The 72,089-nt window shown below is 37.7% G+C and overlaps 3 protein-coding genes across 3 annotated transcripts; 2 read left to right on the top strand and 1 right to left on the bottom strand.

Moving 5' to 3' along the window:
• The first annotated feature begins 38,172 nt into the window (after positions 1-38,172).
• Positions 38,173-48,778, top strand: LOC111918137 (uncharacterized). The gene is made up of 15 exons (XM_023913803.3): positions 38,173-38,426; positions 38,521-38,646; positions 39,309-39,842; positions 39,934-41,124; positions 41,212-41,539; positions 41,621-41,876; positions 41,959-42,175; positions 42,250-42,602; positions 42,709-43,224; positions 43,320-44,484; positions 44,562-44,915; positions 45,010-45,247; positions 45,339-47,893; positions 47,971-48,107; positions 48,184-48,778. Exons 2-15 carry the CDS (start codon positions 38,524-38,526, stop codon positions 48,617-48,619), a joined length of 8,403 nt encoding a protein of 2,800 aa, XP_023769571.1. The 5' UTR covers positions 38,173-38,426; positions 38,521-38,523; the 3' UTR covers positions 48,620-48,778.
• Positions 48,779-55,077: 6,299 nt separating this feature from the next.
• Positions 55,078-59,731, top strand: LOC111918117 (uncharacterized). Its single transcript, XM_023913788.3, has 7 exons — positions 55,078-55,405; positions 55,968-56,486; positions 56,586-57,881; positions 57,957-58,281; positions 58,371-58,626; positions 58,711-59,172; positions 59,348-59,731. Exons 1-7 carry the CDS (start codon positions 55,286-55,288, stop codon positions 59,439-59,441), a joined length of 3,072 nt encoding a protein of 1,023 aa, XP_023769556.1. The 5' UTR covers positions 55,078-55,285; the 3' UTR covers positions 59,442-59,731.
• Positions 59,732-59,852: 121 nt separating this feature from the next.
• Positions 59,853-63,084, bottom strand: LOC111918128 (zinc finger CCCH domain-containing protein 17). Its single transcript, XM_023913797.2, has 3 exons — positions 62,563-63,084; positions 61,767-61,877; positions 59,853-61,688 (listed from the first exon to the last, which is right to left on the bottom strand). Exons 1-3 carry the CDS (start codon positions 62,731-62,733, stop codon positions 60,099-60,101), a joined length of 1,872 nt encoding a protein of 623 aa, XP_023769565.1. The 5' UTR covers positions 62,734-63,084; the 3' UTR covers positions 59,853-60,098.
• Positions 63,085-72,089: the final 9,005 nt, after the last annotated feature.

Raw genomic sequence — 72,089 nt, 5'->3', positions numbered from 1 at the left:
AAACTCAACTAGAAACCCTAAAATGCAATCAATAAAAAGTGTATCAGTGATTATTTGTGCTTCTCATATCAGTAACCATGTTTCTCACATCATCCAACTCCATCCTTTGTTGGTCTATGGTTTCCTCTAATTTCTGGATCTTCGTCTCGAGATGATGTTTTTCAAAACTTGTATCTGGTGAAGTGCATCTTTGAGAGGATTTTTCACGAAAAATGGACATGCCATATGATCCAAGCCCATAAACTTTTTTCTTACGGTCATGTCCTCCAACAGCTGTATAAAATAGTTCGTTTTCAGGAACTTCCTCTCCTAGCAATGCCAAATCAGCACGTCGAGACACAAACAAATCCTACAATGATATTGTTGCATTAATATATATTTTATAAAATATTTTTTTTAATTCCTTTTATCAAGTAAATTACAAATAAACTTACATGAACTTCTTTAGCTTTGTCAACTTGAAATGTCTTTCGGTCACAATCGTTAGTACGAGTAAACATGAATAGTTCATAGCATGACAGAGCTTTTCCCGTATATTCCTCATACATTAATACCAAATATATGCCAAATATCACCAAAAGATTTAATGAAAGAAATAAATTATCATACTAGACTTTAATAATTTACATTAACCAATAATAAACCAAGAAGGTGGTTATATTATACATATATTATAGGATGCTATAACACTTTCCATAGAGTGGTCATAAGTAAAAATGAATGTAATATGCCATAAAAAAATTTAAACATATCTCCATTAGATGAAATGAAAATAAGATGCTAAAAATAATATTAATAGGTAAAAAAACACTTACCATATCAGCAACAATTTGTTGATGTGAAGTCAATCCACCATTATGGGTAGGTGGGGCTTTTCCACCTACTACACCTTTACGCCTGTTTTTTTTTTTTTTTTTTGCTCTAACTTTTTCTTGAAGTCCTCTGAATTCCATATTGCATTCCAAGCATTCCATACTTATAATTCTATGTGACATGGCTTTTCACGATTTGGGTTTCTTGTGCTTATGTCATAGATGTACTGTCGATATCTTTCTTTGGCCTTCTGTTCCCAAGCAGCCTTGATGACTGTGTCACCAATAGCAACATCCCACTGTCATTTTTTCTTCAATACATAATATCAATCATACATATCATCTTTTCCATCTTCTTCTTCGTTTGTTGATGAACTATACTCAAACTCACCCTCATTGTCATCATCATTATCATCACCAGAAGCATTGCTTGAGATGTCGCCATACTCGACTGTTTAATCACGTGAACTTGTGGATGCTTCTTCCGTAGGGCTAATGATTTCATTTGCTTCAACTTCATCATCTTGAAAAGCATCATCGTTATTTTTATTATGTGACATCCCCATTTTCACGACTAGAAAAGTCTGATTTTGTTTATGCTTTATAAAAATCAGAGTACCTCTTTTAATAAAAATGTTGCGGAATTTGTTCCCAGTAAAACATGATAAATACGTTATCAAATCATTTCCGAAGAAAAGTATTTTTAATTCGTTTTAAAACATTTGGGATGTCATCATCAATACAGAAACATAAGCATAAATAGAACTTACATTTATTTATACTAGTGATCTACATCTCTTTAATCTCTCAGTGTAATGTGACTTCATCTCAACACCTGTAATATAAATAAACTGAGTGGGTCAGGTTGGGAAACCTGGTGAGTACATAGGGTTTTCAACCCACAATAATATAATTATTATGTTTAAACAATCAAACAATCGACCCAATTACCCATCCCCATTATCTTCTTTACTTTTAAGGATCTATCCTAAGAGTCATATCCCGCATTCGTTCATTCTGAAGTCCTTTGCTTCCAGAGTTATAGACTGACATTAAATCCATAGCTGCCAATGCTCGTTCGTAAAGCACTAATTCGATAGCTGTTGGGTACTAAATCCATAGTTACCAGTGTTTATCTAATATGTACTAAGTCCATAGCTACCAATTCCTAACAGGTACTTAGTCCATAGCTACCAGTGTTTGTCCAATAGGCACTATGTCCATAGCTGCCGATGTTATTTGTTAGGCACTAAGTCTATAGCTGCCAATGTTTACTCACATCATCTTTTATCTCTCATCATTCATCTACCCATCTCATACCCAACATTCTTGTATATTTAAAATACGTATACAGTTCAAATCATTTAAAACATGTATAAAAAAATGTTCATTCAGCATAGACAACAAGTATTCAGATAATATGCACACATAGCACGTAGTTTATATAAAATACTTCATATATATGTGTAAGATGAAAGTAACTATGCACTCACATGAGAAGGTGGTGACTCGGTACTCGGACAACGCTTCGTTTACTTTAAAATAATTTCCTTCGACGAAACCTAGTATTATTACCACTAAATTTTAGTCTAATAGTTGTCGTGACTAATTATTAGTCTTATTATTATTATATAAGCGTTTAAACAATACTTTCCAACCACTATGTACAGACAGGGGCCAGACATAAAACACCGAAGGGCATGACCATTTTGGCGTATAGCACTTTTGAAATCCAACAACCCTATGCGGCCCTTTAAACCAGATTCCCCGTACCGCGAGTAGTTAAAAAGATATTATAACGACACTTATATAAGTCATAATAATAGCTCAAATATTTATTATAAATTTATAATAACAATACTAATTTTAAATATAAACTATATTTAAAATAGAGTAAGCATAACTTACTTACAAGGGGATTTTAGCTAGGAGTCGGGCTCTGCATGGGCAAAACTTCGTCGCCGAATCTTTCTAAGAAAGATTCGTGCAGCGCTTCAGCGCTCACCTTACTATACTAAAACTACAGAAAGAGAAGTTGAATCCCGAGAGACCGAAATGCTCGGGGGATAAGAAGAGAAAGACTCTTGAATCAAGAGAATGGTGCAAGAAATATGAGAGTCCAAGCCTCTTATTTATAGTAATTGAATTTACAAAAACTACCATCTATAATTACTTAATTACCTTATAGTTATATAAACGACTAAACACCCCTTCATAATACCATTTTAAATAGATTTAATGATATTTGTACTAAACTAATGTCGAAAGAACTCAACATTAGTCTTATAATGACCGGATCGTCGATACCTTTCTAATGATATATGCATATGTATATATATGTGTACGTATATATGATTTATACTTTATTTTAATACGTAAATATGCTATTATAATTTGTAAGTCTTTCATACGAACTCCGTTTTTGACGTTCTTTATATCCACGCGTAGGTGGAGACGTAATCTACAACTTTCGTTTAGATTTCATTGGCTAATTTTGACTTTATTTTTAAAGTTATATTTTTAACAGGCCGGGACAGGATTGGTCCATTAAAATCCCATAACTTCTTCATCCGATGTCCATTTTCTTCTGTCTTTATATCGTTACGCTACTAATAATGAGATCTTAGATTCTCGTTTAGGTTGTGTCGGCTAAAACCGCTCGATCTAATACTCGAACTTCGGGTTGTACACCCCTAAGCCGAAACTTCGAAAAATCATAACTTCCTCATACGAAGTCAGATTTGGGCATTCTTTTTATGGACGTTCTCAGGTTAACATATTCTACGACTTTCATTTAGATTACTAAGGCTAAAACTCGATCTATCATAAATTCACTATTTACGTCTTCGTGGTGCCGTGTCGGTTCCGTTGCTAAACTTCGACGGGTCATAACTTCTTCGTTATAACTCGGATTTCGGCGCTCTTTATATGTACGAAACCCTTGATACATATTCTACAACTTGGTTAAGATTATTTATTATGAATAATCTTTTGTCAAAAAGTCGTTTTCAACCCCCTATTATCTTTAAATTGACTAGTCCGAATCTACGAGCGTTACATATTATCAATGTTTTGTGCATCAATCCATCCACATGGTTTAACTTTACATACACCTAACCAATCAGACATGTTTTGCTTCATGCTAGGGTATGGAATATAACAAACTTGAGTAGCTTGCACAGCTAAAACAAATGGCTCGAACTTCCTAAACTTTCTTTGTTTGTTTATGTCAACCAACTTATATTGGTTATGGACCTTGACTCCAACGTTAGGTGTTGGATCACACCATTCACAGTTGAACAAGACTGTGCTTTTAATTGGGAAACCAGGATATTTAACTTCTAGTATTTCCAACAACTTATCATAGTAATCACAAGAGTCGCAACTTATACATACTTCAATATTCATTGTCACTTTATTAGCACCATGTAATTCTGTATGAAACTTATAACCATTGACAAAGTAGACGTTATATAATTTCACCGTCCTTAATGGTCTTCTGGAAAGATCATGTATATACTTGTTCCTTATTTGATTTTGGCGTGCCTATATTATAGAAAAGGAACTACGTAAGAAATCAACAATAATAGTTATAATAATAATAATATCCTGAGTACTCACATAATTCTCAAACCAGGAAGCAAAGTTTGTATCCACTTCTTCCATGAGATCATGTTCGTTTATATCAGGATATAGTTCTTTCAACAACCTTTCATATTTTCTGTAAACATAATTAAAATAGTTTGAAATCATGGAAAGTTGAATAATATGTGACTTTGAAATGTCTATTACAAACTTACTTGACATACGGTTGCACCTTCTCTTCATTAAATAGTATGTAAGAATGTAATGCATTAAACTCCTTATCGCTTAACCTTTTACTCTTGAGTTTCCCATATGGGCGGCCATAATGTAAAAATATATTCAACTTTTCTTCATCAACATCTTCAGCTCCTCCATCATCATTACAAGGCATCTTTCGGTTACGTGTATAAACATGGGGCTCGAAATAGTGATAGCAAAAGTTTGTGGCTTCACGAACCAAGAATGCATTGCCAATTGACCCTTCCTTTCTAGCTTTGTTTTTGTAGCACCCGGTTCCTGGTACGTAAATGTTATTTGAGTATTTCCTTTCTTTTAGCCTTGGACTCGGTGAGTCATAGGTCCGACTCGCCGAGTGGATGCGGGACTCGGGACACGTTTAAGTTGGCGACTCGGCGAGTCCATATCCTGGACTCGGTGAGTCATAGCTGTTGGATGAAACCCTAAGTTTCAGGGGTTTGCACCCTATTTAAAGGACTTATCAGCCCCAAGCCGGCCCCCATTGACCCTTAAATCCCTGTATCTCTCGTTCTAAGCTATTCTTTGAGAGTTTGAGGTTAGTGTGTGTGTTTTTGAAGGTTTGGAAGGAGGAAGGAAGTAGATCCAGAAGAAGGGAAGCCATCCATGCATTATTTGTGTTCTTCCAGCAGTTCCTTTGAGGTATAACCCGTTTTCCCCTTGATTCTATGCTTAAAACTTCATTTGGGTCCTTCTTGGTCAAATCCCCAAGCTTGTATGTGCATTGCATGTCGTAATAAGATGTTTGGCCTCTGGATCTAGGCAAGATTGAGCTCCAGGAGCTCAAATCTGTTAGCTTTATGGCCCCATGTTGCTTGTTAGCCCTAGATCTACCCTTTTGAGACATTTTGAGCCCTAAAATCCATATTGGTGAATATCCACACGTAAAGTTGGAAACTTTACGTGTGATTCGTGTCCTAGAAACCCAGATCTGTGAATGGCATGGACTGGAATCGAGCAAATCTGTGTATTTAGTGGATGCATGGCAACGACTCGGTGAGTCGTTCATATGACTCGGTGAGTCGTTCATATGACTCGGCGAGTCTGTTCGCGAGTCTCCGAGTTTGTCCCTTTTTCGTAGTGTCGAGTGAGCAGTGAGTCACGGGGTGTGGCTCAGTGAGTCGGAAGCTTAACTCATCTATGGAGGTACTCGGCGAGTCAATGCCCTGACTCGGCGAGTTCAAGGCAATCTCCTTAGATCAAGAACAGACTCGGCGAGTTGTTCATACAACTCGGCGAGTCTCAGCATAAGTGTTCTTCGGATGAAGATGGACTCGATGAGTTGTTCATACAACTCGGCGAGTCTTAGCATCAGTGTTCATCGGATGAAGATGAACTCGACGAGTTGTTCATACAACTCAGCGAGTAGGATGAAGGACTTAAATATTGGTTAAGAAGGTAAACCCGTCGAGTCGTCGCCTAACTCGACGGGTAGGACCGGGATTCAAGGCAGTCGTCTGGATAGGGACTCGGCGAGTTGGAAAGCCAACTCGGCGAGTCGGGTCAACTGAAAGTTGACTCTGACTTTGGCTTAGGGCATGGTCAGGGGTAAAATTGTCTTTTTACCCAAAGGTCAGTGCGCAGTGTTGATTGGGTATATTGTGGGAATTGCAGCCGGAGGATTTCCGGAGCAGCAGCAGTAGCAGCGGTAGGCAGTCAGTTCCCGATCAGATCAGCAGCTACTTCGAGGTGAGTTACCTTCCAGTAGCGGTGGGTCTAAGGCCACAACGCCGACCCACCAGTAGGAGACGTATGGTAGATGATTGTCTTTGTGATATCATCTAGGTTTACTACTACCTGATATGTTATATGCTAGCATGATACGTTGTATGTGATAGTAGTCGAGTTCGGTTGTTAGGACCGACGGGTAGTCAGACACCCCAGATACGTCTGACAGTATATGATGATATGTTTGCATGCTGGCTTGTTATGTTATATGCGATAGAGGTAGTATGAGGGGACCAGTCCCCGTGGTCGGTTGTTAGGACCGACGGGTAGTCAGCACCCCAGAATGGCTTGACATGGGTAGTCAGCACCCCAGAATGGCTTGACACGGGTAGGACGGCACCCCAGAACGGCCGTACCGGGTAGTCAGGCACCCCAGAATAGCCTGGCAGTATGTATGTTACGTGTTTGTATGGTATGTGGTACGACGGGGGAACTCACTAAGCTTTGTGCTTACAGTCTTCAGTTTTGGTTTCAGGTACCTCCTCAGCTAGGGGAAAGGAGCCGGCGCGGTAGCAGCATGTCACACACACACTCTCTGGTTTCCGCATTTACGAGCTTCACTGGGATTTGTACTCTGATATTTTGATTGAATGTATGAATTGGCTTTTAGACATGGTTCACTTGTGTTATGATTTGATCAGACAATGTTTTTAGCTTTTAATATTTTCTAAAGTAATGTTTTTAAAACGAAATTTTTGGTCATGAAAATTAGGTCGTTACAGTTTTTAACATCCTTTTTCAATTTATGGAGCAATCTACAATGGAACGGGTAATATATAAAAGTTAACCAAGATTTAACACTTAAATCTATAAAATATAATGTGAAGTACGAAATTAACCTTTCAAATGGATACATCCAACGATATTGAACAGAGCCCCCTATATTTGCTTCATATGGAAAATGTATCGGTAAATGTTCCATTGAGTCAAAAAATCCAAGGAAAAATATCTCCTCCAATTTATAAAGAATTACAGGAATTTCAACTTCAATCCTTTTCATGTCTTCAACAGTAATCACTTTTACCAAAAACCTTTTCTATTACAGAAGACTTTCAAATTAGCTCTTATTTTTGTATTGTCCTTTGTCTTGTCCTTAACATCTATTATTGTGTAAAACAAATTTTCAAAAAAAAAATTATTCTCAATGTGCATAACATCAAAATTATGTCTTATTAAAATTGTTTTCCAATATGGTGAATCCCGGAATATGCTTCTTTTTTTTCCAACCACATCCAGCTTTTTTGCTACATGATTTATTTACTAACTCAACATTATCTTCTGTCACTTTTAACAAGCCAAAATCTTCAATTTCCCTTAAAATTTATGCACCATTCATAATTGGAGGAGGACCCCTTTCTTCTGTACGGTTCTTGGTGAACTTAGTCTTATTCAATCTGAATGGGTGATCAGATTTGAGAAATCTTCTATGACAATCAAACCAAGAAATCTTTTTACCGTTTGGCGGCCTAAATGCTTGTGAATATTTTCCACAATGTGGACATGCTAGCTTACTTGCGGTTGCCCAACCGGATAGCATGCCATATGCAGGGAAATCACTAATTGTCCACAATAAAGCGACTCTCATTTGGAAAATTTGTCTAAGTGATACATCAAAAGTTACGATGCCTTCTTCCCATAAGTCATTCGGTTCTTCTATAACAGGTTGAAGGAAAACATCTAACCTTTGCTTAGGGTTTTTAGATACGGGCATAATTGCAGTCGAAAACATATAAGGCTCTTTCATACACATAGACTGTGGCAAATTATAAGGTGTAATTATAATGGGCCACGTTGAATTTTGTGCTCTTGAGGTTCCATGGGGTTGGAACCCATCTGTGCATAGTCCCAACCAAACATTACAACTTTCAGCTGCAAATGACGGATGGATGGCATCAAATTGCTTCCAAGCATCAGAATCAGACGGATGACACATAACTCCAATATTATGCCCATGATCTTGTGCATGCCATCGCATGGAAGCGGTTCTTGCTTGAGAAGCATACAATCTCTTCAACCTTGGAGTCAAAGGCAAATAATGCATTCGGGCAAAAGGTACACGTGAAAACTTAGAAGAATTTCTTGGCTTTTTATACCTTGGTGCTTCACATAATTTACATTGATCAAGATCTTTATCTCCCCGCCAATATAACATGCATCCATACATACAACAATCAATCAATTCCACAGGTAGACCAAGTCCTTGTATTAATTTTTTTGTCTCATATAAACTATCAACCATGGTATTTTCCTTTGGTAAACCATCCTTCATCAATTGACAAATTGCATCAAAACATTCCTCAGGGATGCGATATTCAGATTAATTTTATATTCAATAACCGAGCCACAACGGACAATTGTGTTACTTTTTCACAACCAGACCACAACTCTCTATCAGCAGCCTTAAGCATATAAAAAAAATCTTATCTTCTGTATTTGGCTCTTCATCGATACGCCTTGTCATGATATCAGGGCCCACAACATCCAAAACCATTTCCCTATAAGAGGGTTCATGTTGTTCATTCAAACTCGTGGTTGTGTCATCTATTTGTGATGAATTACAACATGTAGTTGTTTCTCCATGTCTATCCCACACATAGTAGTTTGGAATAAAACCAAACTTAGAAAAGTGAAACTTTACATCTTCAACTTCTCGATATGGTATGTTAAGGCATTTTTTGCAAGGACATTTAATTTTTTCTCCATCCATAAAACTTTGTTTGCTACAAGAATATTCAATGAAAGTATTCAAGCCATTTCTAAAAATAGGAGATATAAATCCGTCGGCATCTAGCCTTTCATACATCCAATTCCAATCTATATTGTTCATTTTTAATTTTTTTTTACGTATATCAAAACTGTAGAAAGAAAGTAACAAAAGTGTTAGACATGCAAAAAGAAAAATTAAGATGCAAATTTAAAAGATAAATAATACGTGATAATTCCAAAAGTATATAAAATTGGTTAGTGTGTCACCGTGACTTCCAAATTTAGTCAATTTAAACAGACCTAATTTCTATTTACAACAACCATACATATAATGTAACATAAATAAGATGTAGGATGCTATATAATACATATGAATTTAATATTATTGCTAAATAAGGAATTGTACTATAGAAATTTCAAGGTGAATGAAAAGTAGGGTGCTATTAAATGAAAAGAATGTTGCTAGTATATGACATAAATAGAATGATAATCCAAGTGTCCCTTACAAAAAACTGAAAATGGACAAAGAAGTATTAAAAGTATTAAGAAATAGCAACGCACATTTATTAGATAAAGATAGACATTTACTTGTCGGTCAAATCTGACTAGAGTGTGCAGAGCATGTCCTTCTTACTTGGTTAGCACGTTTCTTAGTAAAAAAATTCTCAAAGAAAAGATGTTTCATATCATCTGAAGCAATCTGAAAAAATAAATATTACTTAGAGTTTTTAATAACTAAACCCATATAGCATATTTAAGATAGTATAAATAAATCTTGGAAATCTTAAAGAACATGAGAATCTGACATGGAGAAAAAATGGAACTCGTACAGGTCCACTACTAAGATAAAACTTTGCAAGACTCAAACACAAACCTTAAATAGAATTAAAGTAATTGTAAACCTTTTATTGCATTCACCATGTTAATTGATAGAGCTCGATATATTTTACATACCATTGACCATTTTACCGTTGATGCTGATCAGAGGTTTTCTAGGCCTAATATGTTGTTGTTGCGGTTGATGTGCTGATATGTTGAGTTACATGCATAAAAAGATAAGGATAATAATCAGTAAATGTATATAATGATTTATCTCGAGTTTGTGTTATACAGGGGGATGTTATATCTGTACATAAGGCTTTACATTATTTCATATAAAGAAAATCAAATAAATTACCATACAACTTATCAACCTAACACCCAATGCTATTTATTAATTAAATCCAAAACTATTATACAAATGGTTTGACTACAAAAAATTTAATCTCAACAGTTCACACTTCATACACACACTCACTGTAACTGTATAGGAAATAAAGAAATAAGAGTTCCAAGAAAGTAAGTAGAAAATAGACAATGCTGGATAAAAATGAAATAGAGAGGTGAGAAAGGGAGAATGACAAGTACCGATCTTTGTTTGAGAGGAAATCACTAAAGAAGTGAGAACAAAAAGCACCTATCTTTGTTTAAGAGAAAATCGGTGTCAAGTATTGAAATAAAGAGGAGGAATAACGAGAACTGTCAACTATATGTCTTCGTCGGAGATCAAATTGTCGGAGAAGAGAGTCATCAACTCTACATACATTCGTCGGATAGAAAATCTCACAGGAAGTTGTAGCATGGAATTATTAAGCGGGATTGTGAAAATAAGAAAGAAAAGGGGATTTTCTTATTAAACGGAATTATGAAAATAAGAAAAAAATGGGGGGATTTTCTTATTGGAGAAATGTATCGGCACCCCAAAAAAAAAACAGTTTACCTATAGTCAAAACCACTTCACATCACACATCACATATATTTTATGTGATTTCCATTTGAATTTTTTATTAACTTTAGATATTTTGAAGTTAATAGATATATTTACATTAGTAATTCATTGTCTTTATTATATACAAAACATTTTTTATTTTTATTTTTATTTTTTATTTTTGTGAAAATGGAAAATATATACAAAGTAGCCCCTTTGCCTTATGATATACAAAGTATATTTTTACATATGTAACCAAAAACCAAAACGTTTCCTGCTTTTTAAAATTTATTTTTACACACTTCCATTATTTCATCTCTTATTAAACATTATAGGATATCTTTTAGCTTTTAAAAAAAGCCTCAATATAGTAATTTCTTGCTTTTAAAAATTTATTTTTACACCCTTTTTTTAATCTTTCACTTCTGGTTGTCATTTATATAGTAATTTCAGTCTTGAATATAATGTGTCAGTCTCTAATGTTTCATATATTAAAATCAATCAAATAGTTTTGGACTCATTCGGTGGTCGCGGGGATACTTTAAGGGTTTAAACTTTACTTGAGAAGCATCTAAACAGTTAAAATTGCATATTGAAAAACTCCATTGCATAATATTTATGGTTTTTATTTTATAGTATAATAGTTACGACCTATGATCTCGTAGCAAATTCTATAGCGACATATCTACGGATTTGGACTCCATAACAAATGCCGTAGCAAGCTACCTACAAACTTAGATTCGATAGTAAATTTTGTAGTATAATAGCTATAGATTTTGATCTGTAGTTTGCTATGATCAACTTTGGGGTGTTACAACTCTCCCCCACTTAAACTAAACTTCGTCCTCGAAGTTTGCTATGATCAACTGCCTGCGAACTGCCTCCAATTCTCTGCCTGGAAAATCTAACACCCTTTTGCCCATCGCTCCGGCCACTCACAGTGCCGATCACTACCGATAGAACATACTGAATCCTTCTCTTTCCCATAATTTCCTCAACGTTACTTCCTCCGACTGAAAATCCTGCTGCCTCCCATCCGCCTACCGGATGTACTGAGGCTACTCTGGTCTAAACAATCTCCCTATATCTGAGTTACCGGACTCCCACCGGTCACTACACTCCATCGCAAACTCCTAGTCTCTTCCAGCGACTCCTGAAGATACTTCGATTATCTATAACTGTCCTATCCATCCTGCCGCTCATACTGAAACGATGCTGCTGGAACCAGCTTGCTTTTATCCCACCTGATTACTCATCTCCTACTAACTCGAGCCTTCCCTCCTGAATGAAAAGCTACCTGCCTAGCTATCCTTACAGATCACTTATACTCGGCAAAAGGCTCAACTGATCCTGCTGAGAGGGACTTGCCATTTCCAAATCAACCAACTATATCGTCAGCACTTGCATTCCAACGCAAATACAATACTGACCCAAAACCCTGAAACCTTCCAAACACTGAACTACCTACAATACTGAACATGCCTGAAACACTAAACTGCCTGAAACGTTGAACCGACTGAAACGCTGAACGGCCTGAAACACTGAACTGGCTGAAACACAGAGCTGCCTGAAACACTGAACTGACTGAAACACTGAGCTGCCTGAAACACTGAGCTGCCTGACACACTGAACTGGCTGAAACACTGAGCTGCCTGAAACACTGAACTCCAACCCAACTGTGGAGTCAAGGGACTCCTCACTTAGTCGCTTCCACGACTTCTGAACGAAATCTTCCTCTAGGACTAGTTTCCACTAGTTATCCTGCCACTGTGGCTCTAGCAACCTTCCGATCCAACCGATCGGGTCCATACGTCACATCCTGACATCATCAATTCCACGACTATCAACATGATGGCTCCCAGACTGACGGTAGCCCGCAACATACCCGAACCCCAACGGTCCACTGCTACTCTGATCTCATAACTGATGTGACGATCTATAGCCCAAATTGCTGACTTAGCCATAACTGATCCATTTGGGAAATCCGAAATCTAACCCGTGGATTCCCATATCCTCACTGCTGCACCCGAACTGGTGGGTACTACTGCTTTCCCGCGTCTAACACGCGCTCATGCTACCTACCAATCTGATAAAAGGCTGCGACTACGCTCGCGGACTTACAACTCTCTAGTACGATCTGGCTACTAGTGAATGCTACGGCTACCCCCGCAGACTTACAACACCACTACTACTATCTGACCGCTAGTGAATGCTACGGCTACCCCCCGCAGACTTACAACACTACTACTACTATCTGACTGCTAGTGAATGCTACGGCTACCCCCCGCAGACTTACAACACCACTACTACTACTCTATTCCAAGGACATCCTGACTATCCCTAGTTCCGCTAGTGATTCCTCATCCCGATTTCTCAAAACAGCCCTCAGCCTTTGAATACTGCATCATCCTCGACATCTTATATCCTTGATATACTTAGCGCTTCGTCGAGGAATTCTTCGGCTTGGTTCCCAAACCAACCGTCTACTAATCCGAATACAAGAAGCTATTGTTGGGAAGTTTCCAACCTCCCAACTCCTGAATCTACGCAACCTGCATGCTGCCTCAGACACTGACTACTAATACGAAAACATCTCTTATTACCCGTTCTCAGGATCTTCATTCCGACTCTCATGCGTCCGACAGGTGGTCCTCCAATCCTGGTTTCCCAACCAGCTTCTAACCATCTCGATTACATGAACTAACGGCTAGGAAAAATTCTCGAACTCCCAATTCTGAACTTCTCAATCCATCCATCACTGTGCTACTACCATTTCTTCTCAGAGGCCGCGCACTCATTCTGAGTCTACGAGACTCTTATCCATGTATACCCGGAGGGTTCTCCCCCACTTCGATCCTGCTTACCCCTTGCTGCTTCACACTCAAAAGAGATCCTGATCTTCACTACCATTTCGGAACATCTGCTGGGGAACCCAAGCCCGCCAGGTAGGAATTTAGCCAATCCATCCCAATCACTAACCACTCCGAACTAGCGAAACAAACCAAATCTCTCCCGACCATGTTACAGCTACTGCATCCTCCGAAACCTTCTCCACACGAGCACATCCCCTAACTTCATTATTCAGTGCTGCTCGAATCCCTGCTGAAATCTACCGGAAAACTCGGCTCTGAGCCGTAGGCACCCTTGCCCGGCCTCAACAACTGCTGGCGGTACTCGAAGTCCCAAGGGCAGGAGCTGGCACCTGCCCTGCTGGATACAAACTCGGACAGTGGGCCTTCTTGTGGCCCCTCTGTCTACAATGGAAACATATCGGATCAAGTCCCTGGGCGATGGTAACAACACAGTCTCTGCTAAAATGACCAATCTGGCCGCACTTGAAACACCCAGCATCGCCACCACTTCTACACCTACACACACCCATGTGCGTCCTTCCACACTTCCCGCATCGACTGCGGCTCTGATAGTTCCTCGCCCTCAAATCTGAACCCTTGGGCCTCTTACCCGAACCTGAGGCTACATGAGTCCCATCCGCTTTCCTCTTCCTTTCCGACTCCCTGCCCGCCGTCTGAGCAGCAGCTGTCTGATCCTGAAGCCTCTCGATCAACCTATCAGTGATCCTCACGACCATGGCGGGCAGATCCTCGCAAATGGCTTGCGAAACTTCCTTAACTATCCAATCATCCAAAGGTCTCTCTTGAAGACAGGATGCCCGGCTCACTCCTGTCCCCTGATGGCAGAAACTAGAAATGGGATCTCCCTCCCTGATGGATCCCTGAACTCCATAAGATTCGGGGCCTAGACGAGCCCCAAACTGCCCTGAAACTATCCCGGCCTTAAAGGCCTCAAGATGACTGTCCATGAGCTCCACAATGGCCTCTCTAACTGAACCGAAAATCACTGGAGTCTGATCAATGATGTTGCGCATAATCTCTGCAGAAATGAAATCCCTCATCTGATCATCAAGCTGCCCGGCTCTGAAGCCCGAGCCAGACCCCTCCTCGACACCTGAACTGCTAACTGGTATCTCGCGCAACGTCACCATGCTGAAAATATAACAAAATCCTGATCAATTTTCATACTACTGCTGAGGGACCTCTCACGTACTCTACTAGTTTCTTGGTTTTGCCTCGGCCCCTCTTGAATCGAGTACGGATCCTCTGCTTTCAGTAGTATGGGCCCCTACTACCTTCCACATCTATCCGTACTTCCTCAAGAGTTACCTCAACTCCACCAAATCCCCTTTCCTCTACTACTAATCTCTGCTGCTCTCATCCCAGGCTTGCCCTAGGGAACCTCTGACTCTACCCCAAACAGTCCTCAGCTGCTGAAGGCCTCCTAGTAATGCCAATTAGTCACCACCTGAATACCATCACATGTGACGAGGCTCAGATAATCCTTCAAGTAAAAGACTCGTCCCTACAATGGTTGGACTCAGACAAGAGTTGCGCAGTAGGGCCAAATCCAACACTCTGAGATTATTCAACCCTGATCATATGTGATGTGATGTATTCACCTAATGGCTAACTCCCATCACTCAGAGTCCCACAAAGCACAAAGCAAGCAGCATTCGGATAAAGGAAACATACTCAAGCAAATCTATCCTCATAACGAAAAACTGCACTAGCATACAATGCTAAGCTCATGCTATCAGGCATAACCTACACAGGTTATCCTACTACTGTCTACTCAATACTAGCATGCAATTCTTATCAAGCTGAAACACATAAAGCAGGCATATAAGGCATCATCCTAGATCCTTAGCCCTATTCTAGCATGCTGTTCTACTGAAGCTGATACTGATAATCATAATATAACTTGTATGGGTAAATTGGGAGTACTTACTTGAGCTCGGCTGATTGCATGCACCACACCCTTTTCTCTTTTCAAAACTCTTTTTGCTTTTTCTAAAAATTGTTTTCTTTTCTCAAAATTCTTTTGTAACTACGATTTTTCTTTTGAAAACTATATACCACTTCCTTAGTTTGAGTTCAGACACACTCAGGAGCGCGCCCGAATCCCTCAAACCAAGGCTCTGATACCAACTTGTAACGACCCAAAAATCACGACTAAAAATTTCTTTTAAAACATTACTAAAAATGGATTTATAAACAACGTATCATAAGTCAAACATAACTTTTGAGTATTAAATTCAAAACATAATAGCATTATCAGAGTCAAACATTCCCAGGCTAACTGACTATGGTGTGTGCTCTGCAATCTTCCCGAGCTCCTCTTTTGAAAATCGAGTACCTGAAACCAAAACTGAAAACCGTAAGCACGAAGCTTAGTGAGCTCCCCCAATCTACCACATACCACACAAAAACATATAAAGCACATATTGGGCCTTGCCCACTGCATCGGACCGAAGTCTGGACTAACTGGGGGCCTTGCCCCCCCTGCATCGGACCGAAGTTCGGAAACTGACTGGGACCTTGTCCCCTGCATTGGACCGAAGTCCGGACTAAATGGGGCCTTGCCCCCTGCATCGGACCGAAGTCCGGACTAACTGGGACCTTGTCCCCTGCATCGGACCGAAGTCCGGGCTAACTAGGACCTTGTCCCCTGCATCAGACCGAAGTCCGGGCTAACTGAACAGAACATAACATAAACATATCAACTAGCATGAACACACGTATACTGCATACTACATCGGGCCGTAGCCCGGAACACATAACACATAAATCCTGTCTGAGCCACGAAGGCATCAAACATACTAACTACTGCATCAGATCAAAATCCGAAAACTACTGCTAGCTAAACGGGCCAGCATTGTGGCCGTAGACCCGTTCCTACTGGAAGGAAACTCACCTGAAACTGCTGAACTGATGCTGCTAATCCTCTTGACTGCTACTTGACTTCTGACTCCGAACTGCTGCTCCACTAACTCTTCGAGCTTCAAAAGCCAATATAACACTTAGTCCAACTGACCTCCAAAAGTCACTAGGTCAACTCTGGTCATGGTCAAAGTCCTGGTCAATGTCAACCTTCCAGGTCAACCCTACTCGCCGAGTCTACCTACTGACTCGCCGAGTTCATAAGCTCAGGGTCTTACTTATTCGCGACCCGACTCGCCGAGTCAGTCCATGACTCGCCGAGTCCAACTAGTTCCAAGTCCTGTCCTGACCAACTCGCTGAGTCACCACCCGACCCACTGATTCGAGTATCAACTCAAAGGGTTTAGGGTTTCGCGATCTGACTCGCCGAGTCCAAGAACAGACTCGTCGAGTCCAAGACAATCTTCAACCAACTCGCCGAGTCCATGCCTAACTTCAACCGACTCGACGAGCTGTTCATCCTACTCGTCGAGTTCCTCCTCATCTTCAAGCTACTCGCCGAGTCCACTCGAAGGACTCGCCGAGTCTATCCAGTCTCCAATCCATGCAGTGGCTTTTTGAGCCAAACAGAACTTCCAACTCGTAGATCCATACTTCTAGGGTCTATTCCCCACGTAAAGTGGCAAACTTTACGTGTAGATTGAGAGATCTATGCTCAAAACACACTAAACTAGGGTTTATGGCAAACATGCTTCTTCAACATACCAAGGGCTGATACTTTAGGGGATTCAAGACCAAAACCAACATGGATCTGAGGTAGCAACCTCAGATCTGAACCTCCAACTCGAATTGGTTACATATCATACCAATAATGACCAAAACTCACACATAAGAATAGATCTAGATGCAAAGGGAGTCCAATCAACAGCTTATTACCTCCAATTGATCTGAAATGGCTTCTCAATCTCGGATCTACAGTCCCTTCTTGCACTTCCAAGGCTTTTCTCCCTTCTCCAAGCTTATAGTGCTCTCTTCAATGCAAGATCTAGCTCAAAAACGGATATGGCGGCTAGGGTTGATGTTCTGGGGGGTAAAGAGGCACTAAAGGAACCCTAGGAAAGAGAATGAGACGCTTAAATAGGCTCCAAGTCCCGGATTTAGGGTTTTCCTCGTTCAGACCCAACTCGTCGAGTCTCCTTGGCCGACTCGCCGAGTCGGTCGCTAACACCTCAACCCGGATCCCGCTCGGACTCGCCGAGTCCCTCCTTGGACTCGCCGAGTCTCTCCTTAAAATTGAGGTCTTCTTTCTTTTCTTGACTTTCCAAACTTTGGGGTGTTACAACTCTCCCCCACTTAAACTAAACTTCGTCCTCGAAGTTTTCTATGATCAACTGCCTGCGAACTGCCTCCAATTCTCTGCCTGGAAAATCTAACACCCTTTTGCCCATCGCTCCGGCCACTCACAGTGCCGATCACTACCGATAGAACATACTGAATCCTTCTCTTTCCCATAATTTCCTCAACGTTACTTCCTCCGACTGAAAATCCTGCTGCCTCCCATCCGCCTACCGGATGTACTGAGACTACTCTGGTCTAAACAATCTCCCTATATCTGAGTTACCGGACTCCCACCGGTCACTACACTCCATCGCAAACTCCTAGTCTCTTCTAGCGACTCCTGAAGATACTTCGATTATCTATAACTGTCCTATCCATCCTGCCGCTCATACTGAAACGATGCTGCTGGAACCAGCTTGCTTTTATCCCACCTGATTACTCATCTCCTACTAACTCGAGCCTTCCCTCCTGAATGAAAAGCTACCTGCCTAGCTATCCTTACAGATCACTTATACTCGGCAAAAGGCTCAACTGATCCTGCTGAGAGGGACTTGCCATTTCTAAATCAACCAACTATATCGTCAGCACTTGCATTCCAACGCAAATACAATACTGACCCAAAACCCTGAAACCTTCCAAACACTGAACTACCTACAATACTGAACATGCCTGAAACACTAAACTGCCTGAAACGTTGAACCGACTGAAACGCTGAACGGCCTGAAACACTGAACTGGCTGAAACACAGAGCTGCCTGAAACACTGAACTGACTGAAACACTGAGCTGCCTGAAACACTGAGCTGCCTGACACACTGAACTGGCTGAAACACTGAGCTGCCTGAAACACTGAACTCCAACCCAACTGTGGAGTCAAGGGACTCCTCACTTAGTCGCTTCCACGACTTCTGAACGAAATCTTCCTCTAGGACTAGTTTCCACTAGTTATCCTGCCACTGTGGCTCTAGCAGCCTTCCGATCCAACCGATCGGGTCCATACGTCACATCCTGACATCATCAATTCCACGACTATCAACATGATGGCTCCCAGACTGACGGTAGCCCGCAACATACCCGAACCCCAACGGTCCACTGCTACTCTGATCTCATAACTGATGTGACGATCTATAGCCCAAATTGCTGACTTAGCCATAACTGATCCATTTGGGAAATCCGAAATCTAACCCGTGGATTCCCATATCCTCACTGCTGCACCCGAACTGGTGGGTACTACTGCTTTCCCGCGTCTAACACGCGCTCATGCTACCTACCAATCTGATAAAAGGTTGCGACTACGCTCGCGGACTTACAACTCTCTAGTACGATCTGGCTACTAGTGAATGCTACGGCTACCCCCGCAGACTTACAACACCACTACTACTATCTGACCGCTAGTGAATGCTACGGCTACCCCCCGCAGACTTACAACACTACTACTACTATCTGACTGCTAGTGAATGCTACGGCTACCCCCCGCAGACTTACAACACCACTACTACTACTCTATTCCAAGGACATCCTGACTATCCCTAGTTCCGCTAGTGATTCCTCATCCCGATTTCTCAAAACAGCCCTCAGCCTTTGAATACTGCATCATCCTCGACATCTTATATCCTTGATATACTTAGCGCTTCGTCGAGGAATTCTTCGGCTTGGTTCCCAAACCAACCGTCTACTAATCCGAATACAAGAAGCTATTGTTGGGAAGTTTCCAACCTCCCAACTCCTGAATCTACGCAACCTGCATGCTGCCTCAGACACTGACTACTAATACGAAAACATCTCTTATTACCCGTTCTCAGGATCTTCATTCCGACTCTCATGCGTCCGACAGGTGGTCCTCCAATCCTGGTTTCCCAACCAGCTTCTAACCATCTCGATTACATGAACTAACGGCTAGGAAAAATTCTCGAACTCCCAATTCTGAACTTCTCAATCCATCCATCACTGTGCTACTACCATTTCTTCTCAGAGGCCGCGCACTCATTCTGAGTCTACGAGACTCTTATCCATGTATACCCGGAGGGTTCTCCCCCACTTCGATCCTGCTTACCCCTTGCTGCTTCACACTCAAAAGAGATCCTGATCTTCACTACCATTTCAGAACATCTGCTGGGGAACCCAAGCCCGCCAGGTAGGAAGTTGTGTGAGGCCCCAGTGGTGACCCTCCCTGAGGGTGTTGAGGATTTTATGGTGTTTGTGATGCATACATCACCGGCCTGGGGGAAGTTCTTTTGTAGCGAGGGAGGGTTATTGCTTATGCTTCTCGAGAGTTGAAGTCATATGAGGCTTATTATCCGACTCATGATTTGGAGTTGGTAGCAATGGTGTTTGCTCTCAAGATTTGGCGGTATTATTTGTATGCGGTCTGGTGTACTATCTACACGGATCACAAGAGTTTGAGATATCTCATGGATTAGCCGAATCTGGATATAATACAATGTATGTGGCTTGACGTGGTCAAGGATTATGACTGCGAGATTATGTATCACCTGGGGAAAGTGAATGTAATCGTTGATGCTTGAGCCGCAAGACGGCTAGTTCTGCTATTGAGAGCATATGTTTAACAACCCAAAAATCACAATAAATTTGAACTTTTCAAAAGCATCCCATTTACTTGTAAAGTGTTTAAAAAACCGTTGTTTTCAAATATTATTCAAATCAAAGTATCCCAAAATCCGAACAACATAAAACCCCAAGATGTTTACGGTCATGCCTTTGCCTTGACACGGTCATCTGAAGTACCTGAAATAATAAATTGAAACTGTAAGCAAAAGCTTAGTGAGTTCCCCCAAAGTACCAACACACAACATATGAAGAACAAGTATCGGGTCCACAACCTTATTGGTTAGATTACCCTGGCCTACAAACTTTCGGTTGGAATGCCCCGGCCCACAGCCTTACGGTTGGATTGCCTCGACCCACAACCTTACGATTGGATTGCCCAATACATAACGGGTCCACAACGATACTGGTTGATTACCCCCAGCCTATCGATTAGATTGCCCGGTCTATTTATTGTCAGCACAAAGCAGTAGTCTCAACCCCAATACAACATGTTGACATATAACAATTAATAACATACCCAACAACCAATTACTTATACAGTCATTAACACAGATAGTCCTACATATCTACCACATGCTCAACGTATCGTCATACAGTATATAGCAGGTTATCAATCGATGGGCTGACCTTGGTGCCTTTGACCTGCAAGTACAGTGAGGAAAACTCACCTCGCTCATATGATAACAATCTCACACCAAATCCTGGTGCACAATGGATCCTCACATTGAACACAATCAATATAAACTCTGATTATTTTCTAAGCTCAAGCCCATAGTCATGGGGCCCAAGCCTAAACTAGGCCCACTAATGGCCTAACCCATTTAAAGAACCCTAAGGCCCAAACGTTCGAAAATGACCTCAATTCAATTGAACAAACTCCAACAACTGGTCCTCACGGTGTGACCAGCTCATGGTCACATCGTAAGCATCAACTCGACCTGGTCCCAACTTAATTAGCGGGTCAACCCAATCAATCAATTCGATCCTAGTCGTCGTCACGTCGTGACCTCTTCCTAAGTCACATTGTGACCTAATCCAAAAAAAATAGTTGGGATGGCAAGCATCCTCACGATGTGACAGGCTTAATCCTCACGTCGTGAGCGTTGCATTGGTCAGCTTTGAGCATTAAGCTCTTATTCCTTACAACCATAACTTGGGACTTTCCAAAGGGTCTTTCCTCACCTAAGGGACGATAAAAATCGTAGCTTTTCAGTCACGCATGCCCAAATGCATAACTCAAAAACTCACTAGGTCAAAAGAGGGGAAAAAAGGAGATTTAGACTCAAGCTTGGAGTCTCAAAGTACACCAAAACTCATATCCAAGGGCTATATCAAATAGAATGACTCAATGATCCATAAAGTTGCAAACTTTATGGATCCCATGTGTGCAATCCTTCCCAATCATGCAAAAAGGAACTTAAAACTTAGATCTAGCATGCAAGAGGTAAAAAGGTTGGAGCTTTATGACTTACAATGGTCCAAAATCTCAAGAAGAAGGTAAGGTAGAAGCTGGATTACCAAGAGGTTGGACCACCAAGGACTTCTTCCACTTCAATGCACCAAGGAATGCTTCAAATACCACAAAAATGGCTAAGGGCTCCAAAAGGGTCGAGATTAGGGTTTTCAGGAGGCAAGAGAGTGAGGGAGGCTAAGGATGGGTAACCCTAGCTCTTTCATTTCATTAAATACCCAAAATATTAGGGTTTTGGACATTAGTTCGTTCTTACGTCGTGAGCACCCAAAGTCTCACGTCGTGAGCCTTAAAAACATAGGTCAATTAGTCAATGGTCACTCACGACGTGAAAACCATGCTCACGTCGTGACCCTCATCCAAAATTTATAATTCAGTAAATAAGTACCTTCAAGACCCGGGTGTTACAATATATATGAGGATTTCGATTACTTCGCCGTTGTTGGGTTTGATTAGGGAGGCTCAGGCTGAGGGAGTCAAGAAGGAAAATTAGAAATAGGAGAGACTCAGGGGTGATATAAACAAGTTTGCTACTGTCTGTCGTAGATTATTGACCAGGTATGTAGGGGTGAGCACCGAAACAGGGTACCCGCTTTCGAAACCGAAACCGCCTCAGAACCGCCAGTTCTGGAACCGAAACCGCCTTATGCAGTTCCGGTTCCAGTTCCTATATTATTGGAACCGCCTTAAGCGATCCGGTTCCGGTTCTCATTTTTTCAGAACCGCTACCCGCTGGGTAACCGTCGGAACCAATATATATATATATATATATATATATATATATATATATATATATATATATATATATATGTATATATATATATATATATATATATATATATATATATATATATATATATATATATAGGGAAATGATCAAATGAGAACACTTAAAAGGTTGAGAAAGCAAGAACAGGTATATTCATTTGTGATTTCATGTATTCATTTGTAGAGAAATGATAAATTTTTACGCACAATCAACATGAATATGATTTTTCTCTTCAATTGAAATTAAAGACGTAAAAAATTATCATTTCTCCACAAATGAATACATGGAATCATAAATAAATATACTTTGTTCTCGCGTTCTCAACCTTTATGGTGTTCTCATTTGATCGTACTCCTCTATATATATATATATATATATATATATATATATATATATATATATATATATATATATATATATATATATATATATATATATATATATATATATATATATGGCAAACTGTCAATTATCTTTGTACATAATTCGTTTATTGTTTTTAGAATTTGCAACAGTTAGTGGATACACATAGTATTTATTTTACCATCTGCGGTTTGCCTCCTGACAATATTGTCATCAAAAAGTCGATTATTCTCTTTCACTTCAAATGAATTATAACACGGGACATGTGCCAGGCCTACACTACATATAATGATACAAACAATAATACATGAGATAAAAGATAAATACAAATACATACAATATGCATGTACACTAACAAGTCGAATTTCTTGTTGCAACAGACAAGCTGAATCATAATAAGCTGAACTCAGTAGAAGCTAAAATGATTGCTTAAGAAAGCGATTCGTTAAACTGTGGAGTCACAAATTATGACTCAGCAAAATCTCACTAGTTTTTTAGTTACACCATTTACAACAATAATATAAAATTTATTTAATGTTAGAATGCATGGGATTTCCGGAACGTGTTATTTTTTCTAATTGCAACAAAACATCTTTATTTTATTTAAAATATACACACCAAAAGTCTGTAAAAATAGCTTTATAATGTAATTTTTGTGATTCTTACTTTTCAAAATTTAGATGTCGGGTACCCGAAACCGGAACCGGTTTCGGGAGCGGTTCCAAAATCTTAAGAACCGATGTAACCGGTTCTGATTCTTGTTCCAACATCCTAGGAACCGTCGGTTCCGGTTTTGGTTCCGGTTCCAACAAATTCGGCCGGGTACCCGCCTATGCTCACCCTACCGGTATGGACGGGTTTAAATGCCAGATTTTGGTGGGATCAGGGAGACGGTGCTAGAGGAGGTGCACAAGTACAGGTTTTCGATACACCTTGGAGCCACCAAGATGTACCGGGATGTGAGACTTAGTTACTGGTGGCCATGCATGAAGAGAGATAGTCTGGTATGTTAATAGGTGCTTGACCTATCGGATGGTCAAGGCCAAGCACCAGAGGACGCATAATAAGTTGCAACCATTAGAGGTTCCTATGTGGAAATGAGAACATATTACTATGTATTTCATCACCAAGTTACCTCGGACGGCTAAGGGATTTGACGCGATATGGGTTATTGTGGACCGTCTAATAAAAAGAGCGCTCACTTTCTAGCCATCGGTAGAGTTCTTTGGTTGAGAAATTGGCCGATTTATATGTGCTTGGGATTATGGATCGACATGGTATTTTAGTCTCCATTGTATCAGATCGATATGTTCGGTTCACATCTCATTTTTGTCAGAAATTCCATGAGGAACTGGGTACGAGGTTGCATCTTAGCACTGTTTATCATCCGTATATTGACGGTCAGAGTGAGTGGACCATTCATACACTTGAGGACATGTTGAGATCCTATGTCATAGACTTCGGTGGGATCTAGGACTTATACCTTCCCTTAGTTGAGTTTTCTAACAACAAAAGTTATCACTCTAGTATCGTTGCGCCGCCTTTCGAGCTCCTATATGGGAGAAAGTGTTGTACCCTAATTTGTTGGGGAAAGATTGGTCGTAGAGTCATGGGAAGGACTGAAGTAGTCCTTCATATGACATAACTTATTCAACAGATTAGACAGAGGCTACAGACAACTCAAAGCCGATAGAAGAGTTACACCAATAGGCGTCGATCTGAGTTGGAGTTCTAAGGTGGCGACATGGTTTTGCTGAAGGTATTACCCTGAAAGGGTGTATACACTTCATGAAGAGGGGCAAGTTGGGGCCCCATATATTAGGTTATTTCGGGTTATTTCCATGGCTGGTAAGGTAGTTTACAAGCTGGCTTTGCCTGAGGAGCTCAGTTAGATTCATAACACCTTCCATGTTTCTCAGCTCCAGAAGTGTGTGGCTGATGATTCAACGGTTGTTCTCTTGGAGGATATTAAGGTTGATGATCTCCTAAACTATGTGGAAAGACCAATGACGGTTTTGGATCAGAAGACGAAGGCCTTGCGCAACAAGGTGGTGTCCTTGGTCATGGTTCAGTGGAAACATCGGAAGGGATCAAAATGGACGTGGGAACCCAAGTCTGAGATGCGGGAGCATTACCCTGATTTGTTTATAGCAGTGGACTTCAAGAACGAAGTCTAGTTCAAGTGGGGGAGTATTGTAACATCTTGATGATGAGGTGTTTTCAATTTTATCCCTAATTATGAAGATCATCTGCATATTAGCCCTTGTATGTGAGAAATGATTCAAAATGGCCCATAGTAGCGTTTTTGTAAATTTTGGGCAAAGCTCACGTACGTTGTGCGTAAATAGCATACGGTGGGCGTACATACTAGAATCTTAAACCCTAATTTCTAGGGGTTGGACCATATTTAAACATACTTAGTCCCAATTCTTGTCCTTTCCATTAGCCTCCAACCTCATTTTGACCCTTTTGCAAACCCTAAACCATTTGAGAGCATTTATGAGCCTTTGATTGTATTTTTGGTGACCTTGAAGGAGGAAGGAAGAAGAGAAGATCATCTTGGAGAAGTGGCAGACTCTGGATTTAGAATAACGACATCATTTGGCATCATTTGAAGGTAAAAAGCTTCGAACTTGATGAAACATTGATTAGATCTTGTTTACCCATGAAATTGTGTTCTTTTGGTCCCATAAGCTTGGTATATTGAGTATGGGTTACTGTAGTCCATATAAGTTGTCCTTTTAGACATTTTAGAGCATCTAGAAGCATAAAAATGTAACCTTGATTGTTAGTTTCCTCCTATGCATGATGGGTTAAGTAGTTAGGGTTTTTGTTATTGGGCGCTTATTGGCCATACAAGACCATAAAGTTGGAAACTTTATGGTTGAGGATGTTGGTTTAGGACTAGATCTGGATTATGGGCAAAAGAGCTTAAGGATTAATCCCTTAATAAGAAAAGAAAGAACCCACCACATACGTTAGGCATAACCTAGGTACGGGGGCGTACGAGGTCAACTCCTTGCATTTTGGTCGCCATACGTACCAGCCGAGTATGTTGAGTGTACTCAGTTGTGTTGACCAGGTTTGACTTTTTTTTTACTTTGATCTGTTTTTTTAACCAAGTTTACCCAAGGGTAGTTTGGGTATTTTGAGTTTTATTTGAGGTTGGTTATTATTTGATTAATAGGTGTCGAGTAGAGCTGATATTCGGAGCAGAGACCTATTCAACTATTTGTTCAGACTGAGATGTGAGATTTCCTCACTATACTTGTAGGTCGAAGGCATCAATGCCGACCCATTAGTTTATGTATCATGGTATGTAGGATGTTGCTATGATGTAATGAACTGTTAGATCTATGATCTGGTATATAGTGTTGGATTAATGTCTAAGTCCATAACTATAATTGGTAAGACTTGACTCGACCCATCATGGTCCATTTGGGTTGCATGGCATCGGGACAATTGGATTGACAAGATGAGGAAAAAGGATACTAGTGATTTATATTAATATATTATATGTTCTAATATATTAATATATAATCATATTATTTAATTAGTATTGATCAAGAATTAATTTATAATTAATTAAGTGATCAAAAGGAACTAATTAAATATGGACTCTTAGATATGTATGTGTGGTGGGTCAAGTTCATTTAGGTTGGGCTAAGTTTTCATGGATAGTCCATGGAGTGTTTAACCCATGGATCATATGAAATGAAAGGTCATGGGTTTAACCGTAGTCTCCACACTATATAAAGATGTCCTTGGTTGGTGAAATTGGCACTAGTGTGGGTACACTAAGAGGGCTAGCCAATTTCATTGGAGAGAACCAAGTATCCGTATTCTCAAGGTTATTCCAAGTGTTCATGGTGTTGTGTGAACCATTTGAGGTGTCACACTTGGGGCACTAGGCACTCAAGCTTCATGGAGTCAAGCAACAACAATGTAACGCCTGTGTTTCCGGGCTTGCCATTTTTAGCAATGTAATAGTCTAGGTTAACCTTTGTAACCCGTTTTGAAATAATAAGATTGTATTATTTGAGTATTATGTGTTTTGTGCTTAATTGCTTAATTATGTGGTTTGATTAATTAAGAATAAAAATAAGCGTCAAAATTTAAGTGTAAAATAAACTTAATATCTTTGATTTATGTTGTAGTAGTTGAAACGAGGTTTCCGAATATATATAGAACGCCCAAATCTGACTTCGTATGAGGAAGTTATGATTTATCGAAGTTTCGACTTAGCAGTATGCAGCCTGTTTTACTCGATTTGAGATCGAGGGGTTTTTAGCCGAAGCAATCTAAATGAGAATCGAAGATCTCATTGTTAGTATCGAAGCGATAAAAAGTTAGGCGAGAACGGACGTCAAACGAAGAAGTTATGAATTTATAACGAAGTTTGTCTGTCGCGGCCTATTGAAAATAAATAATAAAAATAAAGTCAAAATTAGCCGACGAAGTCTAAACGAAAGTTGTAGAGCGTAGTCTCACCTTTCCATGGATATAAAGAACGTCGAAAACGGAGTTCGTATGAAGAAGATATGAATTTCCGAAGTTTGATAAATAATTTGTATTTATTTTTAAATCAAAAATCCGGCATTATCCGAAGCCGAGTCAACGGTCCGATCCGACTTACGCCCCGCGTAAGCGAGTACGCCCCGCGTACTCCGAAGAGTGTCGACACTTCGGATGACGCATGCAGTGACGATTTCGGAAGCAGTACGCGCTGCGTACTGCAGTACGCCCCGCGTACTCCGAGGCTCCAGCCTCCTATAAATAGGATCCGAAGGCAGCCGAGTCTTTTGCTCATTTTCTCTCTTCTCTCTCCCGTTTTGCATCTTTTTGCGTGCCAGAAATATCCCGAAGCCCCGAGGCAAGTCCCGAGATCCCGAAGATCCCGAGAAGTGCAGTTTCCGAGTCAAAGCTCTGCCCGCGAGAAGTTCGATTTTTGAGGAGATCTTCCAGATCTGCTGAGGATTACTACTTCTGCAAGTCGTAGTGTTGTCTGATCATCTTCTGATCAAGTGAGTGTGTAGTTACTTTCTTCTATCGCATAATTATGAAGTATTTTATACGAAATATGTATTATGTGTATAATTTTGTGGTTATGTGTGTGAATGTGTATTCACTTTCTTCAAACTCATAGATATGATTTATTCTCTATGAGATATGTGTTATGTGTGTGTGTGCCTCATCTGTTATGTGAAATATGTGTTGATTAAAGCATGCTATACAGGTTTTTTAAACTATGTATACAAATTGTATAATTTTATCTACTAATATGTTGGGTAGAACATGGGTAGATAGTTGGTGTGTAATAAACAGATGAGAGGCCTCGTTGTTGTTTGATCTAGTCATCTAGCGGAGTTTAGATGACGACCACATACTTTTCTAGATAGTCTTGTGGAAACATTAGCAGGTTTGCCACCTGTAGGTGTTAATGAACTTGGGTGTTCATTCGCTGCACTCCATCCCCCTCATGGTTGCCTTATTTGACTTATATTGCTGAGGTACCCCCGAAGCATGTGTTGTCGCCCCGATGAAATATTCTTAGACTAGGTCCCTTATGATTAGTTGTATTAGGGACATTAAAGTGAGAATAACGGGAATGGGTAATTGGGTTATTGTTGGTTGGTGAAAATTAAATATGATATTTATTGTGGGTTGAAAACCCTATATGCTCACCAGGCTCCCAAGCCTGACCCACTCAGTTTTAAATTGTATTACAGGAAGTGGCGGAAGGGCATGAGATGGATGAACCATCAAGTTGTTTTGTTTACAAGTCTGCATGTGTTTATATTTGTTAAATGACTTGTATTGTATTCGTTTATGCTTATTGGTCTGTATCGGAACATGACACCCCGAGTTTTGATTATAATGAAAATACATTTCTTTTATGAAATGCTTTGGTAAACATTGTTTTATCATGTTTTGTTTTTGGGAACAAATTCCGCAACTCTTTCAAATCAAAAGGATTTACTCTGAAAATATTTAAAAGCATAAATGAAAATCGGTCTTTTCTGGTCGAGATTTTGGGGATGTCACAGTTGGTATCAGAGGATTAGTTTAAGCGAACTAGGAATTTGTAGGATTTCTAGACTTAAACTTAGAATGCTAAGTGGAATTTTGAGATGTGTGTCTGTTGTGTTTTAGACACAAGCACTAGTTTATTTTAGGAAAGTTGCCTAAAATGCTTTATGTGCTAAATGTTATATGTTGCCATATATGATATTATTTGTTCGGATCTATGGTCTGTTGCCGACCGGATCTAGAAACCTTATGTGTGTAGGATTCTAAGCGTACGTCTACGATATTAGAACTAGCATGTAAACGTTTCGGAGTGATAAGGATGATTTGATTATCTATCATGATTGAGGATCTAATTTCACCTTATTCGGTGTGTAGATCAAAATGGTGAGAACAAGAAGTGGAGTTGGAAATGCTGACGAAAACAGGAATCAACCACCAGTGATTGAGCCAATACCTGTCGTAGCAGCAGCACCTGAGCCAATAACCATGGCTGGTGTGCAATTGATGATTCAGACGATGTTGGATCATCAGATGGATGAAACTAGACTGTTGCTTCAACAAAATCGTGAAGAACTGTCGATTCGTGTGGAAGAGCCTGAATTAAATGAAGGGCACTCGGAAGGTGGAAACTTCAGTGGGTCTGTTGGTCCAGCCAACCCACCGATAGTTAGGCAAGATAACCGTGAAGGAAGGAATGATAGAATGGGATGCAAGTACAAGGACTTTTTGACTTGCAAACCATCGACCTTTAATGGAAAGGAGGATCCGATTGGGGTTATGGATTGGATCTCTGAAATGGAGCTAGCCTTCATGACTTGTGGCTGCAGAGGTAAATTGCAGACTATCTATGCCGTGCGTCAATTCCAAGGTGGAGCCGTTCATTGGTGGAACACTCTAGGGAAGACTTTGAGCCCTAATGAGCCACTGCAATTGTCATGGGCAGAGTTCTTGGTGCAGTTCAAGCGCAAGTTCTGCTCGGCTCAAAATCTGTTGGAGTTGGAGAATAAGTTTTTGACATTGACGAAGGGTAGCATGTCAGTTGATGAATACACCAATAACTTCACCGATAAGATGGAGTTTGCCTTGCGTATCGTTCTAGATGAGCTGACTAAGGTGGATCGGTATGCGAAGGGACTCCCATGGGAGTACGAGGTGCCAGTACGTCAGGCACTTACTCTAGAGGCAGCTATCTGGGCTGCCAAGTCTGTTGAGAACATGATCAAGGGGAGAACCACCGTCAAGGTTGAGGTTGGTGAGAAAAGAAAGTTTGAGGAAACATCTGGTCCCGACAAGAAAGAAAAATTTTCGAAATCTGATTCGAAAAAGTTTGGGGGAAAAGGAGGCGAAGCAAAGTGGTGTGATAAGTGTAAGAAAAAGCACTTTGGGAAATGTAGCGAGGATGTAACCTGCTACAAGTGTGGAAAGGTCGGACATTTTGCCAATGAATGTCCGAACAACAAAAGGATGTGTTTTGGGTGTAATGAAGAGGGGCACATTTTGAAAGACTGTCCGAAGAAGAAGGAGGCAGCAAAGCCCAACATTCCACCAAAGCCGAAGGCGAGAGCCTTCCAGATGACACTTGAGGCTGCGAAAGATGAAGCTGATGTCGCTTCAGGTACCTTTCTCATAAACGAATTACCTGCTCATATATTGTTTGATTCTGGAGCCAACTACTCCTTTATTTCGCATGAGTTTGGTAGAAAGCTAGCTTTGCCTGTTGATAGACTAGATACTGCTTTATTAGTCGAAGTAGCTAGTGGCAAGTTTGTACCTGTTAGCCATCGTATGAAAGACATCTTAATCGACCTTAATGGGAATAAGTTTCACGAGGCGTTATTGCCTATCGAACTTAATGGTTTCGACATCGTCTTGGGAATGGATTGGCTTAGCGCCAATGATGCCGAAATTTTATGCAAGAAAAAGATAGTTAAAGTAAACCCGCCTGGAAAAGATTCGTTTATGGTGTATGGGGACAAACAGCGAGTGAATTCTGGAATGATTTCTCTAATGAAAGCCAGAAAGTGTTTGACCAAGGGATGTACATCATATTTAGCATTTGTGATTGATGCTAAGAAAGAAAAGAAGATGATGCAGAGCATTCCAGTGGTGTGTGATTATCCGGAAGTATTCCCCGAGGATCTTCCTGGATTGCCACCTGATAGACAAGTGGAGTTCATAATAGACTTGTTACCAGGAACCACGCCAATAGCAAAAGCACCTTATCGATTAGCACCGACGGAGATGAAGGAGCTGATGATGCAACTTCAGGAGTAATTGGACAAAGGTTTCATTAAACCTAGTTCATCGCCCTGGGGAGCTCCGGTGTTATTTGTGAAGAAGAAAGATGGAAGTATGAGAATGTGCATTGATTACAGAGAGCTGAACAAGGAAACAATAAAGAATAGATATCTGTTGCCAAGGATTGATGACCTGTTTGATCAATTGCAAGGTTCAAGCTATTTCTCGAAGATCGATCTTAGGTCAGGATATCATCAGCTAAAAGTAAGAGAGCAAGATATCGAGAAGACTGCATTCAGAACTAGATATGGACACTACGAGTTCTTGGTTATGTCGTTTGGACTAACCAATGCTCTGGCAGCGTTCATAGATTTGATGAATAGGGTTTGTAATCATTTCCTTGATAAATCCGTGATAGTGTTCATAGACGACATTCTGATTTACTCGAAAATCCAGGAGGAGCATGGCAGACACTTGCGAGAAGTGTTAGAAGTTTTGAAGAAGGAGAAGCTTTATGCAAAGTTCTCCAAATGTGATTTTTGGATTCGTGAAGTCCAATTCTTGGGTCACGTGGTCAACCAAGAAGGGATAATGGTTGATCCAGCGAAGATCGAAGCTGTGACGAAGTGGGAACAACCGAAAAGTCCCACGGAGATTCGAAGCTTTTTAGGATTAGCCGGATATTACCGCAGGTTTATCCAAGGCTTTTCTTCGATTGCTACTCCATTAACAGCTTTGACCCACAAAGGAGCTACGTATGCTTGGAGTGATAAGCATAAAGAAGCATTCGAGAATCTAAAGAAGAAGCTATGCGAGGCACCGATACTCGCTACCCGATGGAGTTGAAGACTTCGCTGTTTATAGCGATGCGTCTGGTGTTGGATTGGGTTGTGTTTTGACCCAAAGAGAAAAGGTGATAGCATATGCGTCTCGACAACTGAAAGAGAATGAAAAGAATTACCCGACTCATGATTTGGAGTTGGCAGCGGTAGTTTTCGCTCTGAAAATATGGAGGCATTACCTCTATGGCACGAAGTGCAAACTTTTCAATGATCATAAGAGTCTCCAATATCTCTTTAATCAGAAGGAATTGAATATGAGGCAACAACGCTGGCTAGAATTACTTAAAGACTACGACTGCGAGATACTTTACCACCCCGGTAAAGCTAATGTTGTTGCTGATGCTCTCAGTCGGAAAGTCAATCTTGAAAGGAGGAGGCCAAGAGCGTTGAGAATTAAAGTTGTCTCGACCATTGTGGAAAGTATAAAGAAAGCTCAAGAGGAAGCTTCTGAGAAAAATGACCGAAAGGAGGAACGTTTGGGTAAAACGTTGGTGTTTGGTACTAACGGTCATGGACTGAAGGTATTCCAAGATCGTATTTGGGTACCTAAGTAAGGAGGAATTAGGGATCTTCTGATGGAAGAAGCTCACAAAACCATGTACTCAATTCATCCGGGTAGCACTAAAATGTATAGGGACCTGAAACCCTACCACTGGTGGCCGACGATGAAGCTTGATGTTGCAAAGTATGTGGCCGAGTGTGTGACTTGTGCGAGAGTCAAGACACAACATCAGAAACCTTACGGGGGTTTAGAACCATTGCCTGTGCCTATGGGTAAGTGGGAAGACATTGCTATGGATTTTGTCACTAAACTGCCCAGAACAAAGAATGGTCACGACATGATTTGGGTGGTCGTTGATCGATTCACTAAAAGTGCGCATTTCATAGCGGCCAGGGAGAAATGGTCTATGGAAAAGCTTGCGAATTATTATGTAAAGGAAATTGTGAGGCTTCACGGTGTTCCGTTAACGATTGTATCGGATCGTGATAGCCGTTTCACCTCAAGGTTTTGGAAATGTCTACAAGAGGAAATGGGTACCAAGTTATGTTTAAGCACAACTTACCATCCACAGACTGATGGTCAGAGTGAAAGAACAATACAAACACTTGAAGATATGCTGAGAGCATGTACCTTGAAATTCCTAGGTAATTGGGATGAACATTTACCTTTAGTAGAATTTTCCTATAATAATAGTTTCCACTCGAGCATTAAGATGACACCTTATCAAGCTTTGTATGGACAGAAGTGTCGTACGCCGTCTTGTTGGCTTGAGGCTGGGGAAAAGCAGTTTATGGGACCAGAGATGGTTCATCAAACTGCTGAAAAGTTGAAAATAATTAGGGAAAGAATGTTAGCAACTCAAGATCGTCAAAAGAGCTATGCTGACAAGAAGCGAAGACCGATGACTTTTGAGGTTGGAGATTCGGTTTTGCTTAAAGTCTTGCCGTGGAATGGACTTATAAGATTTGGTAAAAGGGGAAAGTTGAGTCCAAGGTTTATTGGACCGTTTAAAGTTCTTCAGAAGATAGGGAACCAAGCTTACAAGCTCGAATTACCCGAAGAACTGAATGGAATTCACAACACTTTTCATGTGTGTTATTTGAGGAAGTTCACGGGAGAAGTTCCCGATATAATTCCAATTTACGAATTGAGAATTGATGAGAACAAAAGGTTGATTGAAGAACCAGAGGCAATTGTTGAACGAAAGACTAAGAAGTTGCGACGCAAAATGGTTGGGTTAGTGCTTGTCCGATGGAAACACACGAATGGGCCGAATCTCACCTGGGAGCCGGAGAATGACATGTTGAGTCGCTATCCGCATTTGTTTGTTGATGTGTGATTCCGGGGATGGAATCATTCTAAGGTGGAGAGAATTGTAATGCCTGTGTTTCCGGGCTTGCCATTTTTAGCAATGTAATAGTCTAGGTTAACCTTTGTAACCCGTTTTGATATAATAAGATTGTATTATTTGAGTATTATGTGTTTTGTGCTTAATTGCTTAATTATGTGGTTTGATTAATTAAGAATAAAAATAAGCGTCAAAATTTAAGTGTAAAATAAACTTAATATCTTTGATTTATGTTGTAGTAGTTGAAACGAGGTTTCCGAATATATATAGAACGCCCAAATCTGACTTCGTATGAGGAAGTTATGATTTATCGAAGTTTCGACTTAGCAGTATGCAGCCTGTTTTACTCGATTTGAGATCGAGGGGTTTTTAGCCGAAGCAATCTAAATGAGAATCGAAGATCTCATTGTTAGTATCGAAGCGATAAAAAGTTAGGCGAGAACGGACGTCAAACGAAGAAGTTATGAATTTATAACGAAGTTTGTCTGTCGCGGCCTATTAAAAATAAATAATAAAAATAAAGTCAAAATTAGCCGACGAAGTCTAAACGAAAGTTGTAGAGCGTAGTCTCACCTTTCCGTGGATATAAAGAACGTCGAAAACGGAGTTCGTATGAAGAAGATATGAATTTCCGAAGTTTGATAAATAATTTGTATTTATTTTTAAATCAAAAATCTGGCATTATCCGAAGCCGAGTCAGCGGTCCGATCCGACTTACGCCCCGTGTACTCCGAAGAGTGTCCACACTTCGGATGACGCATGCAGTGACGATTTCGGAAGCAGTACGCGCTGCGTACTGCAGTACGCCCCGCGTACTCCGAGGCTCCAGCCTCCTATAAATAGGATCCGAAGGCAGCCGAGTCTTTTGCTCATTTTCTCTCTTCTCTCTCCCGTTTTGCATCTTTTTGCGTGCCAGAAATATCCCGAAGCCCCGAGGCAAGTCCCGAGATCCCGAAGATCCCGAGAAGTGCGGTTTCCGAGTTGAAGCTCTGCCCGCGAGAAGTTCGATTTTTGAGGAGATCTTCCAGATCTGCTGAGGATTACTACTTCTGCAAGTCGTAGTGCTGTCCGATCATCTTCTGATCAAGTGAGTGTGTAGTTACTTTCTTCTATCGGATAATTATGAAGTATTTTATACGGAATACGTATTATGTGTATAATTTTGTGGTTATGTGTGTGAATGTGTATTCACTTTCTTCAAACTCATATATATGATTTATTCTCTATGAGATATGTGTTATGTGTATGTGCCTCATCTGTTATGTGAAATATGTGTCGATTAAAGCATGCTATACAGGTTTTTTAAACTATGTATACAAATTGTATAATTTTATCTACTAATATGTTGGGTAGAACATGGGTAGATAGTTGGTGTGTAATAAACAGATGAGAGGCCTCGTTGTTGTTTGATCTAGTCATCTAGCGGAGTTTAGATGACGACCACATACTTTTCTAGATAGTCTTGTGGAAACATTAGCAGGTTCGCCACCTGTAGGTGTTAATGAACTTGGGTGTTCATTCACTGCACTCCATCTCCCTCATGGTTGCCTTATTTGACTTATATTGCTGAGGTACCCCCGAAGCATGTGTTGTCGCCCCGATGAAATATTCTTAGACTAGGTCCCTTATGATTAGTTGTATTAGGGACATTAAAGTGAGAATAACGGGAATGGGTAATTGGGTTATTGTTGGTTGGTGAAAATTAAATATGATATTTATTGTGGGTTGAAAACCCTATATGCTCACCAGGCTCCCAAGCCTGACCCACTCAGTTTTAAATTATATTACAGGAAGTGGCGGAAGGGCATGAGATGGATGAACCATCAAGTTGTTTTGTTTACAAGTCTGAATGTGTTTATATTTGTTAAATGACTTGTAATGTATTCGTTTATGCTTATTGGTCTGTATCGGAACATGACACCCCGAGTTTTGATTATAATGAAAATACATTTCTTTTATGAAATGCTTTGGTAAACATTGTTTTATCATGTTTTGTTTTTGGGAACAAATTCCGCAACTCTTTCAAATCAAAAGGATTTACTCTGAAAATATTTAAAAGCATAAATGAAAATCGGTCTTTTCTGGTCGAGATTTTGGGGATGTCACAAACAACAAGGTATGTATTATATCTGTTTTGTTACCCTAGTATCAATGTTTTGGTATGCTAGTTAGGATAATACCTTGGATATTCATATTTGCATGTATAATAGAGAAAACATAGATCCAAGGTATTTAGGGTTGCATGTACACTTAGGAGTGTTAGAATGCTCAAAATCCAACATATAGGATATGCTATGCGGTAATGTTCTGTAGAGTTGCATGTTTGTCTGTTTACCGGTTATATGTTTATCTGTTATATATATGTCAACATGGTATGGTTGGGTTAAGGAAATACTGCTTTGTGCGGAAGCCAACAAACCCGTGAGCAAGCCAAACATAAGTTGTGGGCCTGGAGGGCAAACCAAACTTATGTTGTGGGCTCGGGAGCAAGCCATACTTGAGCTGTGGGCTTAAAGGGCAAGCCAAACTCATGTTGTGGGTTAGAGGGTAATCCAGTGTGTTAGTTGTGGATCCGGTGTGCATGTTGTTATATGTTTGTGTGTTGGTACTTTGGAGAAACTCACTAAGCGTTGGCTTATAGTTTCAATTTATTGTTTTTAGGTACTTCAGATGATCGTAGGAAAATGAAAGTGTGATCGTGCACATCTTTCTGTTATTATGATATTTGATTTTGGGATACTCTGATTGTAATTTATACTTTTGAAACAATGGTTTTCTGTAAAACACTTTATGGTTAATGGGTTGTTTTTGAAAAAAATTAAATTTGTATGATTTTTGGGATGTTTCAATATATATATATATATATATATATATAATATGTACTATTATTGATGTTACTTTATGTTATTGTAATAATGTTGCCATTACTTGATGTTATTCATATGGTTAATACTAGCTAGACATTTATTATCACATACTTAAAGGTATGAGAGACTATACCGAGAGGTCGTGACCACTATTGTGCAAATGTTGTAGTTATTGTGCATCATCATTGCTGTTTATATGTTGTGATTTTTATGCGTCATGTTAGGTTTGTTGTTGTTGTCATTGTAATGATGTTGCTATTACTTGTTGTTATTCATATGCTTAATACTAGATAGACATTTATTATCACATACTTAAAGGTATGAGAGACTATACTGAGAGGTCGTGGCCGCTATTGTGCAAATGTTGTAGCTATTGTATGTCATCGTTGCTATTTATATGTTGCGATTTTTGTGCATCATTGTTGTTGTGTAGATGTTGTAGTTACTATGCGTCATCAACAGAGTATGATGACAACTACTAATAATTTTATACGTGTCAATGGATACTGTATAGGCCAACTACCAATACGTGTTAGGTATGGATATTCCAACCATATGCTATTTGCAAAATGAGTACCCCTATGCTTGAAGGGGCAGCTCATTGATATGGTGCAAAACTTTGTATCCCTTTGCATGAAGTTTGAAGAGTTTGAATCAAGACGATTAAGTAACTTCTGTGCCATCAAGCACTCTTATTTTGTTTTGGATGGTTGTGACTGTGTAGAGGGATAAATGGTTGTTTGTTTAGAGGGCTTATATCATTTCCGCTATGGTAGTTGTGACTGCAGGGGCAACAATAGTAATAGAAATTAGGAGTTACATTTTTAGCTTTCATACCACAAAGGATGAAATCAATCTCATGATTTCATTGATCTATAATATGAATATTTATAACACAAAGTGCTATAATTATGAAAATGATAACTATCATCATCTAAATAAATACCCATCTCGTTCTAATACAAATACATGATATTTTCATGTAATCACACAATTTCATCGATTCATAATATAATGTACAAATACAAGTAATAGAGTTATGTTTTCTCTCCCCAAAATTTTCTTCTACTTGATATTTGACAAAAAAAAAATGATGATGATGTCAACTTCTATAAATGTTTGAATTTTAGTGATAAACATAGACCAAGAGAAATATAAAATTGCTAGTGAAATAAACGGGGACTAGTGTCTGTTTTGCCGCTTTAAAACGTTGCAAATGAAAAGGCAACAAATGGCATCGCATGAATGGATGACAGAAAAAGCAAAACGAGAAAGAAAGAAAAAGAATAGGGGGAAAAGGGTAGTGGGAGAAGACGAGGAGACTTGAACTTGACTTGGTTTCTTAAAACCGAAGGGGCAGTTTTCTTGCTTCTTTTCGAACAATCATCCTCTGTTCTTTTAAATATTCTCCTTGATTTAGCCCCTTTTTGGTACAGATAAAGTAATAGGAAAAGGATTTTTCACTCTCTGATAATTGTCGACACTGAGTCACTGCTACTGTTTCCACGATCACTTCCTTTGGCAGTAAGAAACCTCTTCATTTTCGAAAAAACTTAAAAAGAACAAGAATACCCATTTTCATTTTGTTCAAGTTCTGATTTGCATGCGTTTGATACAGGTGATGATGGAAGGAAGTTATTTGGGGAAGGAAAAAGAAGATGATCAGCGTCGGGATGACTTTACACAGACGATCTTTTCATGGTCTCTTGATGATATTCTCAACGAGGATCTCTACAAATACCAGGTTTGTGTTCTTCTTTCCTATATTACTATTTTTTTCTCTTCATTTTTGCACTTTGTTTCATATTCGGACTTTTCATTTACTTGTTTCTTGTATGCGAACACACATTTTGTTCGCATCGAGCGTTTCAGTTTCACACACAGTGCATGTAGTTTTCTCACACTTGGTTCTTTGTTCTTGTTTTGGGTTCTTCTTCCTCTATAAACCCTTGTTTTTTAATGATGATACATTATCATCTCCGAAAACTGTGAAGATCACATATAGAACTTTTTTGCAGTAAAAAAACAACCCTTTTGAAGTTAACATTATGTGTTTTAGTTTGGAGTTTGGACTGTTTTTTACATTTATTTTTACTGTTGCGTTTATACTTTGTAAAAACAGAACAACAAAAATGGCTTTGGGGAATTTATTGATTGATTTCAATTAATAAAAGATAAGCCGATAAGGATAAAACGAAGCTTTCAAACTTTCCATTTTTATATATATCTTGTTTAACATACTTTTCTTGATCGGTGACATTAATGTTTTTTTTTTTTTTTTTTTTTTTTTTTTTTTTTTTTTTTTTTTTCTGAAAAGTAGAAAACATAAACCTCTATGATACGTTTTATTGTATCATATATACCTGTTACATTAATCCGTATGTTGACTTGATGTATCATTTGTAGGTGGAGAAAATACCACTTACTTTTAGCTCAAAGGAACAATATTTTGGTTCATTTATTTATCCTTTGCTAGAGGAAACACGTGCTGATTTGGCTTCTTCAATGGAGATCATGTATAGAGCTCCATTTGCTGAAGTTTTTTCTTTCAGTGAGGTGAAACACAAAGGTAAAAAAGAAGTGGTGTATGATGTAACTGTTGATACTTGGAAAAACAGATTCAGTGAACGTGGAAAAGAGCCTTATAGGACATTACCTGGTGATCTACTCATTTTAGCTGAATGGAAACCCGAATTTGGCTCTGATTTGCATCAAACTGGAAGAACATGGGCTTTTGCATTGGTTAAAACCATAGAAGATGATGAAGATAGTAACACTTCTGTACGTTTTAAAGTTAAAACATTACATCAAATTGAATGCCAAGATGGTTTGTATGTTGTTTTCTTGATGAACATAACCACCAACAAAAGAATCTGGAATTCATTGCACATGAATCGGAATTCGAATATCATTAAAGAGATTCTTTACTCGGATAATATGGTAAGAATTATAATGCTCTTTTACTCTGATTATATGGTAAGAAAGTAAGAATTAAGATCTTTATTAATGTGGGAATGTGTTTTTTTTACAGGTGAAGGAGAACTGTGATAGTTGTTCTTCTGGTTTAATTCTTTTTGAAACTTTGGATTTAAGTCTTGTGTCAAAGCTGAATGAATCTCAACAAGAGGCAATTATGGCTTCAATTGGTAAAATTGGATGTTCTCATAATTCATCTGTGGAACAAATATGGGGCCCACCTGGAACAGGGAAGACAATGACAGTAAGTGTGATGCTCTCTATCTTTTTGCAAATGAAGTGTAGGACACTTACATGTGCTCCAACTAATGTGGCTGTTGTTCAAGTGGCTTCACGTGTGTTAAGTTTGGTGAAGGAATCGTTTAAAACTAGAATTGCAAATGGTGATTGTTTTTATTCTATTGGAGATTTGCTGTTGTTTGGGAACAAGGAGAGGTTGAAAGTTGGGAATGAGATTGAAGAAATCTATCTTGAGAATCGGATTAAGAGGCTTACAGAGTGTCTTGGATCTTTGACTGGTTGGAAGCATTGCTTAAGAACCATGATTGATTTGCTTGAAGATTGTGTTTCTCAGTATTGTGTTTATGTAGATAATGAAAAGTTTAAAGAAGAACAACTTAGAAAGGAAAATGAAAATGAAAATGGAAGTGAAATCAGCAATGTTGAAGTCAAATCATTTGTTGAGTTTTTGCAAGATCGATTCAGTTCTTCTGTATTTCCACTCAGAACTTGCATCATTACATTTTGTACTCATATATCAAGAAGTTTTTTGACAGAAGAAACTTTCCAAAACATGGTTTTTCTTTTGAACATTCTATGTTCATTGGAATCATTGTTGTTTCAAGATAATCTGGATTCAGATGAACTTGAGAACCTTTTCAGTTCTAAACCAATGGAAGATGATTTTGAAAAGTTATGGGATATTGATATCCAATCTATCAGATCTATGTCTATTTCCATTATGAAAACTCTACAAAGATCTCTTGAAAAACTCCGACTTCCTAACATTCTGAACAAATATGCAATGATGGATTTCTGCTTTCAAGGGGCTTCACTTATATTCTGCACAACTTCAAGTTCTTACAAATTGCATACTGTTGAAATGAAGCCTTTGAACTTTTTAGTCATTGATGAAGCTGCTCAGTTGAAAGAGGCTGAATCCACTATTCCTCTTCAACTTCATGGAATTAAGCATGCTGTTCTTATTGGAGATGAATGCCAATTACCTGCAATGGTTACAAGTAATGTAAGTCTATTTTGTTCTTCTATTTTTTCTGAGTTTTGTTATCTATTGTTTTAGTTTTAGTTTTATGTAATGAATGTTTGTGGACAGGTTTCTGCTGAATCTGGTTTTGGAAGGAGTTTATTTGACAGATTGAGTTCTTTGAGACATTCAAAGCATCTACTTAATGTTCAATACCGAATGCATCCTTCCATTAGTCTCTTTCCAAACTTGACATTCTATCAGAATCAAATTCTTGATGCTGAAAATGTGACATGTAAAAGTTATGAAAAGAAATATCTTTCAGGACCAATGTTTGGTCCATATTCATTTATAAATGTTGTTGGTGGAAGAGAAGAAACAGATGATGATGGAAGGAGTCGAAGAAATTTGGTTGAAGTAGCTGTGGTGATTAAGATTGTACAAAGTCTATACAAAGGTTTGTTATATTTTATCACTTCCAACTGTTTTATACAAAGTTTATATTAGTATTTAGTAACATCTTTGTTAACATTTATAGCATGTTATGAGTCCAAGAAGAAGCTAAGTATTGGTGTGGTATCTCCATATGCTGCACAAGTTGTTTCAATCCAAGAAAAACTTGCTCATAAGTATGAGAAAGTTGATGGATTTTCAGTGAAGGTGAAATCCATTGATGGATTTCAAGGTGGAGAAGAAGATATAATTATTTTATCTACAGTAAGATCTAATACACGTGGCTCTGTTGGCTTCATAGATAGTCCTCAAAGGACTAATGTTGCCCTTACAAGAGCAAGGTGACATTCTTAACAATTGATCATTAAAGATACCATTTTTTTTATCTCCCAAAATTATGTCTTTTCTTCTGTTTCTTTCTAGACATTGTCTTTGGATATTGGGCAATGAGAGAACACTAGTCAACAGTGAATCTGTATGGGAAGATATAGTCAAAGATGCAAGGAATCGTGAGTGTTTGTTTGATGCTGATGCTGATGAGTTGTTGAGAATGACAATAATATCTGCAAAGAAGGAGCTTGAGCAACTTGATGATCTTGTTAATGGGAAAAGTGTACTTTTTAGACACGCAAAATGGAAGGTATTTATAGATTATAAAAATGGTTACTTTTTAACAAAATTTGTTGTAATGTTAGCTTCACATGTTTCCATTAGGTTCTATTCAGCGATGGCTTCAGAAGATCATTTGCAAAGCTGAAACATGCTCGATTAAAGAAGGTGGTTTTAAATCTCTTATTGAAACTTTCTGGAGGATGGAGGCCTAAGAACAGAAGTGTAGACTTGTGTTGTGAAAGATCATCTCAGATTATGAAACAGTTTAAGGTTGAAGGGTTGTATGTTATATGCACTGTTGACATTATAAAGGAAGTCAAGTACATACAAGTATTAAAGATTTGGGATCTTTTACCTTTTGATGAGATTTCAAAACTCACAAAACGTCTTGAGAACATATTTGCTGCATACACTGATGAGTATATTAGTCATTGCACAGCAAAATCTTTGGAGGGGTATGCTCATTTATTGTCTATTTATACAAACTTTAATGAAACAATGATTTCACATTCTTGATTATATTTTTCTTCATATTGTGATGTTGTATTTTTGGTTTTTCAGGGATTTGGAAGTTCCCAGAATATGGGCAGCTACCCCTGAGATTATCAGATTTCGTAATCTAAATAGCTGTGAAGATGAAAGTGATTTGAGTACAAATGGTGATGGAAGAAGCTATGTTGAGAACTCTAAAGTGAGTGAAAGTTTGTTGCTTATGAAGTTCTACTCCTTATCATCTGGAGTGGTGAATCATTTGCTTTCTGGGAAAGATATTGATCTACCAATGCAAGTAACTGATGAACAGATGGACATAATCTTATTTAGAAAAAGTTCATTCATAATTGGGAGATCAGGAACTGGAAAAACCACCATTTTGACAATGAAGTTATACCAAAATGAACAATCTTTTCGCTTTGCTTCTAAAGGGTTTGATGAAGCAGAAAGCAGTGGAGTTAAAGATGTTGAAAGTGATGATGATCATGAAAAAGAAAACAAACCGATTGTTTTGCGACAGCTTTTTGTGACAGTTAGTCCGAGATTGTGTTATGCAGTGAAACACCATGTTTCCCACCTTACAAGGTGTGTAAAATGTAAATGCTTGTTTTTTCACTTTGGATCTTTTTTACTTTTATGGTGTTTTTCTGATTTCTAAGTATTGATGTTCATGATGACAGTATTTCAAGTGATGGGAATTCATCTGGAGAGATTAATCTTGATGATGTTGATGTGGCAGTAGACTCCAATGTTCCAGAAACATTTGTTGAAGTCCCTGAAAAAAGTTATCCTCTTGTTATGACATTTGAGAAGTTTTTAATGATGTTGGATAGCACATTGGGAAATTCTTTCTTTGAAAGATTTCCTGAAGCAAGAGAAGGTTCTCATGGAAACCATATAAGTTCAAGATCCATTGCATTGCAAACTTTCATAAGATCAAGGAATGTCACATTCGACAAATTTCATCTACTTTATTGGCCCCACTTCAATTCGAATCTAAAAAAGAAGCTTGATGCCTCCAGAGTGTTCACTGAGATAATCTCTCATATAAAAGGAGGCTTGCATGCAGGAGCTAGCTGTAATGGCAAATTGAGCTATGAGGATTATTCTTTATTGTCTGAAGTACGTGCATCCACTTTAACAAAACAAAAGAGAGAGGATATTTACACCCTTTTTCAAGCCTATGAAAAGATGAAAACTGAACGTGGGGAATTCGATTGGGGAGATTTAGTAAATGACCTTCATCATCGACTTAAAAGCAGGCGTTATGAAGGTGATCAAATGGATTTTGTATATATTGATGAAGTTCAAGATCTTAGCATGAGGCAGATTTCTCTTTTCAAATACATTTGCCAAAATGTTGAAGAAGGATTTATTTTTGCTGGTGATACTGCACAAACCATTGCAAGAGGGATCGATTTCAGGTTTGAAGATATAAGATCTCTGTTCTACACCGAGTTTTTAAGCTCTGGAAAACAAGAAAAAGGTCAAGTTTCAGAGAAGTTTCAGTTGAAACAAAACTTCAGAACTCATGCAGGTGTTCTTGAATTAGCTCAAAGTGTCATTGAAATTCTATACCATTATTTTGCTCATTCAATTGACCTTTTGGAGCCTGAGACTAGTCTCATTTCTGGAGAAGCTCCTGTTTTGCTTGAATCTGGAAATGACGAAAATGCCATCGTGACAATCTTTGGTGGGACCGGATCTAGTGGAGAAATTATTGGTTTTGGAGCTGAACAAGTGATATTGGTTCGTGATGATTCTGCAAAGACTGAGATTTGTGAATATGTTGGAAAACAAGCTCTTGTGCTTACTATAGTAGAATGTAAGGGTCTTGAGTTTCAGGTTAGTGTCTTATGTTTTATGTTATTTGAAATAAGTTTGATAATATCCAAGTTAATATTGACTTCTTTTGCTTGTAGGATGTATTGCTTTACAACTTTTTTGGGACATCACCTTTGAAAGACAGGTGGAGAGTTATATATGGATACATGAATGATCAAGATTTGCTTGACGGGAAACTTTTTCCCTCTTTTCCAACCTTCAAGGAGTCGAAACATAATGTATTATGTTCCGAATTAAAACAACTGTATGTTGCTATAACTCGAACAAGACAAAGGCTTTGGATATGTGAGAACAAAGAAGAGCTCTCAAAGCCAATGTTTCACTACTGGAAGAGAAAGGGCCTTGTTCAAGTTAGGAAGTTGGATGATAGTGTAGCACAGGCTATGAGGGTAGCAAGCAGCCCTCAAGAGTGGCGGGAGCGGGGTAAAAAGGTAATTTTCTTTCATTTTGTTGTTTTGATTCTCTAAAAGTTAAGCCCCTTTACTTTCATTTGACACGTTTCAACAATCTTTATATACTTTTTAGCTTTACTACGAGAACAACTTTGTAATGGCAACAATGTGCTTTGAAAGAGCTGGTGATACAATTTGGGAGAAATTGGCTAAAGCTTCTGGACTTAGAGCAATGGCTGATCAGATGCAAGGAACAAACCCTGGATCTTATTTTGATCATCTTAGAGAAGCAGCAGAAATGTTTGAGTCTATTGGAAAACTTGAGTCTGCAGCTTCTTGTTATTGTGATTTGAGGGAGTATGAAAGAGCTGGTAACTTCATGTTCTATCATAAACATAAACACGTGTCTAATCCTTGTTTTGATTATAAAGTTCTAAGATTTCAACTGTTTTGTTTGTGTAGGGAAGATTTATTTGGAGAAGTGTGGAAAGATTAATGAAGCAGCAGAGTGTTTCTTACTAGCAGGGTGCTATAGTGATGCAGCTGAAGCTTACTCAAAGGGAGATCAGTTTGCTAATTGTCTATCTGCTTGTAAAAAGGGGGAGCTTTTTGATAAAGGCATGCAGTATATAGAATACTGGAAAGAGCATGTGATTGTTAGAAGCAAAGAAATTGAAAAGATCGAACAAGAGTTTTTGGAGAGTTGTGCTCTTGATTACCATGAGCGTAAAGATTCTAAATCCATGATGAAATTTGTTAGATGCTTCTGTTCTATGGAATCAAAACGTGTATTCTTGAAGTCGAAAGGCTGCTTTGATGAACTTTTGTTGTTGGAAGAAGAATCTGGTTGTTTTCTTGAAGCTGCAGAACTTGTTAGGTCATGGGGTGATGTTTTAAAAGAAGCTGATTTGTTAGGGAAAGCTGGAAGCTTTAAGGATGCAGCATCACTTATCATCTGGTATGTGTTTTTCAATTCATTATGGGGAAATGGAAGCTCAGGTTGGCCATTGAAGAAGTTTGCTCAAAAGGAAGAGCTTTGTGAGAGAGCAAAGTCACTTGCAAAAAGTGATTCAGACATTTTCTATGGTTTTGTATGTAGGGAGCTTAAACTACTCTCTGATCAACAAAGTAACTTGTCAGAGCTAAAGAGAAACTTACAATCTTCCCAACAAAACAATTGTTTGAGAGGTGAAATCTTGTGTAATAGGAAAATCTTGGAAGCCCATCTTTGTTTGAATTCTTCAAAGTATGATTGGGAGGATGAATTACCTGTTGATATTAACAAGCATTGTGACGAAAAGATCTTGCAAAACCAAGTCTCTGTAAGAACTTTGGTTTTTTGTTGGGATCTATGGAAAGAGAATATCATGGATATCTTTGAAACTCTTGAAAGTTTTGAAAATGCAGAAGCTGATGAAAACAATGAGCATGTTGATTTTGTTTTGAATTATTTTGGAGTTAGAAAACAGAGTGTAAAAGGAAACACACTTTACTTGTTAGTCAACAAAGATGCAAGTTGGGTGAGAAACTCTGGGAACAAAGGTGTTTTTAAAGATGGGAAACGTGTAAATATTGGTAGCAAACAGTTGGTTGTTGCTATTCAGTCTTATTGGCAAGTTGAATTGCTTTCTGTGGGCATAAAAGTCCTCCAAACTCTTGAAGCTCTTTATAAGTTGAAGACAAATGGCTCTTCATTTCATCAAAGCTCATGTCTTCTTAACATTTTTAAGGTTTCCAAGTTTCTTTTAGACTCTTCGTATCTCAAACTCACGCATCATCATACAAAGACACTCGAACAATTTCTTCGAATCTCCACGTCTTACTTTGACATTGTGTTTCCATTAGACTGGAGAAAATCAATCTCTAGAGAATTGATTTCTCTACGTGAAACCTATCTTTCCCTCAATTTGCTTGAAGATATCATTCTTCAAAATCTACACAGAAAGAGTGAGCTCTCTTATTCAACAATTGGGATTATGATGATGATATGTTTTGGTTCCCGAAAACCTGTTACACTTTACAAAAAGATCATCACTGGGCTTCAGTGGAATCCCACATGGAAGTCATTTGTTCAAGAATTTCTCTCCAACAATCCGGTTGTTTCCGGAAGCTATTCACGTTTTATCTTGAATGATGCATATTTTGCTCCACAACTTCAGGATGCTTTGGAAGATGTTTATAGAGCAAACTGGAGATCTCATGGATACATATCACCTCATAGTTTTGTGTATCTCTTGGATTATCTTCTTTTCATGACATCTTTTTCTCAAGGAATGTTTTTCACTACAAGATCTTCTTTTCTTGCATGGCTTCCAACTCTTGGATCTACTTCCACTCAAAGTATAACTCTTTCAGCATCTCAACAGATGTTTCCACAGCAAACTGTTGTCTTTTTTGTTGGAACAATCCAAGACATTCTTTACAATAAAGTGGACACTGGAGCATGGATCCGAAGTTGTGATGTTAATCCTGCTTATTATCATCCACTTTTGGTGTTGAAGCTTGTCATGATGCTGTGTTTAATCTGTCTGAAAGTATCAGATTGCTCTGAGGTGCTACTTAATTTGCTATTGGGAAGAAACAATATTGCTTATTTGCTTCCACAGAAGTTTGTGTCTATAATTCTTCGAAGAAGAAAAGGGCGTTACTTGAACTTGAATCCAGATGTTGTTGCAGAAGCATTTATAAGCATCAATGATCCTTTATTGGCAGTTGTTAGTGCAGAAGATGTAAGCCGAAAAATCCATGTTCCTTTTGCTATATTTGTGGATCTTAGGACATCAAAGGAAGAGATAATGAATGTATTATTCCCAAGGAAAAGTATACAAATTAGTCAACCTTCTTCAAAGAATGTTGGTGTTGGGACAATTCTTGAAGAAAAAAAATCTTCCAACATGTTAACAACTGCTGCTAAACTGAATTTGAAATCTTTGAATTGGAAAAATCTTGAAGAAATATCTGAATCTTTGAAGCAGAAGAAGGGAGAGGTGTTGAACTTTTCATCTGTTGTGATAAAGGTAATGCATTGTGGTTTTTTAGTTTTACCTTCATTAGTTTAAACTTGAAAATCTTTTTGTTAATTGTTTTTTTGCAGAAAGAATTGGACAAAGATATACACACATTGGCTACTGTTCTTGAAGATGCAAAGTCCAATGCTGGAGAAGATACAATAGGCAAAGTAACTGGTGCACTTGGTGAACTGAAAGTGCTTTCTTGTGCATTTGATACAAGGTTAGACTTGCAATATATACATACATCTTGATTCTTTCTGAATGATTTAATGGATCTGTGGAGTATATATTTTCAGTGAACATAAAGAGAAGCATGGTGTTTTCACTAATGAGGCAATGAAGACTTTGCAATTGGTTGTGGAGCATCTACAAGGTAATAGGCCATTGATAGATGATTTCTTGAACAAAACTCAAGACTCGAAGGTTGTGCAAAAGGTAGTTTCAGAAAGCAGCAACACAAGTGAGGTGCATCAGGAGGAGGATGATGCTACTGATTCACAGGTGGACATGGTGGAAGAAGAACAAAGCAATGATGGTAATACTCAGGATTCAAAAACCAAGAAAGGGAAGGGAAAGAAGAAGGCGAAGAATAGCAATGTTGATTCAATGGTGGATTCGGTTGTAGAAAAACAAAGCACTAGTGGTAACAATCAGGATCCAAAAAACAAGAAAGGGAAGGGAAATAACAAGGGGAAGAACAAGGGTAAAAAGGGCAAAGGCAAGAATAAATAACATGTTTAGTTGGATGGATGTGTTATCTAGCTACTGTAGTGTTTTGGTTCTAAAACTTTTTGTTTTTTTGGTGTTACTGAAAAGAAGCCTTGATTCCTAATCTTTTAAATAGGAAAGATGCATATATGAAATGAAAGTGTTTGTCTACCTCTTAAGGAAGGTACTTATTCACTGCTTCCATTAAACTTGAAGTGCTGCTATTTTACTTATTGTAGCAATGCAGTTGTAAATACCAAACATTTTTGCATCTTTTGGATTAACAAAAAATAACAGTGTACTCTTATAACACTGTAATTACCTTTCTTTGTAGTACATTCTTTTGAAAACTAAGTTATCGCAATGTTATTTAACTAAACATTTTGTTAGTGTGATTGAATAAAGTTTTCAAAATATAATGTCCTATGAGAAGAGAACTAAATGTAAAATGCAAAATTTCAAGAGTAGTCTTTCCAAGAAAAAACTTTAAACTAAAATATGTAACAGAAACAAGTGATATAAGATACACATATGTTAAAATATATTGTTATATCTTGTATTTAGTAACTTTATTCATAATCTGGTTTAAAAACTAAATCAAACCTATTCCCTTCTTCTACATTTGTGTCTATTGAAAATGGGTCTTGTTCAATTTTTTACTCTTATAATCTGGTGCAAAAACAAGGCTGCTAATTAAATTTGGATATCTTGTTTTTAGTGTTTTATACCTTCCCAACTAAAGATGAAATTTGACTAATCTATTTAAATTTAGACCAATTTAAGTTAAAAGAATCAGATGAGTCTAACTTGTTATTTTCAACTAAAAAGAAAACATTTGGAATTGGTTAGAAGTCATCAAAACTTTTCTTTATTAAATACAACACTCAAGAACATTATATTTGACAGATGATTATAATTACAATAATGTATGATATAATTACTTAAAAATGAATTAACTATTCACAAACACTATGCCAAAAGACATTCATCAATTCTCGCAACATACCATCAAATTGATCAAATATCTATTTTATTATTCGAATTAATGATAATATCCGCTTCCTGAAATCAGTAGCCAAAACTTATGGAGGAACATGTAACTAAGAAAATTATTCAGACTTTAATCATAAAAATATAAATATATTTGTTAGATTCACAAATGAAATTAAAAAACTATATATTACTTTCAAGTACTTTGTCATCAAGCCAATATGCCACATACATCATAGTCTATATCGTGCACTCTTAAAAAGTGTTGTAAGTGTCTTTCTCATGGTTGGATCTTGATTGGTAACAATAGTATATGGTTCTTTACCAAACACATCCAAAAAACACCTAAACAACCTATATAAGAATCAACGATCTCGTTATCAAGTAAGCTCGTACCAGATGTAACATAACGTTTGTGATTATCAATTCTTGTGAATGGTATAAACAACATGTTGTACCTGATATAAAATTTGTTAAAAATTAAATAATCGTTTTATGTATTGTTCATTTATGAACATATTATATGTCCATCTATGCACAAATATATAACGTGTATAATTATAAAACATAAAATATGATAAAAATTACATGTTTCTTGTATATGTTGCATCAAATGAAACCATGTCTTCAAATTCTTTATAATTTGTTTTTGCTGTTTCATAAGCCAAAAACATCACAGTTAACTCATCATTGCTACAAGCAATATATTCCAAAGAGAAGTTTTGTATGTTTTCCTTCTTGTTAATCATTCTATTCACAACCATTTCCGCACTACTATTCACAATCATTATGTATTATATATTTTTTTAAATATTTTTTACCAACAAATATCCATCAAGTTTCCTGTATCCGACGATGATTTTTCTACTCAAACCCGTCGGGGATTTGGTGGGGCGAGGGAGACGGGTATGGGGATCGGTGTTCAAGTGCGAGGACGAGTATTGTAGTATCCATCCCTGTTTGCATCCCTAATCCTCCCTTTATAGTCACCATCAATTAATAAGCCTTTGTAGGACCAAAGTTATATGCACATAGATCATGAATGAACTTTTCATCTTTATAGTCTACTTTTCGCTTATTTTTTTAGAACACTTGTTACTTAAAGTGAACAACTTGTCGCTATGGATTTTTCTCAAACTCGTACAAAACATATTTGTGTGTGTATATATATATATATATATATATATATATATACACACACACACACACACACAAACTTTTAAATTTTAATAATTGATCATTAAGATATATATAATTTTCAGAATTGGTCCAAGAGAATTTTGGTCATTTAGAAAAAAACTAACTACTCAAAAGTTAAAGTTAACACCAGAAGGACCATTCATATAGTTTTCGAAACCATAAGGACCATCAGCATGACATTTTTCATAGAAGACCTCAAAATGCAATATTTTGCAAATCATAGGGACCAATTATAAAATTTGTTTTTACCAAATTATTGTAAGCATATTACAAATAAATCACAAAAAACATAATAAAATTTTGACATTAATCCGTACATATTAAAACTTCAAATGAATATTTACGTTTTACACTTCAAAAATATTGGAATAAATAGCTACTTTCGGGGCGATGACAATTTTTATGAAAGATTAGTCTTCAACATACTTTCATCTGAGTTCAGCCCGATTTTAAGGGGGGCAAGAGGGGCAGCCGTACAGGGCCCCGAAAAAAACAGGACCCGAGTTTTAATTAAATTATATATTTAATAACTTAATATATATGAATTTATTCATAGTTTCACAAAAATGTTTATAACCTAACTGGTATATTTAATAACTAAATATATATGAATTTATTCAAAGTTTCACAAAAGTTATTAAAATATATATATTTAATAACTATATATATATATATATATATATATATATATATATATATATATATGAATTTATTCAAAGTTTCACAAAAGTGTGTATAACCTTAGTGTGGAGCAATGTGGCTACCACATTTTGAAGTTTTAAATTCAAGTTACACTTTTGGCCATTAGTTTTTGCTTTATATTTCATAATCAACCCTCATTCTAATATGTTTAACAAATCAGTTTTTAAAAGTTACATAATCAACCCTTGAACTTTTTATTAAGTTCCATATGTTTCTTTTTAGTTAATTTATTTACTTTTAAGTTTATTTTCCGTATATATTAATTTAGGGCCTTATTTTTCTTCTTAGCACAGGGTCCTTAAAATCTGAGAGCCGGCCCTGTCTGAGTTGTACGTCATTGAACTAATAACTATATATAAATTTTGAAATCTTGGAAGTCTTGTTGTCTCCTCTACTGTCATCAAGAATTATGCCAACTAACTTGTTTATTGACCTTTCTTCCATCTTCTAACTATAGGCCAAATCTTATGTGAGAGCCTACATGTGAGACTCTTTTAGGCCAAGGGGTATGGGGTGTTATTTTACGCGTAAGAGGTGACATGTAGGGGGGTTTTCACGCGTGAACACCGCCCCCTACCGGTGAATGTGACGCGGATTGATGTGTGTTACGGAAGGTCACACAAATGTTGATCGGCTATTTTTTTTGACCGTTTTTTTTTCTTCTTTTAACCGTTACTTTAATTAAACAAAAAAAAAACTTTTCAATTTATTTCCTCTACTATATATACACAAACACATTAAACATATCTTTCTCTACAAATAATATCTCTCTACTATCTCATTATCTCTAAAAAATATGGAGCAAAATCAAAATACCTTTACCACTCCAAATACCCCAACAACCCCAACCACTCCAAATGATCAATATCAAGGTTACATTCAAATGCTAACATCCCCAATCCAACATCAACCTCTATTTACCAACATTCCATTTCAACCAAACTACTTCCAACAACAATTACCACAATCCCAATTCCAAGGTTTCAACAATTTCGACCCCAACAATTCCAAACACAACCATCTCAACAATTCCAAACACCACCATCTCAATAATTCCAAACACAACTATCTCAAGTCCCTTGTTCTCAATCCCCAACTATAAACTTGGACAAGGACGAGGACGATCGGGTCGAAGAGACACAACCATCTAGGCGTAGGAAATCAAAAGGAAAAGCTACAAATAGAAGAGGAATAACTTGGATCAAAGAGGAGGAGGAAGCTTTAGCTAAAGCGTGGATTTTTATATCGTGTGACTCAAGGACAGGCAACGCGCAAACGGGAACCGGTTTTTGGGTTCGTGTTTTAGATCACTTTCACTCGTTTTTGGGAAGGAAAACGGGTCGAACGTACTACGCGGTCAACGGAAAATGGCGTGAACTACGAGCGGCGTGCACCAAGTTTAACGGCATATTTGAAAATCTGAAAAATATGCATAAAAGTGGTAGCAACGATTTCAATATTTTATCAACCGCATGCCAACAATTCAAAGTTACCACCGGCGGTAAAGTGTCCGGCCACCAAAAAGCGTGGGAAATTTGTCGTAAGGGTCCAAAATGGGTCCTTAACCCGGAGACTTCGCATTCGGAATCGACCACCGGCTCCAACAAAAAGCCAAGAACTTCGAAATCTGATGTGGGTTTTGGTGTCGACCTCAATGACGACTTCGATGGGACCGAAGGGGAGGGTCCACCGAAAGTCTAACTTTGTCGGCCACCGGGAAGGGATAAAGGGAAAAAAGCGGCGTCTTCAAGCGGAAAAGCGATTAACGGATACGTGCTTGCGGACAAAATTGACAAAACTCTAAGTTTTTTACAACAAAAATACGAGTCAACGGAGAATGCTCGGCGCCGGAAACAAGCACTCACCGATCTTCAAATTTTAAACATGAAGCCGCAACCAGATATCGACCCGGAAAATTTAGCCGCGTTTCTGAAAATCCAAAAAGAAGTTCAGGAAAAGCATTGATTTTAGGTTTTAACGTTTTTAATATTTATGTTTAATTTCTATGTTTTTTAGTTATTTAGGTTTTAAGTTTTATTTTTTATGGTTATTCGGAATCTAGATTTGAAATTTTATGTTTTATGTTTTTATGTAACGTGAAATATCTAATTATGTTATTAATTTAGTTTTTTTTTTTTTTTTTTAATCTAAATATATAAAAAAAACAAAAAAAAATATTGTCTAGTGATAACCATTTCCAAGGCTAGTAAATATGTGGTGAACATGTACTGATGGGTGATGTGGCGCATATTTGACATCACTTTTCTAGTGAACGTCATGTGACTATACCCCTTGGCCTTAAGGCAACTATTTGCCAAATCATGTGAGGGCCTACATGTAAGAGTCTTTTAAGGCCAACTCTGTCATTAAAACCGAGTTTCTAAAGTTTATGATTCAGTTTTTGTAAAACACATGTTACACTTATTGCCTCCCACATGTTACATGTCAAAGACCTAAAACTACCATTTGGTTCTCTTCTTAGCCGGATGACATCTCTTGATTTGATGATCACTTCTGCAAAGCTTTATTTCAGACAAATCATTAAGACGAAGTTTCACTAGCTCACTAGATCCCTTATGGAATATGTGTAAAGTGTCTTTGGCATGCAACTCCCCCGTGATCTATTGCATTAACTGATGGGATGCCTAGAGAACATCAATATAACATTATATATAACTACACCACAAATGTTTACATGACTTTATAAAAATTTGAAAATTTGAATGCGTAAATAAAAATATCAGAAACCGTACCACTAAATGGACTAAAAACGAGAGATTTTTTTTTGCCACAGTTTGGAGTTGCATACTACTCTTCTCAGAAAAAAAAAAGTTTGTTTGCAAATCATAATACATTTTGAAAACTCCTAAATAACAATTGTTTGAACATGTTTTATGTTAGAAAAAAAATCTAAAGATTTAAAGGAATTCAAAAATTCAGAAAACCCAATTTTATTTAAGAAAATCAGGTTTGAGAATTTTACATATTCTTCAAAAAAATCAAGATATTGGAAGAAAATGTTCATTTGGGTTTTATTAAAAAAATATGGTTATTTTGTGATATTGGTTTACAAAATACGGTTTGTTACGATGATATCTCTTGTTTAATTTTTTTAAACAACAAATATATTAATCTATTTTTAAATTATTTCATCTATGTTCATAGCGGGACTTAAATCCTCGATTTTAAGGAGAGAAGACAACACTGGATATCATTGGGCTAGAAATCATTTTATTTAAATTAATCGGCAATCCAAACACCCCATAATTATGTAGGCTACCATTAACATAATAAACAATCATAAACTTAAAAATATCCACATTCCAAATAGAAACAAACAATATAAAACATATTATTAGGCTATTAAATATCTTTAATTCCCAACAACCCTTTAGAAAAGAACCCGCACTACTGCATTTTTTACTTTCACTACGCGGGAAATTTGAGAACAATGAGTGCATGGAATGAATGAGCAAAAGCTATAAAGGAAAACGATAAAAATAAAAATAAAAAATAAACATGCGTAGACTTGAGCTTGACTTCGTTTCTTAATGTCGAACGGTTATTTTCTTGGTTGCTTCGTTTTTATTATTAAACCGTTGATGTTTCCTTTAATGTACGGACAAGCTTTACAAAAGCAATCTTAGAATCTCGACACTGCTACTTGATCTCTACCCACGAATCACGATCACTTCCTTAGCCAGCAAGAGAATACACGATTATTTTCAAAACGACAACACAAGAAAACCCAGTTTTATCTGATTCTTATTTTTGGTTTCTGATAATCATTAGAAGACGATGATGAAAGGAAGTTCTTTTGAGAAGAAAAACGGATATGCCCAGAACCACGACTTTGCACAGTTGATCTTTTCATGGTCTATTGACAACATTCTCAATGACAAGCTCTATGAACACCAGGTTATTCTTTTACACACTTGATCGTTTCTTAACTTTTAATTTGCAGTTTTTGAATTGAAGTCTTAAATTTGTTGTTTTTATTCTTTTTTTAGTTTCGTTTGTGAACCCATTCTTGATCATATCAAGCATTTCATTGAAATGCATGTAACTTTGGATCATTCCACTATTCTTACCCTTTCTTCTTATCTCTAAAACTATGATAGTTAGTTCAAATTAACCCTTTGTTTCAGAAACCTTTGGTGTATTATTTCAACTATATAATATATTATACATTATGAGCATCTTATATCACAAAACTATGCGTAAAGTCGTAAACATTAGTCTATTCATATACGATTATGAAATCCATTCTTGATTCACATATATATCCAAAAGTTGCAGAGATCTTAAAATGTTTATCAGTGGCATGAAGATCAGTAGATCACTGATTATTTGTTTTGAGAAATATAAACATAAACCTCTCGAGACTTCCATGAATAACTATACGTTAACAAATAAGCTGAATCCATTTAGATCATAGCTCCATCACATGAAATCTTTCTTGTGACTTGATCATATGCAGATGAAGAAGATACCGCTTACTTTCCAGTCTGAGAGACACTATTTCGGTTCTTTTGTATATCCTTTGCTTGAGGAAACACGTACTGAACTGGCTTCTAGTATGAACATGATGCACAGAGCTCCATTTGCTAAAATTTCTTCTTTTACGAACGCCAAAGGTAAAGAGAAAATGATGTATGATGTTACTGTTCGTAATTGGAGAAACACTGAACGCCCAAAAGAATCTTACCAGACTTTACCTAATGATCTGCTTATTTTAACACATCGGGAACCTGGATCTGTTTCTGATTTGCAGAGTGTGGGTAGTAAATGTGTTTTTTTATTAGTAAATTACACAGAGGATGATGCTAGTGGTACACCCGTACAGTTTAAAGTCACTGCATCACAAAACATTGAACTCCATGATGAGATGTTTGTTGTTTTCTTGATGAATATAACAACCCAGAAAAGAATCTGGAGTTCATTGCATAATCATGCAAATCTTGATATTATCAAAGAGATTCTTTACCCCAATTCTGTGGTAAGAACTTGTTTGAAAGTTATACTCTTATTTAGTTATAATCTAATCTTTCTTTGTTAAGTCTTAACATCATTGTTTATTATGGATGTTTTGTTATAGGTTAAGGAGAAATGTAATATGTGTTCATTACGTTGCAATAGTTCTCTCCAAAGATTCGATCAAAGTCTTGTTTCTAAACTGAATGAATCCCAGAAAGCAGCTATTATGGCTTCGATTGGTAAAGTGGAATGTTGTCATAAATCCTCTGTGGAACAAATATGGGGACCACCTGGAACAGGGAAAACGATGACAGTAAGTGTGATGCTCTTTATCTTCTTGCAAATGAAGTGTAGGACACTTACATGTGCTCCAACTAATGTTGCCATAGTAGCAGTAGCTTCACGTGTTCTAAGCTTGATAAAGGAATCATCTAAAACTATCACTGCAAGTGGTGATTCGTTTTGTTCCACTGGAGATTTGCTATTGTTTGGCAACAAGGAGAGGTTGAAAGTTGGAACAGAGATTGAAGAAATCTATCTGGATCATCGGATTGAGAGGCTTACACAGTGCTTTGGATCTCTAACTGGTTGGAAGCATTGCATGAAATCTATGATTGATTTACTTGAAGATTGTGTTTCTCAGTATCATGTTTATGTAGATAATGAAAAGTTTAAAGAAGAACAACTTCGAAAGGAAAAGGAAAAGGAAAAGAAAAGTGAAAGTGAAACCAGCAATGTTTATGTAGATAATAAAAAGTTTAAAGAAAAACAACTTAGAAAGGAAAACAAAAGTCAAACCAACAAAAACATGAAAGTCAAATCATTCATGGAGTTTATGCGAGAACGATTCAATTCTTGTTTACTTCCACTCAAAAGGTGCATCATCACATTTTGTACTCATATCCCACGAAGTTTCATAAAGCAAGAAAATTTCCAATCCATGGTGTTACTTTTGGATAAGTTAAGTTCTTTGAAATCGTTGTTGTCTCAAAAGAATCTGGTTTCCCAAGAACTTGAGCGCCTTTTTGTTTCTAAACCTATGGAACATGATTTTGTTAAATCAGGACATATGTCGTCATCCATAAATTCTGTCAGAATCATATCCCTTTCTCTTCTAAAAACTCTTCAGACATCTCTGGGAGGACTCAAGCTTCCAAGTCATGATCCAAGTAATCCAAGCGCTTATAGAGATGCAATGACACGGTTTTGTTATGAAAGAGCTTCTCTTATATTCTGCACAACTTCTACTTCCTTTAAGTTGCAGAAATTCAAAATGGAGCCTTTGAAGTTATTGGTTATAGATGAAGCTGCTCAGATGAAAGAGTCTGAAGCCATCATTCCCCTCCAAATTCTTGGAATGAAGCATGCTATTCTCATTGGAGATGAATGCCAATTACCTGCAACAGTTAAAAGCAATGTAAGGCTATTTTAATTTCTATATTTCTATTTTCAAAATTTTGTATACTTAGATGGAGTCGATGTTTGTGGACAGGTTTCTAGTGAATGCGGATTGGGAAGAAGCTTATTTGAAAGATTGAGTTTATTGGGTCATTCTAAGCATCTACTGAATGTTCAATACAGAATGCATCCTACAATAAGTTCCTTCCCAAATAGGAAGTTTTATCAAAATAAAATTCTGGATGCAGAAAATGTGACATGTAAAAGCTATGGAAGGCAGTATCTTTCAGGGCCGATGTTTGGTTCGTATTCATTTATAAATATTGTTGGAGGAAGAGAAGAAGGGGATGATGTTGGGAGCAAAAGAAACATGGTTGAGGTGTCTATTGTGGTTAAGATAGTGCAGAAACTTTATGAAGGTATACTATTTTATCTAATCCTTTTCTTTTGAGATTTGTAACTATATGTTCAATGATTTCTTGAACACATCTTAATTTCATGTTTATAGAATGGCAGCAGTCCAAGAGAAAGGTTAGCATTGGTGTTGTATCTCCTTATGCTGCACAAGTTGTATCGATTGAAGAGAAACTTCGTTACAAGTATGAGAAACGCGATGGATTTTCAGTAAATGTAAAGTCAATCGATGGATTTCAGGGTGGAGAAGAAGATATCATAATTTTATCTACTGTAAGATCGAATAGCCATGGGAATGTCGGATTCACTTCTAGTCATCAACGGACTAATGTTGCCTTGACCAGAGCACGGTGAGATTCTTTGACTTTCTTAACTATCGATCTTTATAATTACATGTAATAAATTTGTATGTCTTCTCTTCCATTTCTATCTAGGCATTGTCTGTGGATATTGGGGAACGAAAGAACCCTAGCTCGTAGTGACTCGATATGGCAAGATTTAGTGAATGATGCAAGAAATCGTCGTTGTTTGTTTGATGCTGCTGCTGATAAATGCTTCAAGGAGATAATAATCGATGTAAAGAAAGAGGTAAAACCACTTAATCATACGGTTGAGGGAAGGAGCAAGGAGAATCGGATTGAAAAGAACAAAGGTAGCAACATTCCAAATACATTTGCTTGTAATGAACAACAAAGAAGCAACAAGAACACTCAGGATGCAAAAATCGATGTGAAAGGGAAGGGGAAGATGAGTGAAATGAACAAAGATAACAGCAGTTTAAGTACACTTACTACTGTTCTTGTGGATAGACAACACAATGTTAGAGAAACTACTACCCTACTAAGAGCAAACAATGACATGAAACCGAAGCCACCTCCTTTTGAATTTGATACAAGGTTAGTGGATTATAACTCTTATTTATCAATGTTATTTACTTATATAAAAACGTGTAAGATATATGTGGAGTCCTAGGTTTACTCTTCAAAAGAACACTTAGAGACATATAGACGATTTTGTTGACCTTTGGTTGTTTAATAAGCTTTACATACTTAGTTGTTATATATATTGCAGGACAGAGACATTAGAGTGGGTGAAAGGTGGTAGCATTCTGGGTTTGGCGACAGGATTATTATTCTTAGGAATTCGCATCTGGGGGAATATTTGATTAAATGGAAATGGTGCAAATTGTACCTTCATGTAAATAACTTAAAAAGAGAGAGAATTAATGAAAAGAGATATTATTCACTCTCATTTTATTCTCCTCATTGGGAACTTAAGGGAGGATTTGCTTTTACATAAAATTGCATCTAGTGGATTTTAAGCATAACAAAGAGCATAGGATCAACTTCGTCATATCACTTATTTTTCGCAGTTTGATTTCTATCTCCATTGTGATTGTGGGTGTAATGTATTTGAAATCTATAATTTGTGTGATATATTTAAATTTTGTTCAAATTGTGAGCATGAACATTGGTTGATTGATTTAGATTATGAGAATGCATCCTTGGAAAGAGGGGAGGATTGTAACATAGTTTACCATATAGCATAGCAACATAGTTTACTCTTGGCAACAATATCATGAACGTATCAATTTGAATAGAATACTAAGATCTTAACAAGTGCTGAAGCATCAGGAGGAATTTCTCCATGAAAAGTTAGATACAAACTAAAAACTCCAAAGAAAAAAAAATCAGTTTTTAGAATCATCATCATTCATCCTCTACTTCTTCTACAAGCTACAATCAGAAAGTTTTGCTTTAATTTTAACTTAAAACCAACAAACATTCAAAACCAAAGACATGTGAAAAGTCTTTTTTAACATCTAAGAATACACTTGACTCTCTTTCTTTCCACCTTCTTCTTCTTCTTCCTCCATGTATTCCTCACCTTCTTCCAAGTTATACTCTTCTTCTCCATCAATCTGCTCATAATCATAATCTCCATCTTTATGATCATAAGCTTCAAGCTCCTCATCCAACAATGCATCTTCATCATTGTTCACAATTACATGAACCACACTACTTAGAGGCTGAATCACTTCTTTTCTTCCATTTTCATTATTTCCATTATTTTCTTTCAAGTTATTATTTTCTTCATTATTCACAGATCCTCCTCTTTTCCTCTTCAAAATCTCACTCAGAGGCTTTGGCCCTTCAAACGATAAACCTTCTTCCACTTGTTGACTGTATTTCCTCTTTCCCTGACTTTGACTTTGACTTTGACTTTGACCATCATCTTTTTGTGATCTTCTCATAAACTCACTATCATTACGTGGGCCCCTATAGTCTCTTCCCTCGTTTATTCTGTCTCTAAATCTGCCATGTGGCAGCCTAGGAGAGTATCTTGACCGTTTGTGCCTACCCATGTCAACTTCCCTTTCTACCCTTGACCCGTTTTCAGGAATCTTTATTCTTCCTCTAAGCCGGCTGCTAATGGAGACAGGCTCCATGCGGTGGTGGTTGTGGTTGTTATGGCGGTCGTGGAGGCGGTCATGGTGGTGGTGGTCCCGCCTTGGCATTCTGTCAATGTGGTTATCACGGGGGTGTTCACGGCTGATAACCGACCTCAAACCACCGACATTAGCAACATTACCGACATTATCGAAATTACCGAAATTGCCCCTTCTTTGATTTGAAATTTGGTGGCGTAAGTCTGACTTGTCAAACTGTTCGGGACTTTCATCTCTAGGGTACCGCTTCCTTCCAAAATTATGGGCCCCACCCAAGATTCTCTCAGAAGATTCTCTATGATCCTCCCATGCATACCCTTCACGTTGTTCCCCATATATATCTTGGTCAACATCATAGTCAACGGGTCGACCCATTTCAAAATCATTAGGATAGTATTCAGAATCTCCAACCTCATTGTCCACAAGAACATCAAAACCAGGAGTAGGTTCTCTTGAATATTCTTCAACATCTTTTCCATTTATACCCTCATTATCCAAAACATGAGTCTCATAGACTCCATGGTTTGACCTGTTGACCGGGAATTCATTCACAACAACATTCGCCGGTCTGTACCTAGGCTCCTCAACCACCGCCACCACCTTCTTCTCCACCCCACCACCACTGCCACCGCCGTTTCTCGCTGGAGTAGGGTTTTGTTTCATCTTTGGAGGTGGGAACTCAGTTTCTTGTTGCACAAGTTTCTGTTCTTGAATGGGTTTCTCAGAAGGTATCTTGGAAGGGTTTGTGAGATTATTAGAAGGGACAGGTGGCATGGTTTTGTTGTTGGATATGTTTGGTGGGCCATGCAAGAAAGGGCATAAATGTCCTTTCAAACAGAAGCCTTTTTGGAAGAAAATGCAAGGAACACCTTGTTTGGACATAGGGTATGAAGGTGTTTGAGCCTGAGGTAGAGTAGGTCCCACAGGAGGGGGAACTTCAGCTCCCAATAATCCATCAAGAGGCTGAAAACATAAAATAAATAAATAAATAAATTCCAACTTTTTATAAAACAATTAATGAGACTAATAATAAATACTTACAGGATGACGAAAAGCACACTTTGGATTTAAGCAATTCCCATTTAACCAGTACCAGCAATCCCTAGGGTTCACCCGTGCAATGTCACTATGGCGATACTCACACTCACTTCCCTGTTATATAACAAAAGGAATAAATTATTTAGATAATATAATAATACATAAAATGAGAAAATATGAGAAACTAAATTAGGTTATGAGTTCAAGATTCTTTAGAGGCATATGTGTTTGAATTTGTAATAGAAAGGTATAAATTTCTCAAGAACCAATGACCAAAACATTTAAAGATTTAAAATTTCTACAGTTAGAAAGAGAACACACAAACAAGTGAAACCCTAATTCATATTGTCCCACTTTTGAGTAAAAAGGAAAGCTCATCGAAGTTGAAACAAACCACGTAATACGTATCAGAAATTGCATGTTTCCTTCATCCAATAATCCATATTTGAACGCTAAATCAACAAGAAATTCTTGATTCGATACAAAGATACAAAAGGTATCACAATCCCAACATTTTGGAGCAATAATCTAAAGGTATTTATATCAATTCCGAATATAAAGTAGTCGAAATTCATAAGTGAACTCTAATTCAGCTTTGGGACAGAGGGGGCAACAAAAAGCATAAAGAAAATTACACAAATTACGATTCACGAAGATGATATCGTCTTCAAATAAGATCCAATTAATTGAATGAAACAAGAAAAAGCCTATATCAATCTCAAGATCGTTAAACGAGAGAAACAAAACCCAAAGATTTGATGCATTACAAAAAAGCAACGAATTATATAACAAGTTTTACCTTTTTACAGGTTAGGGGAGACGCAAGGAAGTAAACACAATCCGTGTTTCGTTTCAAAAACTCCTCTTCCTCCGTCGTAGCTACAGGAACAGTCGTCGACGATGATGATAGAGGCGGAGCCAATTGAGAAGCTTGCGGTGGTTGTTGTTGTTGAAGGGTACCACCAACCATGGTTGGGGTTCGAAGGGTAAACGAAGGAAACCCTGTAAAATCCAAAAAGAATACGGATGGTATGTATGGAAGGTTGGATCTAGGGTTTGTGAGGCGGCTCAACACCCCTGTTGAAGATATGGAAACAAGATATGGTGGAACATGAATTGATCTAACATTCAATCTGTTAACGAGAGGAAGAACGAAAGGAAGCCGCCTAAGTAGAGGAGGATTGAGAGAGAAAACGAGGTGAAGCCCTGCAAGTGAGGGCTGAGGGTAGAGACAAAGAACCAGACCTGGAGAGAGGCTTTAAGCCAAATTGTAACAGAATGCACCAGAGCCTGAGCCTTAAGTGCGGACCATGATCCTTGTATGAAACCATAGGTAACAATTTAAAGGGCTCATAGAGTCATGTCTAAACGGGTGATGTGAAATTTACAAAATTTCAAAATTTGTCTATCTTATTCTCTTTTTATAGTTTTAATATAGGAAAATGACTTCTTATTTTGTACATTTGATTTCAAAAATTCTATTTTTATAGTTTTAATATAGGAAGGTATGACCTATATTCTATTTTTATAGTTTTAATATAGGAAAATGATCTATAAGGGTAATATATTTTTTTACTTTGTACATGTTTACTACTTATTGTCTTTTTCTTGTAAAATAAATCTTATAACTTGTTGTTTTGTACATATTTAATCCTTATGACCGACTACTCTAGGTTAAGTTCTCATTTTTTACATATTTAGTTATTAATATTTTTTTTGGCAAAAATAAGTCATTATTGTTTGTTATACATTCATTCATTATGATTGGTTTTCTTTAAGTTTTGTTTACGTCACATCTTATGTATGACGATAATTAATGAGATGTTCTCATACATGACTTTTACCTTACTTAAATCAATCACCTAATTCACGAATCGGTCAAATAATGATAGTGCCCTAGTTTTCTCCAAGAAGAAGATGTCTTCGACTTTGGTTTCATCTATTTCAATAGCAGACAATGATATTCTTTATAATTGTTTTCTCCCAAATCGAATTGGAACTTCCAAGACAAAATAACACCTTGGAAAAAATGTTTAGGGTCTTCCCTGATTTCTTGGTTGTAGATTTTAACCATTTTCTAGAAATGGGTTTTGTTATTCTCTTCAAATTGGCCCCAAATTTTGAAGATGAGTTTGGAGCTACTAAAAGTATAACCAAAATGTTATTATTTATTAATAGTATAACCAACTGTGATGAATGTGGACACTATTTCCAACAATTGAAATCATTATTGTTAATGCATTTTCTTCACCTAATGTAATGTAGTTGGTATTGTTATTGAATGAAATTTGTATTGGTATTAAATATAGTTGGTACTTTAATATCATAGTTACTAATATCAATAGTACAATGCTATTACCAAAACCAAGACAAGTAATACATGATTCCAGTGTTTAGACGAATCACGTATGAGAACACCTCATTATTATTGTCCCATGTAGGATGTTATGTGAGCAAAACCTAAAAAAAACTCATTATAAGGATCGAATATGCACAAAAACAACAAGGACTTATTTTACAAAAAAAAAAAAAAAAAAAAGATTAAGGAGTAAATATGTAGAAACCGAGAACTTAACCTAAAGTAGTAGGTCATAATGACTGAAAGTGTACAAAAACAATAAGTTTAAGGGCTTATTTTACACCAAAAAAAAAAGACTAATAGTCTGCAAGATGAGAGCTATATTACACTTTTAGGTCATTTTTTGTCTTAATATGTATCAAATACAAAATGATAACTAAATTACTATTTTATCCAAGTTTTATTTTGTAACGCCCAGAAGTCAGGTGATTCCATTTTCGACCAAAGTAAAATTATGTTGCAAGTTAGTTCCTTACATCATGCGTACTTGGGGCGTACGCATAGCGTGGCTCGTTTAAAGAAAGTCGTGCATTCATGTAAATATGTTGGGCGCACTCACGAGTATGATAGACGTATGTAACAAATGAGCAAACCCTAATTTTTAGGGTTTGAGCACTATTTAAACATCCTTGTCCCCTAAAAACCCTTTCCTTCATCAACCTCGATCTCCCAAATCATCCATTGCTAACCCTAAACCGTTGTGTGAGTTTTTTTGAGCTTGAGAGTGTGTTTTGGTGTTCATGAAGGAAGAAGAAGGTGGTGGGATCATCTTGGAAGCTTCAAGAAATTGTAGATCTGGAACTTCCACCTTGCAAGCAACCTCCAGATGGTATAAAGTTAGAAACTTGATGAATACTCTCTTTGGATCTTTCTAGTTCATAAGTTTTATGTGTTTTGGTTCCATAGTCTTGGTGTTCATGAGTATGGCTTACTCTAAGCCATAAGAGTTGTCCTTTCATATGTTTGTAGGTGCTAAGAACCATAAAAATGTGATCTTGGTCCTTTTATCCCCTCTATGCAAGAGTTATGATGTTTTGGTTGGATATTAACTTAGTGTTTTACTTTTTGTACCACTTAACTTAGTATGATAATTTGGATCTAAAGGTGAGTTTGGACGTGAGGTCTTTAACGAATAAGCAGTTAATAAGGAGGAATGGTGTAACAACCCAAAAATCATAGAAATTTAAAATTTTCAAAAAACAACCCATTTCATCCGTAAAGTGTTTACAAAACCATTGTTTCAAAAGTATTATTCAAGATCAGATGTCACACCCCCAAACTAGAACGGCGGAATCGTTCGAGGGCGGATGACTTCATGTAGTATCGTAACAGTCGAATACATAGTAAAGAAAGTAAAACAACCATCATATATATAATTTAAAAGTTACATTGCCGAATGATACTTGTTTCAAAACAAATTACAATATGATGAAAAAAATGAGTTTTAAACTGACGCCTTAGCGTCACTTCTCCAAAAGCTGAAGTTTACTTGTATTACTGAATCCCTGAGAAATACAAGTAAATTTGAAAGAGTAGATCAGCGTTTAAGCTGGTGAGTTTATAAGTATTTAATGTCAATGTTTGTATAAATTTGAATGAAATTGTTTGTAGATGTTTGAAAACTCCTAGAAAATCCCATATTTCCTACTAGTATAAAAGTAGTCTTCTACCAAGACCCGACTGTTTTTGAAAGTTTTGCTTCTAGAAATCCAATATTTTTCCATAAGTGTGTGGTAGTTTAAAAGTTCCAAAATTGTAATGCAATAGTGTTTTTCATGCCTAGAATAGTAGATTTATGTATGTATAAAATCATTAAGACATTTGATAACCCCGTAAATCAACATGTTTTTAATACTCCATGTGAGTTTTATAACCATGCTATTGACCCAGACTGCCTGTAACAACGTTCTTCAGGCGTTGGAATGTTATGCCGTTTGTCACCCCAGACCTGCCAGTCTAACTGTAGCTAACAATTTAGGTGCGGGATTGTTAATCCCGTATAGATCTATACATAAGTATCACGCTCTCCCTACAAGATATTATAGTATCTAATACAGGACTTTAACTGCATACTTGAAAGTACGTGAAGTTGAATGTCTCACAAAAATTAGTATCAAATAGATTTACGTATGAAAAGTCCAATTATTCTTGTATATGAAATTATTTCCTTGATATAGTACTTATAGTACGTAAAATCTCATGAATATATAGTAAACTATACCTATTATAGTTTTTCCAAATGTGTGATTCGTTTGTATGATAAACCCTAGTGTAGTGTCGGCTTTGTATGTAAAGTATAACATTTGTAATAACATTATTGAACATTTATACTCAAAATATAAATAAAGTGTTTGATATTTATATAACAACATGTTTCATTCCAAAAAGACAATGTGTTATCATGATATGTTGTATGAGAATGTTTTCGTATGATAGTTATAAATCACATATGATCTATTATATAACAAAAGTATAGCAAAAAATTAATGTTTTTCACACGAGGATAATCGTGTGCGTACTTGTACCCCCCCCCCCCTAAAAGTGTATAAAAGAATTTATAAAACATTTGAAAACGTAGTTATAGGGGTATGAACTCACTTGATTGAAGTCGTGGCTTGAAGAAGTTGAGACAATAAATCGAGCAAAACTTCGACTAGAAAAGCTGATTTCTCGGGATTCTCAGGAATTCTCGAGAGAGTCAGGACTTACGTTGCGTGCTAGGGATAATATCGAGGCTTCTAGTTAATCTTAGAGGGCCTCGAGAGGTGTTCGGTGGAGGAAATGGTGAGAGAATAACAACCAAACCCGGAGCCCTAGTCTCCCTTTTATAGTGTTGGGGGCACTCAAGAACGCAGGGCGTTCCCCTGAGTCGTCATGGCTTACGTACTCTTGATTCGACAGACGGATGGGACAGGGTCTGTGTACCGAACGCAGTACGTTCCCTCAGACCTGCCTTGGGTTTTGTGCCTCGATCTTGTAAAATGCATAACTTTCGCGTACGAGCTCCGTTTTCGACGTTCTTTATATGTACGCGAATGTGAGAATATACTCTACAACTCTCGTTTAGACTCCGTCGGGTAACTTTGAGTTTATTTTTAATAATATATTTTTAACAGGTCGGGACTGGAAAAGTCGGTTAAAAATCCATAACTTCTTCATCCGATGTCCGTTTTCGTCAGTCTTTTTACCGTTTTACTAATATTGATGAGACCTTCAATTCTCGTTTAGGTTGTGTCGGCTAAAAGTCGCTCGATCTCTATTTCGAGTTTTTAGCTGTCTACCGCTATATCCGAAACTTCGAAAAATCATAACTTCCTCATACGAAGTCAGATTTGGGCGTTGTTTTTAAGTATGTTCACGGTTTAATGATATCTATGACTTTCATTTAGATACTTAAGGCTAAAAAGTATTTTATTGGAATATCGTATTTTTTGCTTAACAGTATTTTTACCGGTTTTGTTGCGGATCTTCGATCGGTCATAACTTCTTCGTTATAACTCGGATTTTAGTGTTCTTTATATTTATGGAGACCTTTTTACGATATCTACCACTTAGTATACTCAAACCGAGCTTTTTGAACATATCATTTTTGACCTGAATTTGATTGGTGTTACATTATCCCCCTGTTAGAGAGAATTTCGTCCCGAAATTCGCATTTTGACTAGGACATCAAAGGTCGAGGAAAGGTGAGTGCACTCCTGTTCCATTTGATCTTCTTGTTCTCTAGTGAATCCGGATCCTAGTGTGGGTGTTCCTGCAGAACTTCATTTTCCTGTCTGTCGTTTTGATCGGTATAGGTCGTGTGGATTTGGGTTTATTTGTCTATGTTCATCTAAATGTTAGCATTGATCATTCACAATACAGGTCAACCTTGTATTGAATTTCATGGTTGAATTCATACCTGGTCTGTCTATCATCTCCTTGTGTATACAAGTCGCATACACACTTTGTAGTGATAGGTTAACCGTATTCATTCCTAGCCTCTGCGTTTGAACTTGACTTACTGTACGCGTGGTTATCCCTAAGTGGTCTATCGGGAATACTTTGGGTAGGTTGTAAAAGAGGTAGTTAATGCAAAGGATCTTTTCATATCACATGCAATTGGTATGGTGAAGACCATGCCAATCCATTTCTAGTAGCTATTTGGGAACTTCTTATCGTAACAATTGTGAAGTTGATCAGGAAAAGTGTTCGTTAATGGGATAGTGCATTCTACATATGTGTTTTCAGTGCTTTTAGTCTATCTTTGTTATTACTACTTTGAAGGTTTTGCTTAATTATTGGGGTGTTTGTTTGAGTAGATTTTTAAATTCATGACTCACGAAACTCCTCTCCGCTCCTTTAATCAAATGGAATGTATGCTAATGTGCTATCGAGGAGAAACGTACCCGTAACAACAGTGGGGTCTGCAATGGCTTCCCCTTCACCCATTGCTAATACTCGGCCACTTCCCCCAGTAATCCTGTTGTTTGCTTTCGGGCAATCCCTTCGGAAGTGCCCCGTTGCTCCGCACTCATAACAAGTACGGTCTACTACGACATTTGTGGCTGGAGCGGTTGGTTGGGTTGGTTCCCTGCAGTAGCGTTCGGGGTGTCCCTTACTGTTGCACCTAGTGCAATGCATTTCACGGCAGGGTCCATGATGATGAAAGTTGCATCGGTTGCACTTAGGCTGGCTACCGTTGTACGACTTTGTGGGTGTGGGGGTGGTAGGAACAGTAACAACGTGAGCTGTCACTATTTGTTGTCTTTTGGTAGACCCTTGTTTTGAACCGCCCCCTTTTTCATTTCCGAACTTTCGTTTCGTGTTACTAGGTTTGTGGTTTGGAGTATCCTTGTGGGTAGACATTCGTTGATTTCCTTGGTTGTCACAAACATTTGAATTTTTGACATCCTTCCCAGTTTTACTAGTGTTTCTTGCGTTGAGATGTGTCATGATGACGTTCACGACGACTGTGATCGCAACTTGAAAAATAGCTGATTCTATATGTAGGAGTGGTGTTTCGCTGGATTCTATAAGTATAATTTCCACATTTTGTTATTCGGTTTCTAATATTTCGACTTACATTCCTTATGATGTATTTGTGATTGAGGGTTGAAATAGGTATCATATTTTAAGTTTAGTTTTAGCAATTTAGGGTAGGGATGTTGAAATCTTAAGTCAATCTAGTTTCATGGGTTTTGGGAGAGGGTATCTTTCTTACTATTCTGAGTTATGAAGAAAGATGTGATGTACCTATCTCATAGCGTGAGTAATATAATTACCAACTCATTAGATAATAATAATTATTGATTATTAGTTCGACGCATCAAGTTCTCTATCACCTCGCATGCTTCACGAGTGGTTTCCTCTGTTCTCTGTCCTATCCTCGGTGGTACTGAATTGTTATAGCCTGGTATCTATATATACGGTGTCCTTGCTTTTCCTCAGGCATGTTTAATCTCCGTCATTGTTTTGATTGCCCTTAGTTGAAGTTGTAAAGGTTTGTTATTCTATGGTAACTGTCTCTCTCTCTCTAAAGGGTGTAGGTAATAGAGGAGTTGGATTTATCGGAGGGTTGAGTCTGTTTGAATTGCGAGACGACATTTTTCAGCTATATGGTTAAAGATGAAACGGTGGTAAGACGTCGACAAAATTTCCTAGTTCAATAATATTGAACTACCATAGATTAGGTCAACAAGGATAGTGTAGTGAGTTGCTAGAATAGTTTACGACATGAACTGTTTAGATCACCAAAGCATGGATTGATTACGATGATCTTTAAAGGAAACAAGAAGTCTGTCATAATAGTTGGTATAGAAGTTACATAGAGTTCGGAAAGTTTGACCTTGGAGTAGGTCTACAATATACCACATAGGCAAAACTTGACAGCACAAAGATCTAGTGAAACAGTACTTGCTAGACAGGGATATTTACATGAAAATAGTACTACTCGGAGTACATACTAAGGTTATTTCACAATCCAAAAAGGAGGAGTGAGTAGGGTATCCTCTACTTGCTATGGGAACTGGTTGGATGAGCCTTGAGTTCTGCTATTTGACGCTCCATCTCGAGCATGTGCAATTCATACCTTGCTTGGCGTGCTCGAAGTTCCCTGACTTCAGTTTGAGTTGCAGTCAGCTCTCTCTGCAAAGCTTCATTTTGATTTATGGTTCTTCTATGAGTTGATTCTAACTTTCGGATGTGAACTGTATTGACTCCGATGTTTGCATCATTCTCCTCAGTTCATTGAATAGTTGTCCTTCCTTGCTCACCATTGCGAGCAATCCGACGAACCAGTATAGGAAGAACTCTGTCTGGCGAGCCTTCTTCGCTCAGATTGTAGAAGCTTCGGTCTCCATTGTACGGAAGGGGTTGACCCTGTCATGGATCCATCTGTTCAAGTTTGTTGCCCACAGAGGTGTGGGACCTTGAAATGTTGGACGAGGGTTAGCATTAGGGATTTGAGCCACTGGGGGTAGGTTATTGACTTCTGGTTCGGAGTCAGAATCCTCCGAGAATCCTTCTGCGTAGTCATCATCCAAAGGGATTGGATGATCATCTTCTGGCTTTGCTTCAAGCCATCCATCATTGCCTTGGTTTGGGAAGTATGGCTATAAACCGCTCGATCTCAAATCGAGGATTCGGGCTGCATACTGCCAAGTCGAAACTTCAGAAAATCATAACTTCCTTATACGAAGTCAGATTTGGGCGTTCTTTTTATGCACGCTCTTGGTTTAACGAACTCTACAAATTTCGTTTAGATAACTAAGGCTAAATATTGCACTAACGTTAATTTCACTTTTTACGTCATTCAGCGTTGTCGGTTCTGTCGCGAAACTTCGACATGTCATAACTTCTTCGTTATAACTCGGATTTCGACATTCTTTATATATCCGGAAACCTCGTTTCGACCACTACAACTTTATGCAAAGATATCGGGCTTATCTCATACTTTAATTTTGGCGCTTATTTTATTCTTAATTCATTAAATTATAATAATTAAGAAAATAAACACATGATTCACATAATTCACATAATACTCAAATAATACATTTTTTTATTTCAAATTGGGTTACATAGGTTAACCTAGACTATTACATCAAGGATAATGCCTAGCCTGGAAACGCGGGCGTTACAATTCTCTCCCCCTTAGGATGATTCCGTCCCCGGAATCACACATCGACAAACAAATTCGGATAGCGACTCAACATGTCACTCTTCGTTTCCCAGGTGAGATTTGGCCCATCCGAATGTTTCCAACGAACAAGCACTAATTCGACCATCTTGCGTCAAAGCTTCTTAGTCTTTCGGTCAATAATTGCCTCTGGTTCTTCAATTAACCTGTTGTTTTCATCAATTCTCAATTCAGAAATTGGAATTATATCAGGAACTTCTCCCGTGAACTTCCTCAAATAACACACATGGAAAGTGTTATTAATACCACTCAGTTCTTCTGGTAGTTCTAGCTTGTAAGCTTGGTTCCCATTCCTCTGAAGAACTTTAAACGGTCCAATAAACCTTGGACTTAACTTTCCCCTTTTACCAAATCTTATAAGTCCCTTCCACGGCGAGACTTTAAGCAAAACCGAATCTCCAACCTCAAAAGTCATCGGTCTTCGCTTCTTGTCAGCATAGCTCTTTTGACGATCTTGAGCTGCTAACATTCTTTCCCTGATCACTTTCAACTTCTCAGCAGTTTGATGGACCATCTCGGGACCCATAAACTGCTTTTCCCCAGCCTCAAGCCAACAAGACGGCGTACGACACTTTTTTCCGTACAAGGCTTGATAAGGTGCCATCTTTATGCTCGAGTGGAAACTATTATTGTAGGAAAATTCTACCAAAGGTAAATGTTCATCCCAGTTACCTAGGAATTCCAGGGTACATGCTCTCAACATATCTTCAAGTGTTTGTATCGTATTTTCACTCTGACCATCAGTATGTGGATGGTAGGTTGTACTTAAGCACAACTTGGTACCCATTTC

Source organism: Lactuca sativa, chromosome 8 (genome assembly GCF_002870075.4).
Source record: "Lactuca sativa cultivar Salinas chromosome 8, Lsat_Salinas_v11, whole genome shotgun sequence".
Taxonomy (NCBI): Eukaryota; Viridiplantae; Streptophyta; class Magnoliopsida; order Asterales; family Asteraceae; genus Lactuca; species Lactuca sativa.
This window is presented reverse-complemented; position numbering and strand designations above follow the sequence as displayed.

Coding starts and splice junctions, on each gene's coding strand:
- LOC111918137 (XM_023913803.3), top strand. CDS start 38,524: ATGATGGAAGGAAGTTATTTGGGGAAGGAAAAAGAAGATGATCAGCGT. Junction 38,647..39,308: donor AGGATCTCTACAAATACCAG/GTTTGTGTTCTT, acceptor TATCATTTGTAG/GTGGAGAAAATACCACTTAC. Junction 44,916..45,009: donor GGCGGGAGCGGGGTAAAAAG/GTAATTTTCTTT, acceptor TATACTTTTTAG/CTTTACTACGAGAACAACTT.
- LOC111918117 (XM_023913788.3), top strand. CDS start 55,286: ATGATGAAAGGAAGTTCTTTTGAGAAGAAAAACGGATATGCCCAGAAC. Junction 56,487..56,585: donor TTCTTTACCCCAATTCTGTG/GTAAGAACTTGT, acceptor GTTTTGTTATAG/GTTAAGGAGAAATGTAATAT. Junction 59,173..59,347: donor CCTTTTGAATTTGATACAAG/GTTAGTGGATTA, acceptor TATATATTGCAG/GACAGAGACATTAGAGTGGG.
- LOC111918128 (XM_023913797.2), bottom strand. CDS start 62,733: ATGGTTGGTGGTACCCTTCAACAACAACAACCACCGCAAGCTTCTCAA. Junction 61,878..62,562: donor CTCCCCTAACCTGTAAAAAG/GTAAAACTTGTT, acceptor GTTATATAACAG/GGAAGTGAGTGTGAGTATCG. Junction 61,689..61,766: donor AGTGTGCTTTTCGTCATCCT/GTAAGTATTTAT, acceptor TTATGTTTTCAG/CCTCTTGATGGATTATTGGG.